This window comes from Megascapheus bottae, chromosome 37 (genome assembly GCF_031878675.1).
Source record: "Megascapheus bottae isolate mThoBot1 chromosome 37, mThoBot2.hap1, whole genome shotgun sequence".
Taxonomy (NCBI): domain Eukaryota; kingdom Metazoa; phylum Chordata; class Mammalia; order Rodentia; family Geomyidae; genus Megascapheus; species Megascapheus bottae.
Genome location: NC_143545.1, coordinates 5,234,968 through 5,306,683, shown reverse-complemented (window position 1 = coordinate 5,306,683; position 71,716 = coordinate 5,234,968). Strand labels below are relative to the sequence as shown.

Here is a 71,716-nt window from a genome sequence, read left to right as displayed (position 1 = left end):
TCTTTTCTCCTTTCCTTTCTTCTTCCTTCCCTTTGTGTCAGGACTTGAACTCAAGGCCTGGGCATTATCCTTTAGTTTGCTGGCTCTCTACCACTTGGGCCACAACTCCACTTGTGGCTTTTTAAAAGTTGTTTATTTGCTGGTTAAAGATGGTCTCAGCCTTTCCTGCCTGGGCTGGCCTTGAACCACGATCCTCAGACCTCAGCCTCCTGAGTAGCTAGGGTTCCAGGTGTGAGAGCCCAGCTCTCAAGTTATTTTCTTCAGACTCAAGTCTGATTACGTCACGGGACTTGAGGTGTTCAAACATTCTCTCAAGTTCAGTGCTTTTCCAGGACTCTCATTAGAAGCTGAAAGCAGGGGCTGTTTACAAATGTGTGATGTAGGGAATGTTGAACAGTGTAGGATCACAACTCAGAATCCCTTAGAACACACTGTACAGTGCTCCAAAGGAAAAAGAGCATGAACTAAAAAAGCCTGAGGGAAGACATTTTGTTCTTGTGTACTAGATCTCAAGGGGGGCTATGTGTGCACCCCTGAAGAAGCTCAGGATGTCCTCATGGGCTGTCTGCCCTTGGCTGCTGTGGAATTCAACTCCTTTCTCTGCCTGCCATAACCTGGTTTTAGATCTTTAGTCCTAGCTACGCTGATCCGAGGATCAAAGTTCAAAGTCAGCCCTAGCTGATTAATTCAATGAACCAGCAAAAAAAAAAAAAAAAAAAAAAAAAAAAGGCAGAAATGGAGCTGTGGCTCAAAGGGTAGAGCCCCAGGCTTGAGTGAAAAATCTCAGGGGCAGCACCTAGGCCGTGAGTTCAAGTCTCAATACTGGTGCGTCCCGCCCCCCCCCACACACACACCTCCAACGAACAGGAAATACAGCCAAGGGGAGGAAGGTTCTGGAAAGGAAGGAGAGGTCACCACTCACCACGGGCAAGGAGCACAAGATGGGGACTGGATTTTTCCATCATGTTTGGCAGGGGGGGAGGGTCACAGCCACTGCTCTGGGGAGTGGAAGGTGGGGAGGTTAGGATACTTTTTCCCTGGGGAGGTGGGAGACTGACAACTCCCAGGAAGCTTCCAGAAGTAGAGGGGGGCCCAGGCTCACCTCCAGTTACATTCCCTCCGGCCCTCCTTCCCGTGGTGGGGGGTGAGGGGGGCCCCCTCCACCCTCCTAGGCTGATGGGCCAAACCTAAGTCTCTGCGTGTGTATGTGTATGTGCCTGTGTGTGTACGCCTGTGTCTGTCTGTGTGTCCTTGTCTTGTGTGCCTGGGTTTTCCTGTCTGTGTGTCTATCTGGGTGTCCTCCTGTGTGTTTGTGTATGTGTGTCTGGATGTGTGTCTGGATGTCCTTGTCTGTGTGTCTGTGTGTCTGAGTGTGCCTGTGTTCTTGTCTGTGTCTGTCTGAATGTGTGTGTGTGTGTGTATGATGTCTGTGCCTGTGTTCTTGTCTGTGTGTGTCTGGATGTGTGTCTAGATGTCTTTGTGTATGTGTGTGTGTGTGTGTCTGTATGTCTGTGCCTGTGTGTCTGTCTGGATGTCCTTGTGTGTATGTGTGTGTCTGTCTGTCTGGATATGTGTGTGTGTGTGTGTGTGTCTGTGCCTGTGTGTCTGTCTGGATGTGGATGTATGTCTGGATGTCCTTATCTGTGTGTGTTTGTGTCTGTCTGTCTGTCTGGATGTCCTTATCTGTGTGTGTGTGTGTGTGTGTGTGTGTCTGTCTGTCTGTCTAGATGTCCTTGTCTCTGTGTGTATGTCTGTCTGTCTGTCTGGATGTCCTTGTCTGTGTGTGTGTCCGTCTGTCTGGATGTCCTTATCTCTCTGTGTGTGTGTGTCTGTCTGTCTGGATGTCCTTGTCTGTGTGTGTGTCCATCTGTCTGTCCTTGTCTGTGTGTCTGAATGTCTGTGCCTGTGTGTCTGTCTGGACCTGTGTCTGGATGTGTGTCTGGATGTCCTTGTGTGTATGTATGTGTGTGTGTCAGTCTGGATATGTGTGTGTCTGTGTGTGTGTGTGTCTGTCTGGATGTGGATGTGTGTCTGGATGTCCTTGTCTGTGTGTGTGTCTGTCTGTCTGTCTGGATGTCCTTGTCTGTGTGTCTGTGTGTCTCTGTGCGTGTGTCTGTCTTTCTGTCTGTCTGGATGTCCTTGTCTGTGTGTGTGTGTCTCTGTGCGTGTGTCTGTCTGGATGTCCTTGTCTGTGTGTCTGTGTGCGTGTGTCTGTCTGTCTGTCTGTCCTTGTCTGTGTGTCTCTGTGCGTGTGTCTGTCTTTCTGTCTGTCTGGATGTCCTTGTCTGTGTGTCTGTGTGTGTGTCTGTGTGTGTGTGTCTGTCTGTCTGTCTGTCTGGATGTCCTTGTCTGTGTGTGTCTGTGTGTGTGTCTGTCTGTCTGGATGTCCTTGTCTGTGTGTCTGTGTGTGTGTCTGTGTGTGTGTGTCTGTCTGTCTGGATGTCCTTGTCTGTGTGTCTGTGTGTCTCTGTGTGTCTGTCTGTATGTCCTTGTCTGTGTGTCTCTGTGTGTGTGTCTGTCTGTCTGTCTGGATGTCCTTGTCTGTGTGTCTGTGTGTGCGCGTGTGCATTTTCTGAATCTCAGCCCTCTGGCTCCCTCTGAACTCCCTCTGTTACTCACATGTGATTCACCCCTGCTCCCCTTCCCCCCTTCCTGGCCCAGGGGGGGACGTTGAGTCACCACTCCAAGTTTGAGGAGGGATTCAAACCACGGGGGGGGGGAGGGAGATGAGAGGTAGGAGGGAGGACGAGGGAGGGAGGGGACCCCTCCCCCCGGCCGCGCGCCCGCGCTCCGCCGCGGTGCTCCCGCCTCCCGGTGCCCTCGCCGCCCCCCCTCCCCGCCTCCCGACTTCCCACAATGCAGCGGGCGCCCAGCTCCCGTTACCGCGTCCCGGGCCGGGGCGGGGCGGGGCGGCGGCTGCGGCGCGGGGTGGGCCGCGGGGGGCGCCCAGGGCCGCGGCCCGGCGGAGGGGGCGGAGCTCGGCCCGGCCCGGCCCCCCCACCCCACCCCCGCCCCCGAGCCGGAGGCGCCGGCCGCGCCGCCCTCCGCGCCGCCCTCCGCCCTCCGCCGCCGCGTCCTCCCGCCTGCAGCCCCGCGCCGTGCACCGCGCGACACCGAGCACCGAGCGCCCGCCGCCGCCAGCTCAGGGGTGCGGGACGCGCGCACCGCGGAGGCCGGCGGCCTGGAACCGAGTAAGTGCGGGCTGCGCCCCGCGCCCGGCCCCGTCCCGCGCCGGAGCCCGCAGCCCGAGCGGCCGGCGGGGCGGGGCGGGGCGCCGGGGCCGCCGGGGGGCGGGAGGGGGCCGGGGGGCGGGGGTCCGGGGACTTTTTAAACGGTGTCCCCCGATGGGACCAGGCAGCGCGGGTCTCCTCTGCAGAACACAATGCTACCCATCCTCCGAATGCGCATCCCGAGGGAGTACTCGGCCTCCGCATTTTAATCCCTTTACCTGCGCCCCGCATCCCCCACCCCCAGGCCTGGCGGGGTCTGGGGAGAAAGGGACTCGCAAACTTCCCTTGCAAACCAAGAAAAGTTCCAGCCAGGGAAGAAGCCCCGGAGATTCAACTTCCAGGAGCTTTATTATTATTATTATTATTATTATTATTATTTTATTTTATTTTTATTATTTTTATTTTTTATTAAAGAATTTATTAACATGGATTTTTTTTTAACATCGTCTTTCCAAATGACATGTTTCACAAGCGAGTGTACAAGAAGGGAATCTCTATTTACAGTCACGGGTTTTTTTTATTATTATTATTATTATTTATTTGTTTGCCCACAGATCTATCTCCACCAGTCTGGGGATTTCTTGCTGGTTTGGTTTGATTTATTTATTATTATTTATTATTATTATTATTATTATTATTTGGTTTGATTTGTCCTGGAACTTGAACTCCCCGGCCTGCTGCTGGATTGTCCCTTTCCTATTTTGTTCAAGGCTGGTGCTGCACCACTTGAGACACAGCTCCATTTTTCTGACTTTTTTGGGGGGGGGTGTGAGGGGAGGCCTCATTGGACATAAGAGTTTCATGACTTTTTCTCCCCCCGGGTTGGCTTTGAACTGGGATCCTAAGTCTCAAACGTCTTGGCTTGCTGGGTGTGAGCCAACCAATGCTGTTTCTGTTAAGCGGGCTGAGATGTGGATGTGAAATATGGGGTGTTTGAAGGTTGGGGAGCCAAGCTTAGGATAGCAGCTTAGGGCATGGCACCCCCCTCTCCCCACCCTAACATGAACCCAGCATGGCACCCCCCCCTCCCCACCGTAACATGAACTCAGCATGGCACCCCACCTCCCCACCTTGACATGAGCCCAGCATGGCACCCCACCTCCCCACCCTGACATGAACCCAGCATGGCACCCCCCACCCCCCCCCACCCTGACTTCAGAAACTTGAAAAGGGAAATCAGGTTAGTCCAGCCTTAGTTCCTCCAAATATTGCATTTTTTCAAAATAAACACCAAAAGAACACTCCCAGCCTCGAGACAACCACCACCAAACCATGGTGAGTCTTCTAGTGGATTATTTTCAGGGCTGTCTTACATCTGTTTTGTTCCCCAGAACCATCTTTTTTTTTTTTCTCTCTTTTTTTTTTTTAAACTATGAGCAGACATCTGGGATTTTTCTATTGTTTCTTATTTGGTGGGTTTGTTTTTTTCCCCGTATCCTTGTGTGTGGTCAAAGTCTTCTTGTCAGGAGTTGGAGAGGCCCGTGTCAGCGTAGGAGAGAAGGAGCAAATAAATGTGTGTTTCTCTTGATGAGTTCAAGTATTCCGATTGTGCCTGGGTGAGACTGTAGTCAAACCAGCCAGCCTTCTGCAGGCATCAAGATGCAGAAAGATGTGTGATCAGTGTGGAAAGGGGTGTGTGTGTGTGTGTTGCTGGTACTGAGGCTTGAACTCTGATCTTTTTGCCGTTGGATTTTAGCTCAGCTTTTTCTCTCAAGGCTTAACACTCTACCACTTTGAGCTACAGCTCCACTTCCAGCTTTTTGGGGATTACACAGGCAGTAAGAGTCTTATGGACTTTGAACCATGATCCTTAGATCTCAGCCTCCTGAGTAGCTGGCTTGAGTCACCAGTGTCTAGCTATTTTTCTTTCCTTCTTTTTTTTAACGAATCCTGTATTTTTACAATTTTTATGGTCTGCTATACCGGTGAAAGGCTGTGCATTTTGACATATGATTAATTCCTCAATTTCTGGCCAGTTGCTAGGGTCAAACTAGTATTTGTGGCAAAGATATTTTGGCTCTTATTTTATTTTATTTCTATTTTATTTGCCAGCCCTGGGCTTGAGCTCAGGGCCTGAGCACTGTCTTGGCCTTTCTCAAGGCTAGAGCTTTACCACTTGAGCCTCAGCACCACTTCCAGCTTTTTTCTATGTACGTGGTACCGAGGAATTGAACCTGGGTCTCCATGAATGCTAGGCAAGTGCTCCACCACTAGACCAAACTCCCCTCTTTTTTTTTAATAATTAATTCCTGACATAACCCTAAAACGTTAAGATTCTAAATACCTAACTAGCATTCCATGCATTGTAAAACTCTATGTTAGGTAGAAATAAAGTGAACATACTGTTTGGACAGGAAACTATCATAAGTCAGGATTCAGATTTATTTTATTCATTCATCCATCTATTTTACTTATTTATTTATTTATTTTTATGTGTGAGCTGGTACTAGAATTCAGGGCGTGGGCACTATACCTTAACTTTTTCCACTCAGGTGTGACATTCTATCACTTAAACAACACTTCCACATCTAGCCTTTTGGGTGGTAAATTGTAGGTAAGAGTCTCACAGACTTTCCTGCCTGGACTGACCTTGAACTGTGATCCTCAGATCTCAACCTCTTGAGTAGCTAAGAATACAGGGGTGAACCCCCAGCACTTGGCTATAAATTGCTTTATTGTATTTAAATATCTTTTCTGCTCTTGAGGCCAACAATAAAGCCTAGTTTATTCACCAGTGCCTATAAACATAGCAGGTGTTTAATAAGTATTATTAACACAAGAGCATCCATTCTCTGTTTGGATCTTAATTGCCTTCATCAACTATTAATTGTGCTTTTTGTGCAGGGCACTGGTATTTGCGCCTGTCATCCTGGTAATTCAGGAGGATCGCAATTCAAACCCAGCTGGGGCAGGAAAATCTTGAAACACTTTATCTGTAATGAGCCAGCAAAAGGCTGGAAGTGGAGCTGTGGCCCAAGTAGTAGAGCACCAGTCTTGAGCAAAAAAGCTCAGGGACTACACCCAAGCCCTGAGTTCAAGCCCCAGGACTGTCACACACACACAAAAATACATTTGCTTTTTGAGATACAAAAGCTAAAAGCTCTTTTGTCCTTCTTCCTTCCTCTCTGGTTATATGATTAGTAGGGAAATTAGGGCCCTTTGGAGAATTCATTTGTTATAAATGGATTCACTGTCTAATTAGTGATCCTCTGGTGATTCTCTTTGGTAGACACTCCTTTTTTTCCCCCTCTCTCTAAATACATCATTAAAAATAATCATGCTTATTTCCATCAGCACAGGATTTACTAAAAGGGGAAAAAACATTGTGTTATTCTGTGTACCTGTGTTCCATCGCAATGCCAGGAAACTAGCTTCATAGTGCTGGGCTTTCAAGACAAGTTAGAGAAACGCTAGTAAGATTTCTGTGGGGTACAGCACTGTCCAGAGTTGGGGTGACAAATCTGGACAGTGATTACCCTTTGACAGGAGAGAAGAGAAAAAGAGGAGCTTGATTCAAAATGGGAGCTTTGCACCCAGGGGAGACATTTTTTTTTTTCCCCTCTCTCCCCACCCTGAATTACATCTGTAATCCCAGCTACTCAGGAGTCTGAAATCTGAGGATCACGGTCTGAGGCCAGCCTGGGGAGGGAAAGTCCTGGAGACTCTTTATCTGCAGTGAACCACTAAAAACATAAAAGTGGAGCTGTGACTCAAGTGGTAGAGCTCCAGCCTTGAGTGAAAGAGCTCAGAGACAGCACTTAGGTCCAGAGTTTAAGCCACATGACTGAAAAAAAGTTTTAAGTAAAATCTTATGACCTTCCAAAGCCAACAACGTCTTAAAACTTCATGAGAGTTTTTTCTTTTCTTTTCTTTTTTTGTGTGTGAGTCCTGGGACTTGAACTTCAGGCCTGATTTCTGTTTATTAGCCTTTTTGCTCAAGGCTGAAGCTCTATCATATGAACCACACCACCATTTCCCTGCTTTTTGTTGGTTAACAGGAGATAAGAGTCTCAAAAAAAAAAAAAAAAGTTCCTGCCTGAGCTGGCTTTGAAGTAGCTATTCCGGCCTCCTATTTGAGCTCTCCTATTTCAGTCTCCTCTGAAGGTGGAATTATACCTATGACCACAGATGCTCAGCTTGCTGGAATACTTTTTCAGATATTGCTAATTACATTTTTTTTTTTTTTTGGTCAGTCATGGGGCTTGAACTTAGGGCCTGGATGCAGGCCTGGAGCTTTTTCTCTCACGGTTAGCACTCTGCAGCAGTTTGAATGTTTAGCCACAGCTTTCAACCTCGATCCTCAGATCTCAGTCCCCTGAGTAGCTGGGATTATCTGAAGGAACCATCAGCACATGGCATTACATATACTAATTTGATGAACCAATAACTCTGTCACTTACAATTTTATTTAGTGCCTCTTTTAATCTCTATTTGTTTCATAATCATTTGTATTGTCTCCCAAGTTTTTAATAGCCTGGGATTTTCCTTCCTCTCAGTACCCTTCTCCTGAGGGGCCTAAGCCATTGTCTGTTCTCTGACATCCTGTTTTCCTTATCAATCATCCAGTAGTCGGAGGATTTTGAAGTTGTTATTGGCATCTTTTTTGTACTGAGTAGTCCAAATTTGAGTGTTTATCCAGTTAAGTGATCTTGAGTTGGAAAGTAATTTTGAGCCTCTCTAATATGCTAAGTAAGTTCTAATTCATTGAAAAGAAACACATAGTTTATCTCTGGTCACAATCATAAGAGACCAGCTTACATTTTCTTTTTGTAAAAAAAAAAAAAACAACAATAAAATACATGTTCTCTGCTTTCCTTAGACCCTCATTTTTTAATCAGTACCACAAAGCTATGCCTCATTTATTACTAGACTTTTTTTTTTTACCTCACCTTGGTGCTTATTTAAACCTACTTTTATGCCCCTTAGGATTTGTTTGTGTTGCAGGCCTGCTCTGGGGCTCTAGAATATTTGATTTGCATCACAGCTAGCTGTTATGGAGAAAGTTCTGGCTGAGAAACTTTCACATGTTTTCCCCCCCTCATTTGTATTGGTGATTTGAGTGACCTTGAACAAATTACCTGGGGTTAACACCAGTAATATTTATTGCCTATTTATTTCTTATCCTTGCTGTAAGATTCAGAAGACTTACGTTGGACAGTTGTTTTCTTTTTGTGTTTTGTTTTGCTTGAGCTCAGAGCCTGAGCACTGTCCTTGGGTTTTCTCAAGGCTAGAGCTCTACCACTTGAGCCTCAGCACCACTTCTAGCTTTTTTCTATGTGTGTGGTACCGAGGAATTGAACCCAGGTTTTCCTGCAGTCACTCTACCACTAGGCCAAACTCCAGCCGGTTTTGTTTTATTTTGTTTGGAAATCACATTCAAATATATCACGAAGTATGTTACAGTTAGCTCCGGATCTGTGCAAATTTTATGTCTTAAAAGTACATTTTCTTTGCTCGGTGCCAGTGGCTCACACCTATAATCCTAGCTACTCAGGAGGCTGAAATCTGAGTATCTCTGTTCAAAGCCAGCCCTTGCAGGAAAGTCCGGAAGACTCTTTTTTCCAGTTAATCACCAGAAAACCAGAAGCAGCGCTGTGTGGCTTAAGGGGTAGGGCGATAACCTTGAGCTACAGAGCTCAAGGACAATGCCCAGGCCAAGAGTTCCAAGTCCCACAACCAACCAACAACCAATAGTGGCTCGTGCTTGTAATCCCAATTACTTAGGAGGTTGAGATCTGAGGATTGTAGTTCAAAGCCATCGCTGTCAGCAAGATCTGTGAGACCCTTATCTCCAGTTAACTAACAAAAAAAATGGAAGTGGAGCTGTGGCTCAAGTGGTAGAACTCTAGCCTTGATTAAAAAAAAAAAACCCAAAACCCTCAGGCCATGTGTTCAAGCCCCCAGGACCAGCACCCCCCCCAAAAAAACAAAAAAATTTCTTACTCAGCATATGTTTTATTCTTCATTTTGAAGATAAATCTGATATAAATGTTAGTTATAACAAGAGGAAATTCTCAGTCATTTTCTACCAGGTTTTATATTCATGCTCTGTATATTTTGTTGTTCTTGTTACTCATGATCATTGCCTTTTGAGTGTTAAATAATGTTTATTTTATTCATTTATGTTTTTGGTGTGGCTTGCCTGCTTGCCTAGCATTTTTCACTCAAGGCAGGTACTCTACCACTTGGGCCACATCTCCACTTGTGGCATTTTGCTGGTTAATTGGAGATAAGTATTTCATGAACTTTCCTGTCAGGCTGGCTTTGAACTAGGATCCTCTGGTCTTAGCTTCCTAAGCACCTAAGATTACAGTTGTGAGCTACTAGTGCCTACCTTTCTCATTCTCTTTTGTAATTTCTCTCTTGTCCATCCTTCCCTTTCTTCAAAACCATACATTCTATCAGTGTGGAAGAACTTGTACCTTCTGGAATTCAAGATTAATGTATTTATGTAATATTGCACTCACAGTAATATGGCGGTTACATTTAGGCTGATTTATGTACGAATGGTTTAGTCCTTGCTGTTATTAAATGGTCCATTGGAGAAATAAACAGGGACTTATGTGTTTCTCAATTCATGGATACTTGGGTTTTGCCCTAGGATTGATGTATGTTTAGCTTTATCAGAAAGTGGCCCGTGGGGTGCCAAAAGATAGTATCCATTTATTTAGTTTTTAAATCTTTGACAGTAGTGGGATTTGAACTCAGCATTTTGCCAGGGATGCATTATACTGCTTCCCCTCCTTCCTTCCCTCCGTCCCTCCCTCCCTTTCTCTCCTCCTTTCATAGTACCAGAATTTGAACTTAAGGCCTTTACTTTTAAATGGCACACTACCATTTGAGGCACACCTCCAGTCTTGAACTTTTCAGATTAATTGAACAAAGAGTCTTGAGATATTATTTGCCCTGGCTGGTCTTGAACCTTGATCCTCAGATCTGTTTTCTGAGTAGCTAGGATTACAGGTATAAGCCACTGGTACCTGGTTTTTCTGGCTTCTTTCTAAGTGACTTTTGAAAAGTGGGATTTGTTACTTTCAGTGAAGCCCAGTTTATAAATGTTGTTCTTTTCTAGATTGTACTTCTGATGTAATACTTAAGGAATCTTTGTCCAGTTCAAGATCTCAAACATTTTTTTGTGTGTTTTTCCCCCTAGAAGATGTATAGCTTTAGGTTTTTAATTTAGATCTATCTTGTGTAAATGTTTTATGATGGAATTAGGGTCAGAAGTTATTTTCTACTTACAGAAATCCAGTTTTTTCAACATTATTTATTAAAAGGGGCATTTTTGCTCCAGTTAATTGCCTTTTCCCTGTCTCTAGAATCTGGGGTTTTTTTGTTGTTATTGTTGTTGTTATTGAGGGGCTTGAACTCTGGGCACTATCCCTGAGTTCTTCAGCTCAAGGCTAGTACTCACTCTATTGCTTTGAGTCATACATAGTGCTGCTTCTGGTTTTCTGGTGCTTCATTGGAGGAAAGAGTCTCACAGACTTCAGGACCTGGGCTGGCTTTGAACTTCAATCCTCAGATCTAAGCCTCCTGAGTAGGTAGGGTTACAGGAGTGAGTCACAGGCACTTGGCTAAAATCTGTTTTTGTTTTGCCGGGGCTTGAACTCAGGGACAGGGCAGTGTCTTTGGGCTTTCTCAAGGCTAGTGTTCTACCTAGCCACAGCACCACTTCTGGCCTTTTCTGTTGTTATATTCCTTTTCATTGCATTGATTGACTCTCAATAGCTAATTAATACAAACGAAATGAAGAACAACTAGGTCCAGTTCTTTTGGTTGCATGCTAGGCTGGTGTTCTACCACTTGAGTCACACCTGTAACATGGCTTTTTGCTGGCTATTTTACAGGTGGAGTCTTAGACTTTTCTGCTCAGGGCTGACTTTGAACTGGGATTCTTTAGATCTCAGCCTCCTGAGGAGCTGGGATTACAGGCGGGAGCCACTGGTGCTAGGCTAAATCAATGGTGGGGTTTTTTGTTTGTTGTTGTTTTTTTTTTTCCTGTCAGTTGTGGGGCTTGAACTCAGGGCTTGGGCACTGTCTTTGAGTTCTTTTGCACTCTACTATTTGAGCCACAGCACTCCTCGGGTTTTCTGGTGGTTTTAATTGGAAATAGGAGTCTCAGATTTCCTGTCCTGACTGGCTTTGAATCATGATCCTCAGATCTCAGCCTCCTGAGTAGTTGGGATTACAAGCACGAGCCAGTAGCACCCACCTTAAATCCAATTCTTGATAGTGTGTTTTTGTTGTGTTCCATAAAATTTCCTTCCTGTAGTGCTGTGAAATGTTCCAGACTTAAAGCATTCCTTCGTCATTTCCCTTTTGCCTTTATTTATTTTATTTTAAGTAGTTGTACCAAGGGGTTTCACTTCAGCGGGATTTTTTTTTTCTTTGTAGACACTGATGTTATAATAATAAACTCATACTTCCCCTTTGAGAAACTCCAAATCCTTTAGATTGTTTTTGCTTTGTTTCTTTCTTTGGAAAAGCTCTAGCCTAGATCTTCTTTTTTTGATATTATTTTATTTTTTTTTCTGGTGCTTTTAGTCCTTTTCTCTCTCTCTCTCTCTTTTTCTTTCTTTCCTTACTTATTTTGTACCAGTCCTAAGGCTTGAACTCATGGCCCGGGTGCTGTCGCTGAACTTTTTTTCCTTAAGGTTGGCATTCTACTACTTGAGCCATAGCTCCAATTCTGGCTTTTTTTTTCTGGTTCTTGGGAGGTAAGAGTCTCATGGACTTTCTTTCCTGGGTTGGCTTCTCATCACAATCCTTAGATCTCAGGCTCTTGAGTAGCTGGGATTACAGGCCTGAGCCACAGCACCCCGTCTGTGATGTTTTGAGTTCAGGTATGTTCTAGAATGAATGAGCCCTGAAATTACAAGCCTGGCTATACTGTGGGGCAATCATTTTGGTGTTATTGTTGTTTATTTGTTTTTTCAACAACATCTCATCTATCCGGATCTTTCTAGAAGATATCCCTGTCTTCTAAACATGAGAGAGCTAAGCACCAGAATTATAATGGTCACTCTCTATGGAAAGTCTGTAGCCCCAGTGTCACAAAAGTTAATTTGTAACATATTTACCCTTTGGGCTCTTTCTGTCTTCATTCTTTTGTGTATTAGTTCATTTAAAGTTGAACTGTATGCCTCTCCTTGTATGGGGATGAGACAGACAGCAAAGCAAAGGCACAAAGAACTCCCTCACTGTCAGAAATTCCACTGAGCTTTGATTTCCCGACCTGTGGGCAGAGGGAGGCCTGGAAACTTCTAGTAGTTTCTCTCATGACTGTGTCTGCCACATCTCCTTTTCTTAGCTCTGTTTGCTTTTTCTCCATTCTTTTTCCTTTTTCTCATTGTTTCTTTTCTTTTTCCCTTTCTTTTTTGTTCTGTGCCAGTCCTAGGGCTTGAACTGGGGGCCTTGGGCACCCTCTCAAAGCTGGTAGGTATTTCGTTGGAGATAAACTGGGATCTTAGATCTCAGCCTCCTGAGTAGCTAGGCTTACAGGCCTCAGCCACTAGCAGTAGGCAAAACATGCTTGTAAATAGAGCAGCGCAGTGTGATAATGCCACTGGGTTTTGGGAATTGGGTCTGGGCGTGTGTGTGTGTGTGTGTGTGTGTGTGTGTGTGTGTGTGTGTGGTTTGAACAAAAGATTCCAGATTTGTTTAGTTATTTCTCTGCTAGACTGTGGGTCTTTTTCGGAGCATCTTGGGTATTTAACTCTCCATCTGCTGGTATCTGAGTGGACCAATTCACAGGAACCACACTACAACTGTCTGCAAGCTTTTAACTGTGCACATGAGACTGAGAGTTCAAACTGGGACACAGAATGCACTGACATCTTAAGTTGGTGTACACAGAGAATGTTGGATTCTATCAGCACGTCAACAGGGTATGCCTGTAAATCTGGCTACACAGGAGGCTGAGATCGAAGGATCTCAGTTCAAAATCAGCTCAGGCAGGAAATCTATGAAATGTCTCATTTTCAAATAAAATCACCCAGAAGTGGAGCTGTGGCTCAAGTGAAAGAGGAAGGGAGGGAGAGACGGAAGGAAGGAAATAAATAGTAAGATGTTCCAGAGAATGACAGGAGTTACCAGAGGACAGGAAAGATGGTACTAAGATCCCATTCGTGGAAAGCTTTTATTGGATAGTAAGGCTGTGATTAATACTTAAATAACAATGTCTGGTTATAATGTGTACTATAAATAATACTGCAGAAGGCTAGGAATATGGCCTTGGTGGTAAAGTGCTTGCCTAGCATGCATAAAGCCCCGAGTTTAATTCCTTGGTACCACAGTCATAGAAAAAGCTGGAAGTGATGCTGTGGCTCAAGTGGTAAATCTCTAGCTTTGAGAAAGCCCAAGTACAATGTCCACGCCCTGAGTTCAAGCCCCATGACTGGCAAAATAATAATGATAATAATAATAATATAGAGTAAGAAGAGAGAGAGAATAGCTTAAGAAACATGAAGTTGAGGGTACTCACTCTAGTAATATTAATAATAATAAATATTGGAAATGATTAGGTGGCTGGCACTAGGACACGAGTTAAGTAAATTGTGGTTTGGCCATCGTGTAGACTGTTGTATAACCATTAAAAATTCTTTACGGTCTGGTGCTAGTGGCTCACTGTCTGTAATCCTAGCAATTCAGGAGGCTGAGACTTGAGGCTCTTGGTTGGAAGAGTCCCTAAGACTTGTCTCTAGTTAACAAGCAAAAGGCTTGGTGTGGAGCTGTGATTGAAGCAGTAGAAGACCAGACTTGAGGAAAGACAAAACAAAACTAAGAGACAGCACCCAGGCCCTGAGTTCAGTTCCTAGTACCAGCACACACGCACACACACACACACACACAGACTCAGACTCCCCTCCCCAATTCATTTACGTAAGAGAGAAGATTTAAGATATTTAGTCTGAATTAATGCACCTCTATCTGGCAAATATCATGTAACCCTTCTATTAATTACAATAAAAAATATATGGAAAAAAAAAGATATTTAGTCTGCCTCACAAAATCTACAAATCAAGGAACGAGTCCTGTCTGTTTTAATAGCATATTTTCAAAACATGGCATTACTCCAGGGCGTTGAACCCAGGTTATTTCTAAAATGACCCCCAGCATTTTCTTCTGTCAAACCTGAGTGAGAAGAACCCTACATTTCTCTCAGCACAGCACAGACTATTCTAGAACTTTCCAGTGGAGGAGGAATAAGTGCCATTTCCACTTGGAATCCTATCCATGGTAGCCTGGTTTCTGTGGGGTGAGGGGACTGGAAGCTGCTAGAAGCCCTCTGAGGCTGGTTGCCCTTGAAACACAGGGAGGAGTGACACAATTGAGTGGGTGTGCAGAGATTTGATGGTATTGGAAGGGACTTCACTCATGATTCACTCTGATTCTGTCTAGTAGCACTGGAAGATAGCTTTGCCTTCCAGGCATTTAAACAGATCATTTGAGGAGTGTGATAATACTTTGGAGATATAGTTTCCATGGGTGGGGCCTAAGTAAATACTTCTAGAAGGATAACTTCAAAGCTATGCAAGTTAGTAGCTCATACCTATCATCCCTGCTACTCAGGAGGCTAAGATTTAAGAATGGAGGTTGAAACATTAACATTCATATTGTTCTGTGACCATTGATCCATATATGCTATGTTCTAAGCAACTTTCTCAGCTCATAGGTCCTAGTTTTTGTTTTTGTAGGGGTGTGTGTGTGTGTGTGTGTGTGTGTGTGTGTGTGTGTGTACACTCCAGTACTGGGGGATTGAACTCAGGGACTTGCATTGTCACTTGGCGTTTCCATTAAAGGCTGGCACTTTACTACTTAGGTTACACTTCTACTTCTGGCTTTTTTGGGGTTTTAAAAAAAAAAATCCATGAATTAGGGCTGGGAGTTTGGCCTAGTTGGTAGAATGCTTGCCTAGCATGCACAAAGACCTGGGTTCGATTCCTCAGTCCTACATACATAGGAAAGAAAAGCCAGAAGTGGTGCTGTGCCTCAAGTGGCAGAGCGCTAGCCTTGAGGAAAAAGCCCAAGGACTGTGCTCAGGCCCTGAGTTCAAGCCCTAGGACGGAGGGGGGGGGAGGGGGAGGGTCAGTCCATGAATTAGATCCAAACAATACAAGAGCGATGACTCAATATCAGATACTCCAGGTCATTGACATGAATTTGGAGATATAAATAGATCTATATAGACATATCCTATGGTAGGATATATATTCTAGAGACACATATTGATATGTCAATCGATATGTATCTATGACATACAAAGACAACGTAATTTTAATTATGTTCTTAACTTTATGTGCCAGTGATTGCATATAGTGATTAAATATTTGTTTGTAGAACATTATATTTAAAATATGATGTAAAAACTCATTGTTAATGCAAAGTTTTAATACTTAAAAAAAAAGTCCATGAGACTAATTCACTGTCAGGACTTTCTTGTCCAGGCTGGCCTCAAACTGTGATCCTCAGATCTCAGCCTCCTGAGGGATGGCAGGTATGAGCCAGCAGTGCTTGGCTGCTCTGATTTTTCTTCATGACACTTTTGGTGTTAATTTTGTTTTTTGACAGTGTGGGATTTGGGTGGTAACTATTGATACTATTATCTCAATAATATATAATATGATTATTATTTTGCATGATAAGCATACTTTGCAACTACCTGTGATTCCTACAGATTTGTCCACCCTGTCCCATTTCTGGTGTCCTGGGGACAAATGACACAATTTCAGTATTTGGTGAAGTTACTGTTTTTTGTGGTGTTATGTTGTTATTCTTTTTTTTAAATCACTTTTCTCTTTGTATATGAAGTGTGTGTGTGTGTGTGTGTGTGTGTGTGTGTGTGTGTGTGTGTGTGTGCTGGTCTTGGGGCTTGAATTCAGGACCTAGGCTTTGTCCTTGAGCTTTTTCACTGATGGCTAATATTCTACCACTTGAGCCACAGCTCTGTTTCTGGCTTTTGTTGGTGATTCCTTGGCGATAAGAATTCCAGAGCCTGTCCTATCACATTGGCTTTCAACCACGATCCTCAGATCTCAGCCTTCTGAGGAGCTAGGATTTCAAGCATGAGTCGCCAGCCCCCAGCTAATAAGAGATCTTTTTTAGATAGATATTTACTAGCATCTGGTTTCTAGAACTTGATGGGCCTTGTTTTCGGGGTGTTCTGAATCATTTGTCAGGAACATTGACTCACAGCAGAGCCAAGCATGACAGGGCAAAGGAAAGATTTTTACACTTCTATTTGCCATCTGGGTTATAGGCTACCAGATTCTTACACTGTGTTCAGAGGAGCGTGAGAATTGTGTCTAATGCATTTCCCCAGGCCCATGTGACAAGTCTTGCCTTTCACCAGTATGAGCCCATTTCTGACTTTCCTAGGCCAGCTAGCAAGATATGAACGAAACCAAAGAAAATCTGTGCCAAGTAGACTAAGGGACAGTGTGTCTCTGAGCATCGGATGAAATGTTGAGACGTTCTGATTTTGGAAATTGCTGGCTTCAACTTGAACACCGTGCCCCTCATTTCATGAGAGTTTAGGACACATAATCCACATAACAGCTCAGGATGTCCCAAACTCTGAAGTCCTAATAGGTTAAAAAGTAAATTAAAAGATTGAAACACATCTCTTACATTGTTGGTTTAGTTATCTAGGATGATTACATTATTCTTGATGCGTTCTCTTTTTTTGAGGAAAAAAAGAGCATGCATTTTTGTGGACAGGCACATTAATTTGTGGAGAGAATGTTCTTGATACATGCTGAGTGGCTTATGAAATCATGTTCTCACAACCTGCCCACAGTGAATTGGTGCTTATCTGTGTAGTGTGCATTTGCACATTGATCACCTTCCTGTAGCCTGAAAGTGGGTGAAATTTAGGTGTGATATACCTATTTTAAAATGAATTAGGGCTAATATTTACAGATTTCTAAAAGCTAATGTTCAATACCCTCCATCTCTCACATTCATCCACCCACCCGTCCTTCTATCCTTTATCCATCCACCCACATCCATCCATTCCCCAACCATCCACCCATCCATCCACCCATCCATCTTTCCATTCATCTATCATTTTACCATCTACCCATATACCCATCCACCTATCCATTCATCATCCAGCCACCAAACCATCCATCCAGCCACTTACCCAGCCATCTATCCACTCATCTGTCATATCTATCTGTCCATCCACCCATCCATCCACCATCCACCTTTCTACCCATCGTCTGTCCAGCTACCCATACGTCCATCATCCATCCATACATCTACCCATGCAGCCAGCCACCTACCCAGTCATCCATTCACTCATCTGTCATCTATCCATCCAGCCATCTGTCCATCCACCTATCCATCCATCATCCATCCATCCATTCATCCATTATTCCATCTTATCCATCTTTTCACCCACCTACCCAGAAAAACACAGTAAGTAAGCTATAGCCCAGTGAATGCTATTTACATTCTTATACATACTCACATGGACATAGCATTCACTGGGAGATGTGTGAGTGTGTGTACATGTGCGTGTGCATGCGCTCACGCTACAGTCACAAGTCTTGCTTGTGCTGGTTTGGAACCATAATCCTCAGATCTCCTAAGTAGCTAGGATTGCAGGTGTGAGCCGCCACATCCAGCTCAGACTGCAAGAGTTCCAATTTAGAGCATGCTCGCATTTGTCCCGATTGCTAAATTTAATTTACAGTTAGCGTGTACTTAGCTATTATTCAGAGTCCCTCAGGAAGATGAAACACACTGGATTTTTCCATTCTGTCTTCATATTTCATGCTTTTATCTAATTTGCTTCAAGTTAAGTGGATTCTTTAAAAAGAAAAAAAAGTGGTCACTGTTTCTCCTGTGAGTTGAGAGATTGTTTATAAACTGGTCACCTGGTATCATTCCTCTTATGAAGATAGAGTTAGCATTCTTTTTGTCTTTTCCAGTGGAAAATATTTTCCATGGCTCTTTGTCCAGTTCATGGTTCCCTATGTGGGGTTTTAAACTTAAAAATTCAATGCAGGGCCAGGAGTTTGGCCTAGTGGTAGAGTGCTTGCCTAGCATGCACGAAGACCCAGGTTCGATTCCTTGGTACTACATATATAGAAAAGCCAGAACTGGTGCTTCGGCTCAAGTGGTAGAGCTCTAACCTTGAGGAAAGTCCAAGGATACTGCTCAGGCCTTGAGTTCAATTCCCAGGACTGGCAAAAAATAAAAAATAAAAATTCAATGGAATGGCTTTTGTAGCTTGCCTTTAGCTTACTCTTCTGACCTATTCCTTGTTATAGTCATAACATCCAGTTATCTTCAGCTTATATTTCATTTTAATTCTTAAACTTAGACTAATTTTAGGTTTCCTGGAATTATTCACCAAAATGTGCCAGGAGAGTGTATATACTAGAATTATATAAATCATAGCTCAAGTAAATTTTACAATATTTGTGTGTGTGTGTGTGTGTGTGTGTGTGTGTGTGTGTGTGTGTGTGTGTACATGCGCGCATGCGTGTGTGCATGTGCATGTACTGGGGTTTGAACTCACACCTTCACATTCTTGCGTCTCTTTTGCACTCAAGGCTAGTGCTCTATTACTTGAGTCACAGTTCCACTTCTGGCTTTTTGCTACTTAATTGGAGATAAGAGTCTCATGTACTTTCCTGCCCAGGGCTGACTTTGAACCACAATCTTCAAATAGATGCTGAGTAGCTGTTAGAATAGAAAACTGGCTTGATGACTTAAGCTACCAGTACCCAGCATTAAATGGTGAACTTCTTATCTGTGCTATAGTTAGGCTAATGGTTGTTGGAGGATTTTAAATTTAAATAGTAGAAATTCATATCTAAAGGCCTGAAAGATTTTTAGAAAATCTCAGCCCAGTGGCTCATGCCTGTAATCAATCCAGCCTATACAGGAGGCTGTAATCTCAGGTTTGTGGTTTAAGGCCAACCCAGTCTGACATCAATGACACTTTTCTCTCCAGTGAACCAGCAAAAAGCCAGAAGTGGTGCTGTGGCTCAAGTGATAGAGCACCAGCCTAAAGGAAAAAAAAACAAACAAAAACAAAAGCCTCCCAAGTCCTGAGTTCTAGTCCCAGGACTGGCACAAGGAAAAAAAAAAATGTGAACAGAGTCAGAAAGGTCATAGCTGTGTACGAAGCTAGTGACTAGTGAAGGCCCCTAGCCTCTTTGTCTCTAACCTGGGAATCCCAGGAGGTTATAGGTTAGAAGGTCATAGGTTAATAGATTTTGCTTTTGAATTGTATGTAGTCCATTTGAGAGAAATGTGTTTTGTTCGATCTGAAGATTACCTAGAAAACCCTTAAAACTGAAGATTTGAAACCTGACACATGCCAGTGGCTCTTAGTGTCATCTTAGCTACCTGGAGCCTGATATCTGAGGATTGTGATTCAAAGCCAGGCTAAGCAGGCAAGTCTGTCCCCAGTTAACCAGCAAAAATGCAGGAAGCTGTGGCTCAAATGGTAGACCTCCAGCCTTGAGTGAAAAAGTTAAGAGACAGCACCCAGTCTCTTGAGTTCAAGCCCCAGGACTGGCATACACACGCACACACACACACACACACTTGAAGCAAATAAAAGAAGACTTTAAAATTCTCTAGCAGGCTTTATCTTAACAAGCTACTTGATCCACAAATGACAAGTTTTCTCTCTGTTGTTTGACTGAGTGGGTCATTATGTTATCATACTCATAATTATGTATTCTTTTTAGAGAAAGACACCAAAGACCCCCTTATAGAATCTATTTTGAGAAGAAAATATACACATAGGCACAACAAAATGGTCATTACTTCCAGTGCGTAAAATATTTAATTAAAAAAGTACGTGCAGGGGCCGGGAGTTTGGCCTAGTGGTTAAAGTGCTTGCCTAGCATGCATGAAGACCCGGGTTCAATTCTTCGGTACCACATACATAGAAAAAAGCCGGAAGTGGTGCTGAGGCTCAAGTGGTAGAGCTCTAGCCTTGAGAAAGTCCAAGGACAGTGCTCAGGCCCTGAGCTCAAGCCCAGGACTGGCAAAAAAAAATAAAAAAAAAAAAAAGTACGTGCAATGACCATAATACATTTCACAAAGTTGTTCAGTGTACCTCCTCCACCAGCATTTCTTATACTTACGTTAAAAAATAAAATAAAATCTTAGGATATTGTTGCAGGTGACATGAGCAACGGAATTTTGAAGCCTTCTACTTTCCGTATGTGTCAGTACTAGACTTGAACTCAAGACCTCTCATTTATACTTGGACATTTTTTTTTCTGCACAAGGCCAGGGTTCTGTTATTTGAGCCCCAGCTCCACTTTGGCTCTTTGCTGATTAATTGGAGATTTTTTTTTTTTAAGTCTCTTGGATTTGTCCGCCTTGGCTGGCTTTGAACTGCAATCCTCAGATCTAAATGTCCTGAGTAACATCACAGGTGAGAACTACCAGTCCCAGCTACCCTCAGTGTTTATACAGGAGCAGAGTTGAGTTTGTTAGTTCAGAACGTATAATAAATTCTGCCACCTGTCCTTCAAAAGCGATCATATTATAACTTCTGCAATTCAATATAACATCCTCATTATTTTCATCACGTTGTTCCCACGTCTAGATTTCTTGATTTAACTAATAGTGAAGACACTGAACTGAGTGGGTAACACACAGAAGGCACTTTGCTAGGTCCTGACCCACCTTTTGGGAGGGAGGTTTGTATGTCAATGGTGGGGTTTGAACTCAGGGCCTTGGACTCTTGCTTAGCTTATCCACTCAAGGCTGATTCTTTACTACTTGAGTTATACCTCCACTTCCAGCTTTCTGCTGGTTAATTGGAGATAAAGAGTCTTATGGGCTTTTCCCTGCTTGGGCTGGCCTCAAACCATGATCCTCACAGCTCAGCCTCCTTGAAGCGATTTTGAGACCCTTACAGAGACTTTTCTTTTTTTTTTTTAAGTAGAGGAATTGCCACTGGGAAATGCTGGTCTGAGAACAGAGTTAGCCTGGGAGGAGAGAGTGGAGCTAGGGCACAGGAGAGGGAAGGAATGAAGGAAGACCAGACATACAGCCTGCAGCTAGGCTGCTGCCTGCTACCCTGAGGCCCTGTCTGGGAGCCAGAGTTCTTTTCTCTGTCTCTGTCTGTCTGTCTCTTTTTCTTTCTTACTTTTTTCTGCCTTTTTTTGTCTCTTTCTTTCTTTCTTTCTTTCTTTCTTTCTTTCTTTCTGTGTCTATTTTTTCTTCTTTCTTTTCTTCCTTTCTATTGGTGTCTTCCTTTCTCCTTCCTTCCTTCCTTCCTTCCTTCCTTCCTTCCTTCCTTCCTTCCTTCCTTTCTTTCTTTCTTTTTTTCTGTGTGTCTGTCTTCCTTTCTTCCTTCTTCCTTTCTGTCCTTTCTCCTTTCTGCTCTTCCTTTCATCCTCTCCTTCCTTCCTTCCTTCCTTCCTTCCTTCCTTCCTTCCTTCCTGCCTGCCTTCCTTCCTTCCTTCCATCCTTTCTCTTTCCATCCTTCCTTCTTCCCTTCCCTTTCTATCCCTTCCCCTTTCTGTCACCCCTCCATCTCTCCCTTTTTCTTTCTACTTCCCTCCCTCTCTCCCTACCCTCTTCCTTTTTTGTTCGTCCTTCCTCCCTTCTTTCTTCCATTTTTGTGCTAGACCTGGAACTTGAACTCAGGGCCTGTGTTCCTTAGCAGTTTTGCTTACAGTTCCCCCACAGCTTGTTTGTTTGTTTGTTTTCATTATTATGATTTTTATTTAATTGGAGTTAAGAGTTTCTTGGACTTTCCTGCCCAGGCTGGCTTCCAGCTGTGATCCTGGGATCTCAGCCTCCTGAATATCGAGGGTTACCGGGGTGAGCTGCCAGCGCCAGCCTGGAGGATTATTTGCCAAATGCTTTATGGCAGAGTTTCCAAATGTACTCATTAGTCCAGCTGATAACATTCTGGGGGAAATAGTCTGGGTATAATCTGTGGCCTGCTTGGAAGGCTGATTGCTGTTCAAGTAGATGATTCTGGACACCACAGCCTCCCCCGCCCCCAGCTAGACATTGTCCCAGGAAATGGGTGTGGCTGTGTTTGCACAATTTCCAGGAAATGTTAAGATAGCCTCCATCCTTTAAAAAGATCCAAGTGCAGAGCCCTGGTGCTTAACCTGTAATCTTAACTACTCAGAAGGCTGAGCTATGAGGTGCAAGGTTCAAAGCCAGCCCAGGCAGGAAAGCCTGTGAGACTTTTATCTCCAGTAAACTTCTCAAAAAATGCTTAGATGTGGAGCTGTGGCTCAACTGGTAAAAGTGCCAGCCTTGAGCAAAAGAAAGTTCAGGGACGGTGCCCAGGCCCAGAGTTCAAGGCACAAAAACAACAACAACAACAAAACTAAAATAGCCAAGTGAGATTTTGAAATCCTGAGAATAAAGTCCAGTATCAGCACAAAGGATATAAAAAAATAAAATACAAAATGTATAAACACATCAAAGTAAAGCCGGGTACGGTGGCTCACGCTGGTCATCCTAGCTACTCAGGAGGCTGGAATGTGAGGATCAAGGTTCAAAGCCAGCTCTGGTACAAGAGGACCTGAGACTCTTATCTCCAATTAGCCTCTAGAAAATGGAAAGTGGACCTTGGCTCAAGGGTAGGGTAGCCTTGAGCTGAAGAGCTCTGGGACAGCATCCAGGCTGAGTTCAAGCCCTATGACCCACCCCAAAAAAAAAAAAAATCGAAGTACTAGAAGCTGAGAATGTAGCTCAATTGGTAGTGTCTACCAAGCAAAGTCTAGGCCCTGAGTTCAAATTTTAGTAGTGCACAAAATACATGAAAATACAAAAGTATTACATTGGCCAATCAGAAGATTTCTTGAGACCAGCCTGGTATCTTGACAGTAGTGGCAATGTCTTTTTTTTTTTTCTTTCTTTGGTTGGTTGTGGGGCTTGAACTCTGGACCTGGGCACTGCCCTTAGTTCTTCAGCTCAAGGCTAGCACTCTACCACTTGAGCCATAGTGCTACTTCCAGTTTTCTGGATATTTAGAGAAAAGAGTCTCACGGACTTTTTGTGCCTGGGCTGGCTTTGAACTGTGATCCTCAGATCTCAGCCTCCTTAATAGCTAGGATTACAGGCGTGAGCCACTGGTGTCCGGTTGGCAATGTCTTCTTGTTACCTCATGAAGTGGGGACAAAACTCTTGTTAGGTTTTGGTTTTCTACCCCATCCTGGGCTTGAACTTGGGGGCTGGTGGCTATTCCTAAGTTCATTTGGCTCAGTGCTTTACCACTGGGGCCACAGCTCTACTTTCAACTTTTCCTGTGGTTAATAGGAGAGATTAAAAAGTCTCGTGGTCTTCATTGTCCTATTTGGCTTCAAGCTGTGATCCTCATATCTCAGCCTCTGGACTGACAGCAGTGAGCCACCAGCTGAGTTTTTGAAGGTCCAGACAAGACAAGGAAGCCATCATAAATAGTTTAAAGTTTTGATATGACAGGGGTTAGGAGTAGATACCAGAAAGATGGTTGAGATAGTTACATTGCAGGAAATCTAGTCGCTGTATAATTAGAAAAGCATTCATGGAATGAGCTAGTTTGGTTCAATGAATTTTTTAAAAAATACCTTCCTTATTGGTTTTAGTTTTAAGAATGAAGTATATACCAGGCTGTTTTTTAATTAATAAACAGTATATGAGGCAATATTTGAAGGGGAAGGGTGGGACATTATTAACATATTATTCTGTAAATATAAGATGCTCTCCAGTAAAAAAAAAAATAGAGGGCCAGGAGTTTGGCCCAGTGGTTAAAGTGCTTGCCTAGCATGCGTGAAGACCTGGGTTCGATTCCTCGGTACCACATACATAGAAAAAAGCCAGAAGTGGTGCTGAGGCTCAAGTGGTAGAGCTCTAGCCTTGAGAAAGTCCAAGGACAGTGCCCAGGCCCTGAGCTCAAGCCCAGGACTGGCAAAAAATAAAAATTAAAAATAAATAAATAAATAAATAACAACTTTAAAAAAAATAGGAGCACATGATATTTTATGGACAGTATAAGAGGCTACTAAAAGCATTATTTTAGGCTAGAAAGCTGATGCCTATAATCCTAGCTACTCAAGAGGCTGAGATCTGGGAGATTGAAGTTCAGATTTAGGCTGGGCAGGAAAACCTCTTATCTCTGTCTAACCACCAAAAAGCCAGAAGTAAAGCTATGGCTCAAGTGGTAGAGCACCAGCCTTAGGTAAAATAACTCAAGGGCTAGGCCCAGAGTTCAGTAACAACACAACACAAAAGATATAGCCCAGTAAAACTACTTTCTGGTTTACTGGGTTAAGCTTCTGTCCTGGCTTAGACAGGACCTGTAGTTTCAGATGATAAATTACATAGCTGCTTATACTTGCCCATCAGGCAGGAGGCAACAGATAGCAGATATCCATCACCCAAGCAAAGGCTAAACCTCAGATTCAATCTCAGCCTTCCCGGCAAGTCTCTACCCTGTCAAGGTTTTACGTTGATTGCACCATTTAAAACATAATGACTTTTAGGTCAACATTTTCAAAGCCATCTTCTTTATTAGCTTGTATGCATACACACACACACACACACACACACACACACACACACACACCTACACGCCCAAAACAGTGTTTTATGTTTACCTAAGAGTTATTTACAGATATTTCTCAGCGTGTGGTGTGTGTGTGTGTGTGTGTGTGTACAGGTAAGTACTGGGACTTGAACTGAAGGCCTGTGCTTTGGCCCTTAGTTTTTTCGCTCAAGGCTGTCGCTCTAACATGTGAGCCACACCTCTATTTCTGGGTTTTTTGGTGGTTCATTGGATATAAGAGCCATATAGACTTTCCTGCCAGGCTGGTTTCAAGCTATGATTCTCAGATTTCAGCCTCCTGAGTAGCTGGGATTACACATATGAGCCACCCGTGGCCAGCTCCACTTTCTATTTTTCCTTTATTTTTGTCCTTTTAAATATAGAAAGTTTTTTTTTTCCTTTCTACTTTTTTGCCACAGGGAGAGTGAAAATTATTATAATAACTTGAAATTAATTCAAGGTAGACGTTTATAAAAAGAATCCTTTGCAGACATTGTATCTTACTCTTCGTAGATTGATATGAAAACCGATTTTCTGAGACCCATTAGGACAATATAAAATAAAATAGCAAAAGTTGAAAACACTCCTGCAGAGACTTCAAGTCAACACTCTCAGGTCTTCGTTACAAACACACACCATACACACTTGAATTCTCTGATGTTTTGCTTTTTGTCTGGAAGCAGTATTGAGGAACAGATGGTTAACTCCTACAGGGAAGCCGGATAATGGAGTCTGAGTAGCTCAGAAGAGGTTAATGACAACCATCTGTGGTATTTAGAAGACTTGAAGGCTTTCCTCTCCCCCCTCCCTTGCCCCCAGGATAACTGGGATATACTTATTACAGTCAGTATTTGGGACTTTCTTGTGTTAATACAAAAATAGAATGCTTGCCTAACATGTATGAAGCCCTGGGTACTATTTCTTGGTACCACATACACAGAAAAAGCCCGAAATCGTGCCGTGAATCAAGTGGTAGAGCATTAGCCTTGAAAAAACCCAAGGACAGTGCTCAAGCCCTGAGTTCAAACCCCAGGACTGGCAAAAAAAAAAAATGCACTTAAAAAAGCCCAGCGCTAGTGGCTTACCGCTGGATTCCTAGCTACTGAAGAGGCTGAGATCTGAGGATCGAGGTTCAAAGCCAGTCCAGGCTTGAAAGTCTGTGAGACTCTTACCTCCAGTAAACTGCCAGAAAACCAGAAGTGGTGCCATGGCATAAGTGGTAGAGCACTAGTCTTGAGCTGAAGAGCTCAGGGACAGTGCCCAGGCCCAGAGTTCAAGCCTCAAGACCGACCAAAAAATTATTTTGTGTGTGTGTGTGTGTTAAATTACACACTTGTGTGTCAGATTCACTCTCCCCAGGGAATGTCTTTCCTGTTTGTAGTTATTAAATGTCCTGGGTTCTCTACTCAGGAATTGGCCCCCAAAGAAGAAATGAGACAAGACTCCATATATGATAGAAAAATGGGTCTCGCAAACAACAGCAGAGACTAGGGGAGCTGCCACAAAATTATTTGTCTTTTCAGAAAAATGATATCTCAGGAAAATCTTTCATATCTTCCTCTCTATGGCCACCTTTGAAGTTTAACTCTTTAGGTTAAAAGTAACCTGAATTTTACCTGGTTAGAAAGTAGCTCGTGGTTTTGTGGGGGATTTTTTGTGGGGTTTGTTTATTTGTTTTGGTGCTGGTACTGGGATTGATCTCAGAACCTTGCACTCTCACTTGGCTTTTTCACTCAAGTCTGTTGTATTTGAGTCACACTTCCACTTAGGCCTTTTTTGCTAGCTCATTAGAGATCAGAAATCTCTTGGGCTTTCCTGCTCAGGCTAGCTTCAAAGTTTGATCCTCATGTTTCAGCTTCCTTAGTGGCTAAGATTACAGGTGTGTACTACTGGCACAAAACTCTTGTTTTTACTTGAATTCCAGTAACAGCATTCTAATCAAAGACATCTACCTTTTGTGTTCCTAAACTCTGTCATCTGCATAATGGGGTTACTAATGAATTAATATAGAAAAGTTTTGAAAGCATACAGTCAGCTACAAAGGTATTCTTTATGAAGGCTTACTGAAAATCAACTGGATATGCATGTTACCTCCCCGATGTGAACTCTAGTGTGCTAGATTTGTATTGGATATTATTATTACTAGATATTAGCTATGTCTAGTAAATGCTGCTGAAAAGTTAATGGAAAATGAAAGAAAAATACGTATCTTCATCTTTATAATTTCTGCCATACTTAAAATAGGATAATAGCCTAGTAAATGTGTTATTTAAATAGTTTTGTTAATATCACTGTCCTATTGTGTGTGTGTGTGTGGGTGGGTGTGTGTGTGTGTGAGAGAGAGAGAGAAAGAGAGTGTTCTGGTATTTGAACTCAAACTCAAGACCTGGGCTCTGACTCTTAGCTTTTTCTGTTCAAGGCTAGAACTCTACCACTTGAGTCACAGTTGTATTTCTGGCTTTTTGGTGATAAATTGGAGATGAGAGTCTCACAGTCTTTTCTGCCTGGGTTGACTTTGAACCATGATCCTCAGATCTCAGCCACAGTAGCCGGGATTATAAGTGTGAGTCACTAGTGCCTCTGACTGCACTGCCCTCTTTATAAAGTAATACATCTCCTAGCACCATAATGGACTCTCTACAGAAAGTCTACCTTCTCATTCCTGTACTTATTTTATTCTGGAACATTGCATTTAACATGCAAGGCTTAAAATGCTTTTCATACTAACATTAGATATTGCTTTTAGCAGAACTGAATTGTTTGGAAATGAATTGTCTGTAAGTTTAGTTTCAAAGACAAGGAAAGCACTTGGTTCCCATCCATTCTGTTGTTAGGGAAAAAAAATCCAAAGGTTTAGGAATATTTCAGATTCCTGAGATCATTTTTTTCTGTGACTACAAAGGGATAAAAAGATACAAAGACATTCTACCCCTCTCTCAATCAAACTGGGCACCTATGGTGCACACACCTGTAATCCCAGCTACTCAGAAAGCTGCAAGCTGGGGAATCACAGTTCGAAACTAGCCTTGGTAGAAAAGTCCAAGACTTTTATTCTCCAGTTTACCAGCAAAAAGTCAGAAATAGAACTGTGGTTCAACTGGTAGAGCACTAGCCTTGAGCAAAAAAAAAAAAAAAAAGCTCAGAGAGAGCACTTAGGGCTTGCGTTCAAGTGTCAGAACCAACACACACACACACACACACACATCATGTTTTATCTATAGCAGAGTTTAGATTAATTTTCCCTTTGCAATGGACAGAATTTTTTGGTGGTGGTGATGGTGGTCCTGACTCCTTGGCACCCAGGATCTATGTTGCTCTTAAAGTATTGCTCAGTGTTTTTGCTTATGTGCAAAGACAATCACCTGACATTATGTGAATTACTATCCGTGACCTCTATTTGAATTTTTTGTGTGTGAGTGCTAGTCCTAGGGCTTGAATTCAGGGCCTGGGCACTGTCCCTGAAATTTTTTTGCTCCAAACTAGTGCTTTACCACTTGAGCCAAAACGATTTCTAGCTTTCTAGCTTTTTAAATTTTTTAGTAGCTGATTGGAGATGAAAATGTCACAGACTTTACCTCCTGAATAGCTATCTGCTTGAATTTTTATAGACTACTGTGTTGTGTGGGGGCTAATATTGGGACTTGAACTTGGGTCTTAAGCTCTTACTTAGATTTTTGTTGTCATTGTTCTTTGTTTTTTCTTGTTTTTCAAGGCTAATCCTCTACCACTTGAGCCACAGCTCTACTTCTGACTTGAGAGTTTCACAGACTGGACTTTTTTGCTCAGACTAGCTTTGAACTGTGATCCTCATATCTCAGCCTCCTGAGTAGCTAGGATTACAGGTGTGAGGTCCCAGTGTCAGATTTCTTGTGCTATGAATAATTTGATATCTTTCTATAATTTAATAAGAATTTAGGAATTTAGCCTTTGGGAGACTTTTGTGTGTTGGGTATATTTTGGAAAATGGTTGAGGTGGTTGATGAAAACTGGTTTTCTCATTAAAGTGAACTTTTCTGTAAAGAAATATGGAAGCATCTTTGAAGGTCTAAAAATGGCAGATACAAACATCAAGATTTCTTCCTTAAGATGTCTTCATATTATTGTTTCATGGAATTCAGCCATGAAAAAGAATCACGTTGTCCTCTTAACATTTGGAAGTAATTTGTATAGTCAATAATGAAAAGAATGGCAAGATTTTGTTGCTACTTTTTAGCACTGAAAACCCCCAGGATCAGTGGTTTATGCCTGTTAATTAGCAGGCTGAAATCTGAGGATCATGGTTCAAAGCCAACCTAGGTAGGAAAAGCTAGGAAACTCTTATTTCTAGTTAATCACCAAAAAGCTGGGAGTGAAGCTCTGGCTCAAGGGATGGAGTGCCAGCCTTGAACAAAAAACAAGCTAAACAAGGGGGGAAGTAAATGGGGACAAAAACATGAGAAAGGGGTATCAATGCATGTGAAGTAATGCACCTTCTGTCTGGTGAATATCATATAACCCTTCTTACTGCACATTGTAAATTATAAAGGATAAGAGTTAAATAAAACACTCACTTGTTAAAGAAAAATAATGTAACCTTTCTATTAATTACAATTCAAAAAAGAAAAAAAAAGCTAAGCAAGAACTCAAGGCCCTGAGTTCAAGTGTGAGTGCTGGCAACAAAAAATAAAAATCCTGAGGCCGGGCCCATTGGCTCACGCTTGTATTCCAAGCTACTCAGGAGGCTGAGATCTGAGGATCAAGATTCAAAGCCAGCCTGGGCATAAAAGGACCTGAGACTCTTATCTCCAATTAACTTCTAGAAAATGGGAAATGGGGCTCGGCTCAAGGGTAGGGTGGTAGCTCAGAGATAGCACCCAGGCCGAGTTCAAGCCCCATGACCCACAAAAAAAAAAAAAAAAAATCCCAAGATCTTTCTTTCAACTTCATTTTTAGCCTGGGCTAAATATTTAATTGTAACTGCTTTGAAGAAAGGAAAAAAAAAAGTTATGGTTATGGTATTACACGGTGTTCTGGTTAGTAAAAAAGCAAAGCAAGAAATCACCCTGGTACAAGATAGGCCTATCAAATAACGTTTTAACAACTAAAAGTCCCTTTTCTTTCCTTGCTTTTTTTCCCCCCCACAGCAGCATAAAAAAGCAATTGAAACCAAATAGAAAGCCACTCCACCCTTATAAAAGTAGTTCAACTGATCAAGATGATTCATGAGAAATGGGAGGGAAAATTATTCTTCGGAAGATGATATGAAAGTCTTAACCTGTTTAATTTCTCCTCTGATGATTGTAATGTAAAATGGAGGCATTTGGCCAGGTACTATGGCCTGTAATCCCAGCTACTTTAGGAGGCTGAGATTTGAGGATCTGAGGGTGAAGCCAGTCTGGGCAGGATCTTCTATGAGACTCTTCAGTTCACCACCAAACAGCCAGAAGTGGGCGTGTGGTTCAAGTGGGAGAGTGCCAGGCTTGAGTGAAAAAGTGAATGTGAGACCCTGAATTCAAGCCCCCAGTACCAGGGAGGAAAAACAAAACAAAGAAAACCCCATCATTTAGCTTCTTATTAGCCAGAACTATAAGAACACTATGTACCTTTTTCAGGTGCCTGTGAAATCCTTCCAGAACATCTGTTTCGTGCTCTGCCTTTCTTTGGGACTACCTCATCAGCTCTGGTAGAAACTACAGTATTCTGAGGTAGGTCAACCTCTGCTTTGAACTTGTCCCTTGGCCATAGAGACATTTCTTATAGGAAATTTGGCAAAGGTAGGCAACTGGTTCTTTCAGAAAAGCCCCCCAAATAATCTTGGTAAGTCTGTAAATCCCTGTGATTCATCAAAGTTTCTACCTGTTCAGTCATGCCTCTTATTGGTTGTCTTGAAAGAAGACCCACGACTGGATGCCACTGGTGGCTCACGCCTGTAATCCCAGCTACTCACAAGGCTGAGATCTGAGGATCACTATTGAATGTTACCCCTGGCAGGAAAGTCTGTGAGACTCTTACCTCCAGTTAACCAGCAAAAAGCCAGCAGTGAAGCTGTGGCTTAATGGTAGAACACTAGCTTCATGTAAAAAAAAAAAAACAAAAGGTAATTGACAGTGCCCGATCTCTGAGTTCAAGCCCCAGCACCAGAACCAAAAGCAAAAAAGCATCAAAAAACTCTTGAGGAGAAGTTATGCAAACATGTGTTGTTTACTGTGATTTTGGGGGGGGGATTGGTGTGCATGTACGTGTGTGTGTGTGTGTGTGTGTGCGTGCGTGTGCGTGTGCGCGTGTGCGCGTGCGTGCTTGCCAGTGTGCTAGTACATTAGTACTGGGGCTTGACTTCAAAGCTTGACTCTGTCCCTAACTTTTCTTCTCAAGGCTGGCACTATACCACCTGAGTCACAACTTTTTGCTGCTTAATTAGAAGCGTCTCAAGACTTTTCTACCCTAGCTGACTTTGAACCCATATCCTCAGATCCCAGCTTGCCAATATTACAGGCCTGACTCATTGGCAACTGGCTTTTAGTTCTGAGACAGCCTGTATTCCAGGCTGTATTCAGAACACCTTGCTGTCTTTGGAACATTTTTAGGTGACTTAGATGTCTCAGAAGCGGGGCCAGGAGTATGGCCTAGGGGAACAGTGTTTGCCTAGCATGCATGAAGCCCTGGGTTCGATTCCTTGGAATCACATACACAGAAAGAGGCAGAAATGGGACTGTGTCTCAGATGGAAGAGTGCTAGTCTTGAAAAAGCTCCAGGGCAGGGCCCAGGCCTTGAGTTCAAGCCCAAGGACTGGAAAAAAAAAAAAAAAAAGTCTTAGAAGAGAAAACCATTTGCCCTTGGTTTATAATAAATGAATGAATTACTTGGGAATTAAGTGTCCACATTTTACAGGTGAATGAACTTGTTAAGGGCAGTAGCCAGTTTGGTGACATAAATTCCTTAGCTGCTCATTTACATAAGTTATATGCTCACATATTTGATTACGTGGTGGCTCTCCAAGGCCTCCAGAAACAAATCTCTCCTGAAAGAAAAGCAGTATCTTCAGAATCTTCTAGAAATTGCTAGATTATTCAGAGGGACTCATACCCTCTCTGATTTCAGTTCCTAAAAAGTCTTTGCCACAGATGTTTGTAGGTATGAAAATACGATAACCACAAGACCACTGGTATTTTGAATGAATCGTTTTGTTATGGTTACCCTTCGTTTTTGTTTTTGTTCCTGGGGCTTGAACTCAGGGCCTGGGTGCTGTCCCTGAGATTTTTTTTTTTTTTTTTTGCCCTATCACTTTGATCCACAGCCCTAGTTCTGATCTTTGAGTGGTTAATTGGAAATAAGAGCCTCACAGGAACTTTTCTGCTCCTGCTGGCTTGGAACTGGGATCCTCAGATCTCAGCCTCCTTTTATAATATAGTTTGGAAAAGAAAAAAATATGAAAGGTTTCTAGGTGCCTGTGGCTTTCCAGCATAATCCTAGCGACACAGGAGGCTGAGATCTAAGCATCACAGTTTGAAACCAACCCAAGTCCCTGACACTCCAATTAACTAGCAAAAAGCCAGAAGTGGAGCTGTGGCTCAAGTGGTAGAGCACCCAGGCTCTGAGTTCCAGCCCTAGAACTGGTACCAAACAAATGAAAGCACAAAGAAGAAGCAACAAGTACATTGTAACCCAACTAAAATTTTTTATGACTAGTTGATCATGTGAGTTATATTTCAAGCTCTACTTCTGACAAAGGTGTACTACAAAGGCTTCTTTTATAAATAAGCTGATTTTTCATTTGGAGGAGTTTGGTGTAATTGATACAGAAACAGCCATGGTTTAGGCTTAGTAATTGTGCAGATTGGGCTGGAATCTTTCAATTATTGGGTTTCTTTGGATCATTCACAGTTATGCAGGTGGAGATGGTTTGAATTACTTCGAATTTACTGCTAAAGGGTTCTCAGGTTCTTCTGGGGGTTTGTTTTTGAATTTTCTGAAATGCTCAAAATTAGCAGCCTTTGATTCCTGACTTTTTCTTCATATATTTTAATTGTAATTAATAGAAGGGTTGCATTATATTCACCAGATAGAGGGTGCATTACTTCACATACAGTGATACCCTTTCTCATGTCTTGGTCCCTATTTCCCTCCCCCACCCCCACCCCTCATCTTGTTTTCCCTCTTAGAACCTGCCAGAGGCTCATACCTGTAATCCTAGCTCCTCAAGAGACTGAGAACTGAGGATCACAGTTCAAAGCCAGCCAGAACAGGAAAGTCCATGACAGTCCTATTTTCAATTAACCAGCAAAAAGCTGGAAGTGGAGCTATGGCTCAAGTGGTAGAGCCCCAGCCTTGAATGAAAAAGGGTAAGCAAGAATTCCAAGGCTCTGAGTTCAATACCCTCTCCCAACACACACATACACACACACAAAATAACAGACTTCACACTTTGCTTATCCTACAGTTAATATAAATTTAAAGTAGTGTAAAATTTAAAAATAGGATTGGTAAATCAATAAATTAAATTGTTTCTTTTCTTTCTGTTCAAAATGGCATTCCAACTCCCTTTCTGGTACTGTCCAAGAAACAGGTATGAAGGGAAATAATAATCAATAGGACTATTTTTCCAAAATGTTCTGCAAGCAAGTCCACCGCAGTTTTGGTGCATGTGGTGGCAATATGCCTGTGGGAAATGATTTTGGAACATTCTCAAGTATCATAAACTCTGTGTATATACACAGGTTTCCTGTCCCTTGTAGATTTAATGGAAGTGATTTTTATATGTGTAGACTTGGTTTCCAAGAAGGTATTTCTGAATAGAACTTGTAAAGAGGTGTTTTTCTTTGTGGCTTTCCTGGGGCTTGAACTCAGGATCTCATTCCTCTCTGATTTTTTTTTTGCTCAAGACTGGTACTCTACCACTTGAGCCACACCTCCACTTCTGCTCTCAGTGGTTAGTTGGAGATAAGAGTCTCTTAGATTCATCTGCTCCCGCTGGCTGCAAACTGCGATTTCCCGTCTCAGCCTCCTAACTAGCTAGGATTATAGGCATGAGCCATCAAGATACCTAGCTTTAAAGAAGTGTTTATTATCATTGCAGATAATTAATGCCACCAATTTTAGAAGGTTGAAATGATCTCTCTCAGAAAACAACTGGGACAAATTAGGGAACATTTTTTAAATTAAATGTTATTTTTATTATTTATTATTATCATTATTTTTTTTGCCAGTCCTGGGACTTGAACACAGGGCCTGAATCCTGTCCCTAAGCTTCTTTTACTCAAGGCTAGCCACTCTACCACTTGAGCCACAGCACCACTTCTGGCTTTTTCTGTGTATGCAGTACCAAGGAATTGAACCTAGAGCTTCATTGCATGTTAGGCAAACAGTCTACCACTAGGCCAAACTCCCAGCCTAGGGCACATTTTTTATGTAATTTTGATTGTCATGGTAACTTGCGTCAAGACACTTAAGTGGAATCCAGTCCTGAAGAATTTCAGGGACAATAAACATTGGAATTGCATTCATCATTCTCTTCTGGGCTGAAGGAGACAAAATTATCCATCATGACTGAATCACTTGAGCCACAGCCCCACTTCTGGTTTTCTTATAGTTAACTAGAAATAAGAGTCTCAATGGCTTTTGTGCTTGGACTGTCTTTGAACCATGATCCTCAGATCTAAGTCTCCTGGGTAGCTAGGATTACAGGTGAGCCATTGGTGTCCAGCTTCTATAGATATTTCTTAACATGCAAATGTAATATTAAGAAAGTTATAAGCAGAGGGCTGGGAATTTGGTCTAGTGCTTGCCTAGCATGCACGAAGACCCAGGTTCAATTCCCGGGTACCACATACATAGAAAAAAGCTGGAAGTGGTGCTGAGGCTCAAGTGGTAGAGCTCTAGCCTTGAGAAATCCCAAAGACAGTGCTCAGGCCCTGAGTTCAAGCCCCAGGACTGGCAAGCAAACAAAAAAAAAAAAGAAAAAAAGTTGTAAGCAGGGTATTGGTATCTCACACCTATAACCCAGCCCTTCAAGAGGCTGAGATCCGAAGATCTCAATTTGAAACCAGCTTAGGTTTTTGTTTTTTCTTTTCTTTTCTTTTTTTTTTTTAAATTCCGTAAGATTCTTCCATCCAGTGAACCAGCCTTCATTGGAAAAGCTGAAGGGCAATACAGAGGCCCTGAGTTCAAGCCAACCCCCAACCAAAAGAATGCAGACTAACAATAGATTTCAGGTTTGCTCAGTCAGTCTTTATATTATCATGAATTCTTAGATAATCTCAAGAATGCCAGGGTGAGGCCCGTGGTTCCATGAAGAAGAACACTGTCCTTTTCCTTATTACTCTTTTGTCCTGCTGACCTCAGAGTTCAAGATGTTCAAGGTCAAGTGGTGGCATCTCTTCAGGGCCTGATTTCTGCCTCATCATATCGACAGTCCTGAGTAGTTTGGGTTACAGACGGGAACCACCAGTCCATTTTATAAGAACCCACTCGAGTAAAACAGTGCCATCCACTCATGGTTAGGTGTCATCATCACAGGACAGAGATCATTCAGAACAGCCTGGCCACACAGTTCCCAGCTAGAAGAAACATCTGGCCAGCTCCTTTAAGAAGCTGCAGGTCATCACAAGTGACTGATGTAGGCAGATTACGGTGGCTCACACCTGTAATCTCAGCTACTCAAAGCTGAGATCTGTAGATCCAGGTTCAAAGCCAGTCCAAGGAGGAACGTCTGTGAGACTCTTACCTCCAGTGATCCAGCCAAAAGCTGGAAGGGTCGCTGTGGCTCAAGTCATAGATGGCCAGCCTTATGTGAAAAAGCCAAGCAAGAGTGTGGAGTCCTGAGTTCAAGCCCCAATATTAGCAATAAAGAAAAAAAAAAAGAAAGGTATAAAGTGAACATGAAGACTGTCTTCTTTGTTCTTATTATCTCCACTATGTAAATGTAATCATTATTAGTAATTTTAGAGACACTTTTAGAAAGAAAATAATGTGTATGAACCCAGGGAAGAATGGGAAGAAGTAGTTGAGTGAGAACCCAGTGCATTATGAGAAGAAGTATTTGCATGGGAGCCCAAGGCATTATGGGAACCCATGATGGAAAACACATTGCCTCCCCATTTTTGCCCACCTGTTTTTCTCACTGTCTCCCTAACAGTTCCTCTTTCTTTCCCTCATGCCCCCCCCCCTCAGACAGAAAAATCCAAACTTCCCTTAGGAACAGAGGTGAAGACACCCCAGGCTACATCCCACTAAGAGGAGGTGGAGTGGGGTACTTTTGGGGGTACCTCAGGAAGGCTCCATCAGGTGGACAGAACCTGCTTCATTCAAGGCTTCCTAGCCTGGTCCCTTAGATACTTGGACTCAGACCCCACCCTTATGGGGGAGGGAAATAATATATCTTGGTTTTCATTGGTTAAGCCGGCGGTCAATCGCTGCCCAACTCCTTCCTGATTGGATGTAAGTTCCCGTCCTGCAAAGTGGACGGGGCTTGCCTTCTGCATCAGCACCGGTTGTCTCAGACAGGAACAAGAAAGATGATTTTTATTGTCTTTTGTTTTCTCCTATGCCCCAATCCCCTCTTATCCCACACTGGGGGTGAGGTGCCTGACTCTTGGGGGCTTAAAAATATTGACTCCTAGCAGTGATTATGACCTGAGGATTTGCTCTTCCCCAATTCTGAGTGTGTGTGTGTGTGTGTGTGTGCGCGTGTGCGTGTGCGTGTGCGTGTGCGTGCGTGTGCATGTGAACTCAGGGCCTGGGTGCTTGCCGTCCCTTAGCTTTTACCCTTGATGCAGGTGCTCTTCCTCTTGAGCCAGAGCTCCATTTCCAGCTTTTTGGTGGTTCACTGGAAATAAAAATCTCACAGACTTTCTTGCCCAAGCTGGCTTTGAACTACAAACCTCAGATCTCAACCTTCCTGAGTAGCTGGAATTACAGGTGTAAGCAACCAGCTTTGTAATTGCTTTTTGACACAGTTAGATATATGACATGTGTTCAGCCTATTTATTTTCTTAGTTGAATGTGGATGAGGTTTGTGCGTGCCTGATTGAAGTCTTGGCCTTTTCTCTGAGGAGGTATGTGATCGTGGGAAACACTGTGTGCTATGGTTTCTTCTGGAAGGAAGAATAACATTACCACCTGGTAAATGGTTAGGAGAATTAAGTAAGAGCCAGTAGAATAGCACCTGCCATATGGTCAGCTCTGAGGAAATGACTGGCACCAAAAGATGCCAGGCATTTAATGCTGAGAACAAGTGAGAAAACCAAATCACTGCTTTTTCCTCACATAGCCCTGTCACTTGCTGTGTCGTTGCTGTATTAGCCTTTTGGCAGTGTCGTTTGGCAGTGTCGAGAAGCAGCTTCATGAGATCCCGTCACATCTCCACTTGAACATGTCTGTGCTGACATGTTATTTTATTACTGTTTCATGTTTTATAAGCGTGTGGGGAAAACCAGGTATTGATGCATCATGCCTGTCATCCTTGCTGGATCAAGGGCAACTTGAGCAGAAAAATCCCCAGGACTTATTTCCAAAATAATCGGCAAAAAGCTGGTCTGGAGGTGTGGTTCAAGTGGTAGAGTGCCGGCTTAGGAACGAGCAAGGGTGAGCCTTTGTGTTTACATCCTGATACCAGAAAAAAAAAAAAAAGAATAGGCAAAGATTGGGATTATCATCCAAGTTGGATGGCTTCTTTTACATAAGTCTTAAGAGCTGTGCAAATGGTCCCATCATTATTTTTTAGGGGTGAGGATGTCATGGGGCTTGAACTCTGGGCCTTGGCACTGTGCCTGGGCTTTTCAGCTCAAGACTCTATTATTTTGAGCCACAGCACCATTTCTGGTGGTTAATTGGAGATAAGATTTCTCATGGACTTTCCTGCCTGGAGTGGCTTTGAACCTTGATCCTCAGATCTCAGCCTCCTGAATAACTAGGATTACAGGTGTGAGTCACTGGTGCCTGGAAGTCCCGTTATCTTAAACACTTAAGTCCCAGATCTGGAGAATCACAATATAAGAGAGAAACCAACTAGACACGGGTGACTTATTCCTGTGATGTCAGGAGGCTGAAAGCCGATGCAGACAGAAAAGTCTGAGACTGTTCTCTCCAATGAACCACCCAAAAGCCAGAAGTGGAGCCGTGGCTCAAGTGATAGAGATCTAGCCTTGAGAAAGCTCAAGGACAGTGAAGAGTGCTCAGGCCCTTGAGTTCCAGCTCTAATATGGGCACAAAGACAAAAAAATAGATAGATAGATAGATAGATAGATAGATAGATAGATAGATAGATAGATAGATAGAGCAGAATAAAACATATGTACCAGAATAAAAACCCAGCCTGGTTGGGTGGGAGCTCCTTCGTGCTCATGAAGAAGGGAATGGTTCAGGGAGAGAATCTTCTAGGTCTTTCTAGTTTTCCCTTGTGAATCCCAGTGTATTTCATTGTGCTCAGAAAGTTCACAGTCCCACAGCTCAAGTCACCCCGGGGACCGGGCTGTGTCTCCTGACTTGAAATCCTGTGTCATTCCAATTACACTACTTTTCTATCAATTTAGTCAGCTGAGTGAAATTAGGATAATGGGGACTCAGAGTGGAAGCCAGGCATGCTAATTAAGATACTTAAATCATGGAATGAGAATGTGATTAAAGGCCTAAGATTAGATATTGGTTAGCTGTTGAAATTTCCTTTATAATAAAAGGATCTGGCTGGGTACCGTGCTGGCGCCTGTAATGTCCGCTGCTCAGGAGACTGAGATCTGGAGGATTGCAATGGGAATCCAGTCTGGGCAAGAAAGTCCATGAAATATCTCCAGTAAACTACCAAAAGCCAGAAGTAGAACTGTGGCTCAAGTAGTAGAGCATCAGCCTTGAGTGAAAAAGCCCAGGCCCTGAGTTGAATCAATACCAGCACAAATTAAAATGCTACTTTCCTGTCAGCTTTTTTGTATATTTGTATTGGTTCTGGGTCATACACCTTTTCTGAGTACCTGTAAGTTTTTGAGGTGGCCACCCCCCAAATATGTAGACACTGTAAAGTAATCCTCCTGTGATAGAATTTTCCTTTTCATGCGGCTGCTTGTACAGGCTCTTTCTGAAATCCTTAGAAGAAAATAATCACTAGTTTTTACCTTATACTTCTAATTTTTTTTTTGCCAGTCCTGGGCTTGGACTCAGGACCTGAACTCTGTCCTTAGACTTTCTCAAGGCTAGAGCTCTACCACTTGAGCCTCAGCACCACTTCTGGCTTTTTTTCTATGTATGTGGTACTGAGGACTCGAACTCAGGTCTTTGTGCATGCTGGGCAAGTACTTTACCACCACTAGACCAAACTTGCAGCCCCTATGCTTCTATTTTTATAACTGCTGTTTTTCTAAACTTCATTAGATCAAAAGGCAATTTTGGACCCAGGTACTGGTGGCTCATGCTTGTAATCCAAGCGACTCAGGTAGTTGAGATTTGAGGGTCTCAATTCGAAGCCAGCCTTGGGTAGGTAAGTCTATAATTCTTTTCCCCAATGAATCAACAGCAAGTTGAAAGTGGAGCTGGTAGCTCAAGTGGTAGAGCTTTGAGAGAAAAAGCCAAGGGCAGAGGAGTTCAAGCCCCAGACCACCCCCCCCCCACACACACACAGAGGCAATTTCTGCTCAGACAAAGCTCAGACTTACAACATTGCCGTGGATGGGGTTCTGTAAAATTCCATGCCAACTTTAATAAAGCCAGCTGCCCACACAACAAATGTCAGTAGAGATATAGTCTTCCCAAGAAGCTATTATTACTTCCTTAGCAATATGGCATGCAAGATTCTGTTGTAAGAGCTCATTTTCCTTGTAATTTGGTCCTAATATGTTTGTTTGTTTTTCCAATCCTGGGATTTGAACTCAGGGTCTATGCACTGTCCTTGAACTTTCTCACAGCTAGTGATTTACCAATTGAGCCAGAGCCCCATTTCCAGCTTCTCCTGTGTATATAGTACCAAGGAATTGAACCCAGGGTTTTGTGCATGCTAGGCAAGCACTCTGCCACTAGGCCATACTTCTGGCCCTGGTCCTGATAGGTTTTAAGTATTATTTCCATTTTTGAGCTAAGGAAAAGGAGTGAAAATGATTTCAGTATATATTTGGTTTTATTGAGTAGAGCTGTGATTTGCACACCATCCTGTCTTATGATTGAAATCTATTCCCTGACAACTTCCAGGTGAGGTATAATAAAATGCATCAACTCCGTGTTGTACCCATGGCAGACATAAGTAATCAATCATGCTGAGCCTGATAGTCTTCACCAATATCACATCCCTGGTTCTATAATGAACAGTCAGGCCTAGAAGGCAGCATAAAACATACACGCTCTCCTGTGCACTAAATATTCCCATACATAACACTCACCTAAATTCTAGTGACTTGTTGAAGTTGTCCAATCTATTTTTAGAAAAAGAACCCACAGATAAAAGTTTTGTCAAATAAATATAAACGTGCAACATCTTTTATATATATAAGTCTTACTGGTAGATAACTGAGTTTCATCCAGGTTGTTTCCAGGTTGATACTTTATTTCGTGTGTGTGTGTGTGTGTGTGTGTGTGTGTGTGTGTGTGTGTGTGTGTGCGTGCTTGAACTCAAGACCTGGGGGCTGCCTTTGAGCTTTTTCACTCAAGGCTAATCCTCTACCACTTGAACCACAGCTCCACTTCTAACTTTTTGGTAGTTAACTGGAGATGAGAATCTCGCAGTCTTTTTGCCCAGACTGACTTTGAACTGTGATCCTCAGATCTCAGCCTCCTGAATAGCTAGGATTACAGGGGTGAACCACCAGCATCCAGCTTTGGTTTTTATTTTTAATAGTATGGACAGCATTTTCACATCTCCATGTGAAAGAAAATGTCTAAGACCATTGATTATAATAATGTATTTTTGTAAATTACCTCTCAAATGGCTGTTTGAAATAGGGAAAAAAAATGTTGATAGTGCTGACACTTTTACAATGAAATAAGACTTCAGGAAGTCTGAGTTGTGCTTATAATTTGTGTAAATAGAAATTTAAGATTTGTCTTAGAACTTTTTGTTCTATTTCTTTCTTTTCTTTTGGATGCCAGTACTGGGGCTTGAACTCAGGGCCTAGACTGTTCCTGAGCTTTTTCATTCAAGGCTGATACTCTTCCACTTGAAGCCATGGCTTCATTTCTGACCTTTTACTGGTTAATTAGGGGTGGGGGGAGCCTCTCAGACATTCCTTTCCTGGTGGCTTTGAATCCTCATTCCTCAGATCTTAGTCTCTTGAGTAGCTGGGATTACAGGCATGAGCCATTAGCACTTGGCTAATAGCCCCTTTATTTAAAGAAAAGCCTTTAAAAGAGTTGGGAAATGTCATCAGGCATGGTGGCTCATGCTTGTAATTCTAGCTACTCAGGAGGCTGAGATCTGAGGATCAAGGTTCAAAGCCAGCCTGGGCACAAAAGGACTTGGGACTCTTATCTCCAGTTAACCTCTAGAAAAGGGGAAATGGGACTTGGCTCAAGGGTAGGGTGGTAGCCTAAATGTTCTTTGCATGAAATATTTGGTTTTATTTATTTATTTTGCCAGTCCTGGGACTTGAACACAGGGCCAAGGCACTATCCTTGGGCTTTCTCAAGGTTAGTGCTCTACCACTTGAGCTACTGCTCCACTTCCAGTTTTTTTTTCTGTTATTATTTGGAGATAAGAATGTCATGGACTTTGCTGCCTGGATTGGGTTCAGATCTCCATCCTCAAACCACAGCTCCTGAGTGGCTTGGATGATAAGTATGAGCACCAGTGCCTGGCTTTTATCCTAGTTTTTTGATGAAATAACCAGGTGGTTTCCAGGCCTGGCTGTGATATAGAAGAGGTTTCTGCTGTTTAGCTTTCTGGCTTTGCAGCTAAGAATTTCCTGGAGATAAGATTTGAAAGCCATTGATCTTTTAGTCATTAGTAAACACTTATTAGATACTCAGTGTATAGGAGGCAGATGGATTGTGTAACTTGATACTAAAAGAGCAACTTTAGTTTCTGGGGGTAGAAGGAGAGGAGAGAGGCAGAAATGCATTTGGTCATGGGTGGGAACCTGAAAAGAAGCTTCTCAAACTAATGAGGGAGATGGGGGCAGGTCTGGAAAGTAGGGTGTGAGAAGGGAAGAGAAAGTCCCTGTAATCAGAGACTGAGATCTGAGGATCAAGGTTCTAAGACAGTCAGGGAGCTAAGGGTTTCTTTCTGGCCCTGGTTGCTTAGCCTGGGACTTGGTGGTGACAGAAGCCTGAGGATGGAGGGTGACAGACTAGAAGCAGGGACAGAAAGGAGGCAGCTGCGACTTAACTTCCTCCTGCTAATTCCATCTTTTCAAGTCACTGCCACCTCTCCAGAACACACAGCGTTTCTCTTCTTTATGTCTGGTCTGTCACGATGTGGAAAATGAACTCGACAACTTGTGGGTGGGGATTAGGAGGGAAAAACTGGGAGAGAGTGAGGGAAGAGGGGGGATCATTTTATTGTCAGGGTGATGTGTAGAAGGGTGACAGTTACATTCATAAGGTCGTGGGTACATTACTTCTTGAACATCGTTATCCCTGCCCATATTTCTTTTCCCATTTTCCCTCTCCCCACGTCCTCCCAAGTTGTAAAGTTGATTTTCAGCATATCGTCTTGTGAATATCACTGTCACCCTTTGTCCTTTGTCTCGTCATCTTGTTTTTCCCTCATTCAAATAAATAAATTTATATGTATATACAATACACCAGATGCCAAACTCAGATACACTAACAACAAGGATTAACCAGGTGGGGAACAAAAAAGGAAAGAAATAACTTTGCATAATATATTAAAAACACCAACCACAAAGATAAACTTCTTGTTTCCATATCCTAGAGATCATTTTGCTCAGCATCAACCTATATGGCTATAACAATAACATTTTTAAAATGCTTTAAAAAGATACCTCCATTACCTTCTCCCCCCCAAAATAAAAACTCACATCAGTACCCCCTCCCTCTGCCAAGCGCTGCCCGCTGGGGAAGATCAAGTATCCACCCATGAGCCTGGGAGAGACACTTGGTATTTACACCCTTGCAGTGATTCCCACAGCCACAGTTGTTGGTAACTGAACAGAGTGAGTTTGTCTCAGAGCCTGGGTCACTTTGAACTTTTTTCTTTTTCTCAGATTGTAGAAAGGGAAGATGATTTGATTTCCTCAAGTCTCTTCCATGTTGTGAATATTTTGAGCAGGGAACGTATTTTGCGATGTTTATTAAGGGAAGAGGAAGCTATTAGAAACTCAAAGTAGAAAGTAATGCATGATCGTTTTATTTCTTTATTTTTGTCAGTTGTGGGGCTTGAACTCTGGCCCTGGGTGCTGTCCCTGAACTCTTCAGCTCAAGGCTACCACCCTAACCCTGGAGCCTCAGCACCATTTCCCATTTTCTAGTGGTTCATTGGAGATAAGAGTCTTTAGTGCCCGGGTTGGCTTTGAACCCAGATCCTCAGATCTCAGCCTCCTGAGCAACCGGGATTACAGGCGTGAGCCATTGCACGCATCTATTGTGTGGTCATTTGATTTATTTAATTAAACAGTCGATTGTAAATAAATAGTGTGTGTGTGTGTGTGTGTGTGTGTGTGTGTGTGTGTGTGTGTGTGTGTGTTGCTAGTAGGGCTTGAACTCCAGGGCTCGGCTCTGCCCCTGATCATTGTCACTCAAAGCTAGCACTCTGCCCCTTGAACCACAGCTCCATTTCTAGTTTTTTGCTGCTTCATTGGCTATATAAGAGGCTCATGAATTTTCTTTTTTTGTTTGTTTGTTTGTTTGGTTGGTTTTTTTCTTTTTTATTGTAATTAGTAAAAGGGTTACATGATATTTGCCAGATAGAAGGTGCATTAATTCACATACATTGATACCCTTTCACATATCTTGGTACCCGTTTCCCTCCCCCCCCACACCCCCCACCCGTCTTGGTTTTCCCCCCTTCCCTATCAAATTTCAAATATCCAAATACAAATAAATTCAATATATCAGATAACAAAGTGAGATACTATACCAATATGAGCTAACCAAGGGACAGCAAAGGAGATGAGAGACAACATAGTACATTAAGGACAACAATCATTCATTATATGGCTTTTGTTTCACTATCCTGGAGGTCCTTTCAATTAGCTTCACATTATATGTCCTTATGTATCAAGATTTTGCTCTATTGCAAATCTCTGCTAGTAGAGCCCAAGGTTTCTACTGATTATGATGAATGAGGGAAATCATTGAGAGGCTCATGAATTTTCTGTCCAGGTCGATCTTCAGATCTCAGCCTCCTTAAACACCTGCGATTTTAGGTGGGTGTGAGACAGGAGCATCCAGTTGTAAATAAATATTTCATGAACCCACTGCTAAGATTTCTCTTGGTTTGCTAACCACCCTCTCTTTTGGAATTTCCTGTGAAGTTTTGTGGAATAATATTCTATTTAGAATGGTTTAACTCCTTGCTAACCAGACTGATCTAATCTGAGTTGTACTGGGAGACATGGCTAAATGAATTTTTTGTTGTTGTTGTTGTCAGTGGTGGGCCTTGAACTCAGGACCTGGTTGCCGTCTCTGAGCTTCTTTGTGCTCAAGGCTAGACTAGTGCTCTTATCATTTGAGCCACAAAGCCACTTCTGTTTTGTTTTTTGTTTTGTTTTTTTTTTGAGTGGTTCATTGGAGCAAAGAGTCCCACAGGGACTTTTCTTCCCTGGCTGGCTTCGAACAGTGATCCTCAGATCTCATCCTCCTTAGTAGCTGAGGCATGAGCCAGTGGCACCCAGCTTCATAGATGGAATATTAACCAACATTACACTAACTCGTACATTTTACTTCTGCCTTTGACAGTGGTGCATGGCTATAAACATTGAATGGAACTGGATGGCCCTTAATTAACAGGATTGAAACCTTTGGTTCTTCAGTGTGGTGGAATGTTTAACGTGTAGATGTGATGGATTTGAGGGTCTCTATCTGATTGTAAACACACATACAGAATTCTAGAAAGCTCCCCAGAGCTTTTATCCTTAAAGTCAGTTTGGCACACAAAATTAAGGCTTGATACACGAAGCTAAAAGGGGGAAAAATTACAAGATGTGATTGCCGTCTTTAGCTGAAGAATGTCCAAGAGTAAGTCATATAGCAAGAATTCTAGAAACTTCTGCCAGGTCTCTTCCCATTAATTCCCTCTAGCTTGGCAGCTGCTCCACAAATAGCTTTTCTCTCAGGAAACCCTATCCCTCCACCACCCTACAGTGATTTGGCTTAATTATATTATGTAAATCATGTTGGCCTCTCTGGCTTCCCCCCCCCCCCATGGGGAAGTCCCTCCTTGAGCTACATCTGGGTAGAAAGCAGTTTTCTGTCTCTCTGGGGGAAGGGCGACCCCTGGTGGTGAAAACCACGCACTGCAAATTTGTGAATCTTCATAGTTTTGCTTTATTTATTTTTGTTGTTTTTGTTTTTGTTTTATGCCAATCCTGGGGCTTGAACTCAAGACCTGGTCACTGTCCCTGTGCATGCTACCATTTGTATCACAGCTGCACATCTCACTTGTTGGTGGTTAATTGAATCACCCCAGAGACTTTTCTGAGCAGGCTGGTTTAGAACTGTGATCCTGCAATCTCAATCTCAGCCCCTTGAGTAACTGGGATTACCAGTGTGGGCAATTTCTGGGCCTTTTGTAACAACTCTGAAGAGTTATTTTGTGACCCATTTCTGAATTACTCCATTTTGATCTATTGCTGAACCTTTAAATTTTTAACACCTCATGATATGTTGATATGTAGCTGCTTCAGATGGTGTGTGCGTGTATGTGTGGGTGTGTGTGTGTGTGTGTGCGTGCATGCATGTGTGTCTGGGGGGAGGGATCCTGGAGTTTGAACTCACAACCTGACTACTGTGCCTTAGCTCTTTTATTTAAGTGTGGCACTCTACTACTTGAGCCACATCTCCACTTTTAGCTTCATGCTGGCTAATTGGAGATAAGAGTTTTAATAGACTTGGACTGGGAGTTTGGCCTAGTGGTAGACCCGGGTTCGATTCCTTGGTACCACATACATAGAAAAAGCCTGAAGTGGTGTGGCTAAGTGGCAGAGTGCTAACTTTGAGGGAAAAAAACCCAAGGAGAGTGCTCAGGCCCTGAATACAAGCCCCAGGTCTGGCCAAAAAAAAAGAGTTTTAATAGACTTCCATTCCCCAGGCTGGCTTCGAACAGTGATCTCAGATCTCAGCTTATTGAATAGCTCAAGGCTGGCACTTTACCACTTCAAGCCCTAGTGCCATTTCCAGTTTTCTGGCAGTTAATTGGAGAAGAGTCTCATGGACTTTCATGCTGGGCTGGCTTTGAACCACGATCCTCAGATCTCAGGTTTTTTTTTTTTTTGCTGGTCCTGGGTCTTGAACTCAGGGCCTGAGCACTGTCTTTGGGCTTTCCCATCAGTACCACTTGTGGCTTTTTTCTATGTATGTGATACCAAGGCATTGAACCTGGGTCTTCCTGCATGCTAGCAAGCACTCTACCACTAGGCCAAACTCCTGGCCCTCGTGTAACTTTTTTAAACACAAATTGAATGCCAGGAAACTTGGAATGTAATCCTGGCTAGTCAGGAAGCTGACATCTGAGGAGCAAGCTTCAAAGCCAGCCCAGGCAGGAAATTCGGTGACACTATTATCTCTAATGAACTACCAAAAATTAAAATTAGAATTAAAAAAAGCCAGAAGTGGTTCTGTGGCTCAAGTGGTAGAATGCTAGCCTTGAGTGAAAGAGCTCAGGGACAGCACCTAGGGTCTGAGTTCAAGCCCCAGGACGGGAAAGAAAGAGAGAGAGAGAGAGAGAGAGAGAGAGAGAGAGAGAGAGAGAGAGAGAGAGAGAGAGAAATTATTGTCCTCACATACCTTTTAGTTGTATATTTGCCTGCTACTCATCATGTGAGAGATTTTCAATCCAGCAGAGAGCTCCAAACCTATTAAAACGTAAAAGAGAGAAAGAGAAGCTAGATTGAGTTTATTAGCATGTAAATTGCCCGGTTTCTTTGCCCCTCTGTAATTATTTAAAGTAGGTTTCCACAGGAGGATATCAGCTATAAAATTCTGTTGCTGTTTAAAATGCCTACAATGCCTGAATGATTTAAAATGCCATATGATCGAGCTTTGGCCCTGTTCCAAAACCCGTGATTCTGTATCTCAACATTAATCCCGGGTGTCTATAACAAGTGTACATATCTGGACCCTTCTTACTGCCACAGTTAAAATATTACATAATGTGTGAACATAAGGAGCTTCTGACTGATAAAAAATGGGCACAGGGAAGAACGCGTGTGATATCTCACTTTAAAAACAAGTCTGTTTGCTCTAAATAGCAACTAAATATATGACATACTTCGGTCATGACCTTCCTCTTCAATTTAAAAATAAATAAATAAAAAGCTCAGGGACAGCGGCCAGGCCCCGAGTTCAAGCCTCAGGACCCAAACAAACCAAACAAAAATAATCTCTTTGTTTCTGCATTCTAAGTAAAAGCCAAAGAGACCAGAGGGGAGGCAATGACAAGATCCAAACATTGAAAACACATAGTGAAGCTGAGCACTGGTGATTCATTCCTGTAACCCCAGCTACTCTGGAGACTGAGGTCTGAAGATCGTGGTTCAAACCCAGCCTGGATAAGAAGAAAGTCTGTGAGACTTGTATTTCCACTTAATCACCAAAAAGCTGGAAGTGGACACATGTCTCAAAGCACTGAAGCACTGGCCTTTAGCACAAAAGCTCAAGGCAGCACTCAGGCCCTGAATCCCTCATTGTGGGCATCTTAAGTTTCATGATATTATATAATATAATATGTATACTTTGGGCTTTTTTTTTTCTGGAGATCAAAGTCTCACAGACTTTCTTGCCAGGGCTGGCTTGGAACCATGATTCTCAGATCTCAGCCTTCTAATTAGCTAGGGTTACAGGTTATGAGCCGCTGTCATTTGGCAGGTTTACTTTTTTTTAATGCCCATCTAATTTAAAGAAAAATTGCCACATATCTGTGTCCTGGTGCCTCAAGCCTATAATCCCAGCTACTTGAGATGCTGAGATCTGAAGATCCTGGTTGAAAGCCAGTCAGGGTAGAAAAATCCATGAGACTCTTATTTCTAATGAACCACAAAAAAAAAAAAAAGGAAGGAGGAAGAGGAGGAAAAGGAGAAGGGGAAGGAGAAGGAGAAAAAAAGTGTGCTGTGGCTCAAGTAGTAGAGTGCTAGCCTTGAGCGGAAGAAGCTCAGAGACAGCGCCAGGGCCCTGAGTTCAAGTCCCAGGAGTGGCATAAAATAAAATAAGCCACCTAGCTGCAACTTCATTCTAATTGATTAATCATAGATTGCTTCCACCTTCTAAGAACTCTAGTATTACAGCCCTTTGGCTTTCATTCCTGTGGGCATGAGTTGCTATCAACTCTGTCGTGCTTTTGAGATTTATGGCACTGTTGGTATTGCCCTATAAATTTTAATGGCATCCTTCCAATAGTGCAATGCTACTGATAAAATTTATTGAGCCCTAAAGCTGCAGTTTGTTAATGAGCTTTTTTTTTTTTCCTAGCCTGCTTTGTATCATGGGAGCTTGTCCTATTGCTAGGACTTTTTGGGGGGGCCAGTTTTATAAGACTTGCATGCACAGGTTTAGTGAGACAAGATTCTGTGTTACACCATCAGCTGTGGAAAAATACCAGTCCGCTTTAGAAACAGATGAACGGATTCACACAGTTGGCATTTATTTCTTCAAGAAAAATATGCATAATCATTGTTGGAAAAAAAAAAAGGAAAAAACAAAAAGCCAGTACCAGTGCCTCACACCTGTAATCCCAGCTACAAAGGAAGCTGAGATGAGAAGATTGCCCTTCAAACGCCAATCTGGGCAGGACTCGAACTGAAAAATTACAGCAGAAGAACAAACGGAAAACCTTTTCACAAAAATATAACAGCTCAGGGGCTGGGAGTGTGGCCTAGTAGTAGAGTGTTTGCAATTCCTCAGTACCACATATACAGAAAAAGCTAGAATTGGTGCTGGGGCTCAAGTGGTAGAGGGTTAGCCTTGAGAAAGCTCAAGGACAGTGTTCAGGCCCTGAGTTCAAGGCCCAGGACTTGCCACCCCCACCCCACGCCCCAAAAAGTAACAGCTCACTTTTCAGATGTTTGAACTTGTTTTAGTATGTGTTCATTTTTTTAAAGTTTTTTTTTTATATGTTGGTGAGTTGGCGTAGCTTCTCTTAATATTAAGAAAGCTTATGTTTTATTTTCATATTGGGAGAAAACAGATGATTATGATTAACATCCAAAATTGGTTTTTTATTAATTAGTTAGAAATAAGTCTCACAGGCTCTCCTGTCTATAGTGGCTTTGAACCTCTATCCTCATCTCTCAGTCCTCTGAGTAGCTGGGACTACAGGCGTGAGGCACTGGTCCCTGGGTTTACTCAGCAAGCTCTGAGTTCAAACCATGAATAAAGAAAAAGGAAAGGAAAGAAAAGGAGGAAGGGATGGAGAGAGGGAAGAAAAGAGAGAAAGAAAAGGAAAAAGAAGGGAGGGAGGGAGAGAGAGAGTGAGTGTGTGTGTGTGTGTTACACTCCTATATACACATAATACATTAGTGTTCACAAATATTTAAAGTTCAAAGTATGGATTTGTTTTAACAAAGAATCATGAGACCATGTGATGAATTTGAATAGCAAGCTAAGGAGATGTTATTTAAAACATAAAATATATTCTGATATATGTATCTTTTTGGTTCCCAATAGAGACTACTCATTTTGTTAGATAGTGCTACAGAATTGTGTATTTCCCTGACAACTGCAAAATAGCCTAAGCTTTTTTTTTTGTCACTTAACAAAGCAGCTTATTTTTTTTTTACATTTTTTAATTGTTAGGCTAATGTATAGAGGGGTTACAGTTACAGTTACATTCGTCAGGTAGTAGGTACATTACTTCTCATGTTTTTGTCCCCATTACCCTCCCTCCACCCCCTCCCAATCATTTTGTTTTCCTATTTCAAATACACATATATACAATATACCAGGTAACAAAGTCAGATACAGTAACAATATGAGATTAACCATAAGGGCAAAAAAAGGCAAGGGATATAACATAGTACATTAAGAATAACAGTCACATAGGCTAAAGCTCTTGTTTCCATAGCCTAGATTTCCTTTCATTGAGTCGCATCCTATATGCCCTTCTGTACATAGGTTTTGAGCTATTGTAACCCTCTGCTACAAGAGTCCTAGATGTATATGACTGATTATGACAAATGAGGGAAACCATTGAGCCTATGTTCCTTTGGGTCTGTCTGGCTTACTTCACTTAATATGATTTTTTTCCAAGGCTTTCCATTCCCTTAGGAATGAGGCGATATCATTCTTTCTGATGGCAGCATAGAATTCCATTGTGTAGCGCCGGGTGTTTGGTCTAGTGGTAGAGTGTTTGCCTAGCATGCATAAAGACCGGGGTTCCATTCCTCGGTACCACATACATAGAAAAAAGCCAGAAGTGGTGCTGAGGCTTAAGTGGTAGAGTTCTAGCCAAAAGAATTCCACTCTGTATAAGTACCACATCTTCTTGAGCCCATCATCTACTGAGGGGCATCTGGGTTGGTTCCATATCTTTGCTATGGTGAACAGTGCTGCAATGAACATTGCTGTGGTAGTGGATTTAGTATGTCCTTGTTTCTGGATGATTGAGTAAATGCCAAGTAGTGGAATTGCTGGGTCATAGGGGAGTTCTATGTTTAGCCTTTTGAGGAACTGCCATACTGCTTTCCATAGTGGTTGAACCAGTTTACACTGCAACCAACAGTGTAGTAGTGATCCCTCTTGGCCATATCCCCTCCAGTAGCCTAAATTTTCTAACAATTTTTTGTTTTATTTATTTAGTTAGTTAGTTAGTTAGTTAGTTATTTGTGGGTTATGGGGCTTGAACTTGGTCTAGGCGCTGTTCCTGAGCTCTTCAGCTCAAGGCTGCCACCCTACTCTTGAACTAAGCCCCACTTCCCATTCTGTAGAGGTTAATTGGACATAAGAGTCTCAGGTTCTTTTGTGCCTGGGCTGGCTTTGACCCTTGATCCTCATATCTCAGCCTCCTGAGTAGCTAAGATTAAAGGTGTGAGCCACCACACCTGGCTAATAACCATTTTTATTTTTATTTAATACAGAATCGTTATAACAGAATGAATCACTAATTCTTGTTAATATTTTTATATTTTTGCAATTTTAGTCTTCAACATGAGTACTTCTTGCCCTTGTACTTACTTGGTGGCTTTTTATTGTTTTCTGAGCTCTGAAATATTTGTAGGTAGTGTGTGTGTGTGTGTGTGTGTGTGTGTAAATCTGGTGCATTTGACCATGACCTACACATTTGCACCGACTGTAGTTTTTTGGTGGGTATGTGCTGGTACTGGGACTTGACCTTGGGATTTGGGTGCTTTCCCTTAGTTTTTTTTTACTCAAGGTTGGTGTTCTACCTCTTGAGTAGCTGGGATTACAAGCCTGAGCCACCATTTCCAGCTTTGCTAGTAAATTTATGTCGTAAGTTTAGATAACTTCTTTTTGTCCCTGAGTTTTCTCACTACCACTTGAGCCACACCTCCACTTCCAGTTTTCTGGGTTGGGTTTGGTTTGGTTTTGCCAGGCCTGGACCTGGGCGCTGTCCCTGAGCTTCTTTTGCTCAAGACTAGTGCTTTACCACTTGAGCCACAGCACCACTTCCAGCTTTTAGGTTTTGGATTTCGTTTTTTTCCACGCTAGCATTCTGATATCAATAATAACTATGTAACAAGCCTGGTGGTCACATCTGTACATCTCAGCTGTTCAGAAGGCTGAGATCTGAGGATCCGGGTTCGATCCCAGGGCAAGCAGGAAATCCTGTGAGCCTCTAATCGTCAGTAAATCAACAAAATATTCAGAAGTAGAGGTGTGTGGCTCACGTGGTCAGAACCCTTGCCTTGAGCAAAAGAAAAGCTAAGACAAGAACCCAGGGAGCTGAATTCAAGTTCCAGAACCAGCATATATAAACACACATACAAATCACTTATTTTCTGGTAGCATGTTACTGAACAAAAAGGAATACACTCATGACTCAGAAAAACAAACTTATAATCAAGGCCGTAACTAGCTGATGTCTCTACCTTTGTCTATGTCACAGTGTCTCTTGAGAATCTGATTCCAAATTCTCCTCGGAACTCCCACCTCCTTTTGGCTCCTGGCTCCAGTGATGGCCGGTTCAACACCTCCACCTTCAGTGTAGGACTTGTTTTCTCTGACGGTCGTGTTTTAGGGGTTGGACCCAGATCTTTTGGGGTGGGGGTATCTAAAGGGTAATTCAGAGTTGTAGAAGTCTCTGTAGGTCCTGGGAGGGAGTTAGAGAGATGGTTTCTACAAATGACTCTCACCAATAGCACCATGATTTTTATTTTTATGTACTTTTGTTTGTTTCCCTCTTTGGGGACTTGAACTCAGGGCCTGGGCTCTGTCTCTTCGCTTTTTGTTTGTTTGTTTTTGATAAAGGCTGGCACATGTAACATGGACATAGCTAAGTGGAAATGATTATTCAGAGAGTTCTTTCCCCATTTCCAAAATGAGAATAAGGATTTTATTTTGATACCTGCCCTGGAGAAAATAATTTCATTTCTTTTTTTTTTTTTTTGCCAGTCCTGGGCTTGAGCTCAGGGCCTGAGCACTGTCCTTGGACTTTCTCAAGGCTAGAGCTCTACCACTTGAGCCTCAGCACCACTTCCGGCTTTTTTCTATGTATGTGGTACCAAGGAATCGAACCCGGGTCTTCAGGCATGCTAGGCAAGCACTTTAACCACTAGGCCAAACTCCCGGCCCCTAATTTCATTTCTTTTCTTTCACCTATGTCAAGCCATGTGGCCTAAACTGTCTCCAGACACCTTAAGACCTAATGTACAAAGTTACCGATTGCAGTAAATTCTATTTTGCAATTGCAGTTTTTACTTTTTTGAAACAAGCATGTTAATAAGTCATTAATCATGAAACATCTTGTTATTATGAGTCTTACTAAACAGCTGGGAATCACCCATAGCTTAGTCCTTTGGTCCTAGCTACTCAGGAGGCTGAGATAAGAGGATCTCAACTCCAAACCAGCCTGAGTGGAAAGTCTGTGAGATGTTTTTGTTTGTTTTTGCCAGTCCTGGGCCTTGAACTCAATACCTGAGCACAGTCCTAGGGCTTTTCTCTACCACTTGAGCTATAGCACCACTTCTAGCTTTTTCTGTGTATGTGGTACTGAGGAATCGAACCCAGGCCGTCTGTGAGACTTTTATCTCCTGTGAACCACTCAAAAGCAGAAGTGAAGGTGTGATTGAGATGCCAGGGTCATCCTGAAATAAAAAATCCAACTGAGGGTACAAAGCCTCGAGTTCAAGCCCCAGTACTGGCATATGCATACATACATACACACACATGCACACACACCCCAGCATTAATTCTGCATCTTCATTAGATCAACTTTTAAGAAAACCCATAAGCGTGAACATGATTTCTTTAAACCCACCAAGTACTAAGAAGTCACCCAAACAATGGACAAACAAATCTTAGATTGTTTAGGGATTCCCCCGCTCCCGGGGGGGAAAAAAAAGACTTGACATTTATTTTAAATATACATGGAGAAGAATGGTTCATAACTGATTTGGAGCAGACTAACCACATTCAGACTTATATACCAAAACAAAAACAAAAAAGATCAAAACACTGCTTGATTATACAAATGTAAAAGTTTCTACCTGGCAAATAGAGCTTTTTTTTTTAATCCAGCATTGAGTAAAACACAACATATATGGGAAAGTACAACTTTTAGTAGCTTCTGTTGTGTAAGTACTTGTAATTTAATAAAATTCACAAGTCCAGCTACATGGAAAGAAGGCAAGAATTCATACATAGGCTCTCCTGGAAGGAGAGGGCTTTTGCATGTGCAGGACACGTTCACTTAGGGACACACACTGGCTGGCAGAATAAACAACTATCTTTAAAACATGCTGTATTGCTGGGCTCTGTAGCTCATGCCTGTAATCTTAGCTACTCAAGAGGCTGAGATTTCAGGTTCAAGGTTTAAAGCCAGCTTGGACAGGAAAGTCCATGAGACTTTTTCAATTCACCAGGAAATAGGTGGACATTTCCTGACCTAAGTGCCAGCCTTGAATGACAAAGAGAAGGGACAATGCCCAGACCCTGAGTTCCCAACCAAATTAAATAAATAATAAATAATCAAATAAATAAGGGGGCTGGGAGTGTGGCCTAGCGGTAGAGTGCTTGCCTAGCATGCATGAAGCCCTGGTTTGATTCCTCAGTACCACATACACAGAAAAAGCCGGAAGTGGCACTGTGGCTCAGGTAGTAAAGCACCAGCCTTGAGCAAAAGAAGCTCAGAGACAGCGCCCAGGTCCTGAGTTGAAACCCTAGGATGAGCATTAAAGGGGAAAGCAAAAATCACCTCTCATTTCCTCTTTTGTCTTTCAGCTGACTACAGATTTGGCCTTCCCTTGCTTGCCAAGCCAGAGACATGACCTGAGCGCCGGATGCCTGTGCTCGGGACCCTTGGGTGACTGCCTGCCCACCATGGAACTGAAAGTGTGGGTAGACGGGGTCCAGCGAATTGTTTGTGGGGTCACAGAAGTCACCACGTGCCAGGAGGTCGTCATAGCCTTAGCCCAGGCTATCGGTATGTCAACAAACTCAGTGTGTGTCTCTCCCAGTAGCTCGTTTTCATCTTTCTCTTCTTTTCTTTTTGGTGCCAGTCCTGGGGCTTGAACTCAGTGCCTGGGCCACTGTCCCTGAGCTTTCCTTGCTCAAGACTGGCATTCTACCATTTGAGCCACAGAACTACTTCCTGTTTCTGGTGGTACATTGGAGTCTCATGGCCTTTCCTTCCCTGGGCTAGCTTTGAACCATGAATAGATTTCAGCCACGGGACCAGCTATCGTACAGAATTCCTGAAAATCTCATGGAACTTTCCATGACTGTGGGAACAAAGCACCTGTTATTGTAAAAATGCATGGCTATAGGAAAGATCATTGTGCATATATAAAGTATTTTATATCAGGTTATTACAAGTCAGTCATAGTCTTGGGCTATATTCTAAACACAAGGGTATACTATCGTTGAATGCATAAGAATTCAAATTCTGCATAATACTACCTGAGTGCTGTCTCATGTCTTGTAATCCCAGCTACTCAGGAGGCTGAGATCTGAGGATCACAGCCCAAGCATGAAAATCTGTGAGACTCTTGTCTTAAGTTAGCCAGCAAAACAAAGCTGGAAATGGAGGCATGGTTCAAGTGGTAGTGCGCCTTGCCTTAAGTATAAAAACTAAGAGAGAGCACCCTGGCCCTGAGTTCAATTCTCTGTATATATTCATATGCACACACACACACACATACACACACACACACACACACAACTTTTAACTGGGTCCAAGATTTATATATCCTTAAAGAAGAGCATTATCATATATTTTTCCTCTGAAGATTTTTTTGAGATTAAGAAATGACATATATTTCACCTTACTGTGATGTAGTTACATGTAACTAAAGTAACAATCACTTTTTTACTGTCATAATAATAAACATCATCATTGTAATCTACAAAACTTAGGAATGTTGAAAAATACAAAAAAAGTTTTACATAAGACAAAAAGTTTAACCCTTGGAATATTGACAATAAAATTATTTCTTCCAGGTCAGGTGACATATATTTCTTTCCTTTTGCTAGAGCAAAAGCATTCTTTCTGTTCTGTTTCAATTTAATGTACTTTAGTATTTCTAGTCATACGTATAGATCTCCATTTATTGAAATAAGTGAGAAAATACTATCAGTCCAGAAGCATTTGGAACTGGGATTCCAAAATAGAAAGAGAAGTCTGTTGTTTCATATATAATATATAAATTACTAGATGGTGAGATCAGGTTTCTTTGTAACAATAACTCTCATTACCTAGCGCTAGTGGCTCATGCTATAATCATAGCCACTCAGGAAGCTGGGATTTGAGGAGCTGAGGTTCAAATCCAGTGTGAGCAGGTAAATCCATAAGACTCTTCATCTCCAAAGAACTAGAAATGGAGGCTTGGCACCAGCTTTGAGCAGAAAAAGACCACGCCATCTTACAAAGCCTTGAGTTCAAATCCTAGTAATGGCACAGAAAAATCAAAAGAGGGATTGGGGGCTGGAAATGTGGCCTAGTGGTAGAGTGCTTGCCTAGCATGCATGAAGCCCTGGGTGAGATTTCTCAGTACCACATCCACAGAAAAAGCAGGAAGTGGTGCGGTGGCTTAACTGGTAGAGCACCCCAGCAAAAGAAGATCAGAGACAACACCCAGGCCCTGAGTTCAAGCTCCAGGACTGGCAAAAAAAATGGACTGGATGGAGGTGAAAGAAAGAATTTACAATGATCAAATGGTAATTTGCCTTGTCCCATTTTGACAATTCAACCTTTTTCTCCATGTAGGTCGAACTGGAAGATACACCCTAATAGAAAAATGGAGAGATACAGAAAGACACCTCGCCCCCCATGAAAATCCCATCATCTCTTTAAATAAATGGGGACAGTACGCCAGCGACGTGCAGCTCATCCTGCGAAGAACGGGGCCATCCCTCACTGAGCGCCCCACTTCTGACAGCATGGCCCGAATTCCAGAGAGAACTTTGTACAGGCAGAGCCTGCCCCCCTTAGCCAAACTGAGACCCCAAGGGGACAAAGCAATCAAGAGGAGAGAACCCAAAAGGAAATCCTTGACTTTCACAGGAGGTGCTAAAGGATTAATGGATATCTTTGGCAAAGGGAAAGAAACTGAATTTAAACAAAGGGTGTTAAATAGTTGCAAAGCCACCGCCGATGAGCTGAAGAAAGTGATCCGGCTGCAGACCGAGAAGCTTCACTCGATCGAGAAACAGCTGGAATCTAATGAACTGGAAATCCGATTTTGGGAACAAAAGTACCACTCGAACTTGGAAGAAGAAATCCTCCGTCTGGAGCAAAAAATCAAACGGAATGCAGTGGAAATTGAGGAGGAAGAATTTTGGGAAAACGAATTACAGATTGAGCAAGAAAACGAAAAGCAGCTGAAAGATCAGCTTCAAGAGATAAGACAGAAGATCACAGACTGTGAAAGCAAATTAAAAGACTACGTGGCCCAAATCCAGACCATGGAAAATGGCCTTGAAGCTGAGAAATTGCAGCAGGAAGTTCAGAAGGCCCAAGTCAATGAAGAGGAGGTTAAAGGAAAGATTGGCAAAGTCAGAGGGGAAATTGACATGCAAGGCCAGCAGAGCCTGAGACTGGAGAATGGAATCAAAGCTGTAGAAAGATCTCTAGGACAAGCCACCAGGCGATTACAGGTAACGAGGTTGTATCACACTTAAAAGAACTACCTGTCAGATGCATCCTTAGCTCATGCCTGTAATCTCAGCTACACAGGAGGCTGAGAGAGGAGCATGGTAGTTCTCTGCCAGTCTTGTTAGAAACATTCTCAAAACTATCATCTCGAATGAACTAGCAAAAAACCAATAGTGGTTATTGAGGCTTAAGTGGGTAGAACCTGAGGCTCTGGGTTAAAGTCTTAGTACACACAGTTTAAAAAAAAAAGAAACAGGGATGGGAGTTTGGCCTAATGGTAGAGTGTTTGCCTGGCATACTCAAAGCCCTGGGTTTCATTCCTTGGTACCATGTATATAGAAAAAGCTGGAAGTGATGTTGTGGTTCAAGTGGTAGAGTTCTAGCCTTGAGAAAGCCCAAGGACAGTGCCCAGGCCCTGAGTTCAAGCCCCAGGACTGACAAGTAAATAAATACATACATACATACATAAATAAAAATGAATGGATTCTCAAAATGTTTTTCCATGTCTGTTTTTCTATTTTTTTCCAAGGATTTCTATCTAAAGAGTTAGAAATGGGGTATTAAGAGTTCTGGAATTAGGGCGGGAGTTTGGTCTGGTGGCAGAGTGCTTGCCTAGCATGCTTAAAGCCCTGGGTTCGATTTCTTGGTACCATATACACAGAAGAAGCTGGAAGTGATGCTGTGGCTCAAGTGGGAGAAAGCTAGTCTTGACAAAGACCAAGGACAATACCCAGACCCCGAGTTCAAGCCCCAGGATTGGCAAAATAGAATCCTGGAGTTGTGTGTGACAAACTTATCTGAGAGAAGAAGATAAAGGCTTAAGCCATCTTGCCCTGGCTGTGTGGTTTGCTATTTGGCAGCCTGTGTCATTAGACACTGGCCAGTCTGGCTGCCAGCTGGTAATGTGGACATTGTGTGTCATATCTTCTCCTCCTCAAGGCAAAGGCCCAAAGCCACACTCATGACCAGGAATCAGCTTAGCAAGAGGTGTTTTCTTGGACCCCCAACTCTTTCCAGATTTAGTCCCCTCTTCTTCTCTCCAGCATACTCCCACCTCCTCCTCCTCTCCACAGTACCCTCTCCTTTCCACAGTACCTGCTCCTGCTCCTCCTCCTCCTCCTCCTCCTCCTCCTCCTCCTCCTCCTCCTCCTCCTCCTCCTCCTCCTCCTCCAGAGTACCCCCCTGCCACAGGCTTTGCCTGGAAGAGGGCTACAGAAAGTAGATCTCTGCGTTTCCCCTCTAGTATGTGTACATTTCATCACTGATCATTCAGTTTAGGATTCTTTTATGTTTCATGTGTGTTTGTATATGTGTGTGTGTGTGCATGCCCACACACGCACGCATGCACGTATACATGCATGCACACATATACACCTGTCTGCCTGTATGCTTGTCGTAGGTCTTGAACTCAGGACCTTGGTGCTTTCCCTGAGCTCTTTTACTGAAGGCTACAGTGCTCTACCACTTGAGCCACAGCTCCACAATTTTGAGGGGGTTTATTCAAGGTAAGAATCTCACAGGCTTCCCAGGCAGTTCTTGTGTCAAACTACAGTCCTCAGATCTCAGCCTCCTGAATATTTCAGTCTTGAAGGCTGTGTGCTTGAGATAGGAGTCATATAAAGTTGTACCAGAGAGTCTCTATCAGATGTTAGGGAAGAGACCCGATGATAAGCAGCTATTGTAAATTGAAATTCTTTAAAACAAGCCAGATGCTGGTGGCTCATGCCTGTAAATCCCAGCTACTCAGGAACTCAGGTCCCAGGCTATCCAAGGCAGGAAAAAAGTCCATAAGACTCTTATCTCCACATACCCATCAAAAGGCCAGAGGTGGAGCTGTGGCTAGAGTGCGAGTCTTATAGGTCAAGGCTAAGCAACAGCATTCAGGCTCCAAGTTCAAGTCCCACTACTGGCACTGGGGGAAAAAAGAAAGAAGAAATAAATGTATTCTTTAAAATAAATACTCCATATATGCGTGTGCGTGTGTACTTGCACCTGATAGTGCCGTGGCTTGAGCTCAGGGCCTGAGTGTTGTCCCTGAGCTTTTTCACTCAAGACTGGTGTTCTACCACTTGAACTGCACCTCTAGTTTTGGGTTTTTTCCTGGTTCATTGGAGATAAGAATCTCATGGACTTTTTCTCCCCAGGGTAGCTTAGAACTATGATCCTCAGATCTCAGCCTCCTGAGTAGCTAGGATAACAGGCGTGAGCCATGGTCCCCAACACCTAGTATTTTTAAATTTTCTTCAAGTCTGTAGATTTGAATGTATAGGAATGTGCAGGATTCACGTTGACTGGGCTTCACGCTTGCCTGAGAAGCTTCAGTGAACAAGGCAGACCAAAAGTGCTCCCCTGGCTTTCCTTGGCTTGTCTCCACAGTACAGTGGAGACATAACGTATTGAATCCAGTCAGCCAGTTAACTTACTAAATCCTCAAATTAAAAACATAACTACACACAAATATACACATCAGCGAGGCCCAAGGCCAGTGGCTCAAGCCTCTAAGCCTAGCTATTCAGGAAAGCTGAGACCTTAGGCTAGCAGTTCCAAGCTAGTCTGGAAAGCACGGGTCTAATAGACGCCTCTCTCCAGTTCCCCCAACCGAAAGCCAGCCATGGAGCTGTGGCTCAAATGGTAGAACACCAGCTTTGAGCAGAAAAGCCAAGCAAGAGTACAAGGCTCTGAGTTCAAGTCCTAGTACACACACACACACACACACACACACACACACGCGCGCGTGCGCGCACCTGTACAAATAATGATGGTGTTTTCATTTAGGACAAAGAACAAGAACTGGAGCAGTTGACCAAAGAGCTGCGACAGGTGAACCTCCAGCAGTTCATCCAGCAGACAGGTACCAAAGTCACTGTCCTTCCTGCCGATCCCACTGAGATTGAGGCCTCGCCAGCGGACGTCGAGAGTGGTAAGGCCTTAACAGATAAACTCACTCATGAACGTACAGGCTTCGTTTTCTTACCCCGGAGTGAATTGTTTCTTTGGTCCCAGTCCTGGGGCTTGAACTCACAGCTTGGGCCCAGAACTAAACCCACTTGATTCTATTGCTAAGATTTTTTTTTTTCCATGTCAGCAGGTGCACCAATAAATGCCTTTTTGTTTGTTGGTTTGTTTTCCCCTCCTATTTAGAGACATCATTTCAATCCGGATCTCTGAAGCGTCCCAGTTCTTCTCGGCAACTCCCCAGCAATCTTCGCATTCTGCAGAACCCTATCTCTTCTGGTTTTAATCCTGAAGGCATATATGTATAACCACAGGGAGAGAGAATGAGCCAATAAAGGTACCAAGGACAATGAACTTCGTCTTCTTTTATTTGTGCCAACAAATCCTGAGGATAACGTGTTTGACCCACTGTCTCTTATTTCTCTCGTAAATTGCATATTGCTCGGAGCCATACTGTCTGCACTGATGTTCAAAAACAAAGCAAGTGTTTCCTCCAATCAACAGTATTGACATTTTTGTCCAGCAGCTGTAATGTAAAGCGTTTTATTATTATTATTTTATTATTATATTGTTATTATTATTTGTAGCATTTTGAAGAGCATTTAAGGAAAATCTTCTACTATGTGTATACCTACATTGTGAATTAAGAAGTAAAAGAACCATGTAAGTGATGTAAGATTAATTTATTCCATAGAACTGATCAGTGTGTGAATGTTGCTGTTTTAATATTTTTATTCCTTATCCTGTGATTTAATTATATTAAATATTGTGTGGTTTATGCGAGATTCCATCCAGCATGGTTATCTTAAAAATGTTGAGTGCTCTGACATCCAGACTGAATGCCATAACAACCTTTGCTTTTATTTTATGAGTCTCAATCTGCAATCAGTCACTGATTTGCTAAAGTAATTCAGATATTTTTTTTCTTTTATTTACTTTTTTTTTTTTTTTTTGGTGCAAGTACTGAGGCTTAAATTCAAGGCTTCCTGCTCTCACTTGGCTTTTTTTTTGCTCAAGACTAGCACTCTGTCACTTGAGCCATACTTCCAACTTTGTGCTGGTTCATTGGAGATAAGAGTCTAACAGACTTTCCTTCCCAGGCTAGCTTTGAACTGGGGTCCTCTAATCTCAGCCTTCTGATTAGCTGGGGTGACAGGTGTGAGCTACTGGCACCAACTTCAGATTGCTTTTTCTTTTTTTTGCCAGTCCTAGGCTTTGAGCTCAGGGCCTGAGCACTGTCCTTGGACTTTCTCAAGGCTAGAGCTCTACCACTTGAGCCACAGCACCACTTCCGGCTTTTTTCTATGTATGTGGTACCCAGGAATTGAACCTGGGTCTTCATGCATGCTAGGCAAGCAGTCTACCACTAGGCCAAACTCCCAGCCCCAGATTGCTTTTTAATCTGAGATGTCATGGGGTTTTTTTTTGTTTCCTTTCAGTATTTCCCAATGTAGAAATAACCACACAATATTTTAAAAACGTTTCTCATGAGTAAATTTGTATATGAAAACAGTTTTCAAGTCTTTCCTATGCTGTTGAACAAAAATGTAAAATGTTGAATACCTCTACAGAAAATCATGGAATTTTTCTAATACTTTTGTGGTCTATTTCAGCCCTGTTTTTACCCATTTTTTTCACTGATCCTCAGAATTAACATAAAATATGAGTTGCATATCACTGAGGAGATTAGCATATTTTAGGAATATTGCTTCAAATGATATATTTTAAATTACCTGTTTTGGTGGTTCTTTTCAGTTGTTTGTTCGTTTGTGTGTTTTGATCTAAATACCCATAAGTAATGGTTTGCAAATAATTTATATTATGGACAAATGTGTTTTCTCTGGTCACTGAGACAAAGGTGGAATAGATTGGATTTAGGTACCTTCTTTTTAACCAGGGAAATACAAGCCGGAGCTGAATGTTTTTATTTCGAAGGTTGACTTTATAAAAGATAGTGCTCTCCGCTTATTTTATTTATAAAACCAAAAATGATGACTTACGTAAGAGTCACAAATACTCTTTAGATACATACTGCCAGGTACCTCTTAGCCATTGTTCTAAACCCTCTGATCAAATTTTGTATGATAATGAAGACGTGCACCTGAAAGTTAGTAGTTTAATTTCTGAAGCAAAATGATATCCTCTCTATTATTTCCATGCCACAGAATAAAAGTGGACCTGTAGAGGGGTGCCCTGGTAACCATAAAGAGATAAGTACCTTATGCATGAAGGCATATTTGACTGACTTTTGGCTTCATTGAATGCTGGGTATGCTGCTTAATTTAGATTCCCTATGAAAAATGGTTAAGAATGGCTAGGAAATTATATAGAGAAGTTTCTAGAAAACGGAAAGTCATATCTTGTGGCCTTTTTTCTCATCTTGATAAATAGTAGATTGAAAATACAACTTCTTTGGGGATTCTAGGATACTGATCTGGCCGTTGAGCTGCTGTGCAGAGAACTTGAGAAATGAATGATTTTTACGCAAATAATAATAACCATTGCCTGTAACTACTTGCTCTCAATTATAATAGTTATTTCATATCTATGTATAGGTAAAAAAAGGAGCTAATTCAAAATCAGTAATTTATAGCTTTTGTGATAATAGGAGCGATGTATATCCACTCTATGCCTTATTTTTAGGGTCTCATGCATCTTATAAAAATGTTATGGCTTTTCAGAGAATTCAAGACCTTATTCACAAAGAAAAAACAAACTGTGTAAAATCCATGGCATTCCATTGACATGCCAATATCAAACAGAGGAATGTCAAACTTCACAATTAGAACTTGCCAAGAAATCTTGGTGTATCATGTCTCAGTCAGTTATTGGGAATTAGTATTTATCCAAATAGACAATGCTGAAGAAAACCATACAGCATCCCATTGACTCATAAGTCCTGATTTCTTCATTAAATTTTCTTTTCTTCCTTTTTTCTTTCTTTCTTTTTTTCTTTCTTTTTGTGCCAGTTCTGGGACTTGAAGTCAGAGACTGAGTGCTGTCCCTTAGCATTTTTCACTCAAGGTTGGTGCTTTACCACTTGAGCCACATCTCCACTTCCAGCTTTTTGCTGGATCATTGGAGATGAAAGTCTCATAGACTTTGCTGCATGGGCTGGCTTTGAACTGCAGTCCTCAGATCTCAGTCTCCTGTATAGCTGGGGTTACAGGAGTGAGCCACTGGCTCCCAGCTCTTTATCAGAATTTACAAGCTGCCAAAATCATCTCTGTGGACCTAAATAATAGAAACAAATCTGTGCGTGTAAAGGTGAATTGATGAGTTCATTAAGAAGTTGTAATTTTTAACCAATTCTGGAAGCACACAAGGGATATTTTGTAAATTTTTTTAAATCAGAAACCTATCTTCTGTAGGAACATCTTTAAAGCATTTTAGTATATAACCATTTTTACCTACTGGAAATACTAATGAATTGTCACCTTGTAGGTCACACCTCAACAGGTACACAGAAATAATTTTAGTGTGTATGCCGGGACTGGAGCTTGAACTCCTCAGGGCCTTGTACTGTCACTTGGCTTTTGGCTTCAAAGCTGGCGTTCTACCATTTGAGCCACAGCTCCACTTTTTGGCTTTGTGGTGGTTCATGGGAAATAAGAATCCCACACACTTTCCTGTCCAGGCTGGTTTTGAACCATGATCCTTAGAGCTCAGCCTTCTGAGTAGTTAGGATTTCCTGGCTTCAAAGATAAAATTTTTACATCTGAGGGAATATTCAGGTTCTAAATACTAAATTAGATTGCAAAATTTTGTAGGGATTTTTTTTTATTTATACTGCAGATTGTTTTACTGTGGTTTTTCTACGAGTATTAAAATATATTTAAAAACAGTTCTTCCTTACCAAGGAATAATTTAAATATTGGTCTTTTTTTTTTCTTGAGTATCCTTTTCCTCAGTGGCAGATTACCTCAGTTTTTCATTTTCTTTTTGAGATATTTTGGAAGGCATTTTTTTTGTCTTAATGGACAGGGCATTTTTTTTTTTGTATGTGAAACTTACATTAGTGGTAAACACCTTGCTATCTTAATTGCCAATCAGTGAGAAAAATCATCAATTCCTGTAATTATAAACCAGAACTAAAACAAGACTGATAAAGAAAAAAAGTATATATATGCACATAGCTACATATGTGTGTATACATATATCACAGTAAAAAATGTAATTTACATTATGAAATGTGAAGCATAGCAAAGTTAATTAAATGAGCACTTGTCTTAAGTAAAACGAAAAGATATTCCTGTGTTCAAATAGCTTTCTTTGTGAATAAAATGGTCTTTAGAGAATAGAATTCTGTATTTAAATGCTACTTCTGTGAATGAATGAATGAATGAATGAATACATACCTTTCCAAGAAAGAACCGCAATGGAAATCATATGAAAAAGGCAAACATTTCCTGCCTGCCAAGGGTGGAAAAGTGAACCCATGAATTTGTGCAAATTGTACATTGCCTTAATTTATGTATATATAATGAATGACATTGTGTATGTACTCCGTTTCTGCCTAAAATTCTTTATCAGTCTCCATTATACAAAAATTTAGCTTATAATACTTTTATATCATGTCTTTTTTTTTTTTTAAGTTGCATGTATAAGCTGTTTGCTTTTCTTTTTTCTATGTATGTGGTACCAAGAAATCAAACCTAGGTCTTTGTGCATGCTAGGCAAGCACTCTACTACTAGGCCACACTCCCAGCCCCCCCCCCTTTTTTTTAATTTGCAAGATGTGTCAGAAGTCAGAAATGTATCTGTGGCCATTGTTCAATGCATTTCATTTTGAGGCCAGGACTTGGAATGCATGGAAGCAGTGAAGAACTTTTTCCAATGCGTTTTCTATATTTTTAGAAGCCAAATAAATGCAGATATTTAGTATACTAATTGTATTAAACCAGCAGAAATATTTAAGGCAATAAAGTATAGACATTGGGGGGGAGGGGAAAGAGGAAAAAAAATATATATATATAGATTTACAGGCAGACATGTTAAGAGCTCTAAATATATTTCTCTTGTCTTTCTTGGTTGACCCTACAAGGATTTGAGCTGCAACAAGCTTTCAGCAGCAAATTACCACATTCACTTAGTGTAGACCAGAAATATGCTTTCAGTAGTCTTGCTTCTGTAACAAATCTATTTCTGTAATATGTATCATATGGAATTATTTCCTGTCAACTTTCCATTTCATAAATGTATATTTTCTGATTATTATCACAAGCTGTACAACAAAAGATCCATATCTGATATTCTCCCAAGTAATAAATTTTCAGGAGCCAGTTGTTGGTGTGGTGTGCTTCTATTCCCTTGAAACGATGCCAGAAAATAGATCTTCCGATCAACCACACAAAACCACATTTTGCTAATTATTTATAACTCATAAATGGAAAGTTCACTGTGCATCTGAAGAATTCACCCAATGCTCAGGAGATAGTTGAAAATGGATAGTTTTTCACAATCCTCTTCACTTTTACTCTCAGTGAAAACTTTCCCAACTTTATCAATATCAGAATACTCAGCTTTAATTTTTTTTTTTTTTTTTTTTGCCAGTCCTGGGCTTGAGCTCAGGGCCTGAGCACTGTCCTTGGACTTTCTCAAGGCTAGAGCTCTACCACTTGAGCCTCAGCACCACTTCCTGCTTTTTTCTATGTATGTGGTACCGAGGAATCGAACCCGGGTCTTCATGCATGCTAGGCAAGCACTTTAACCACTAGGCCAAACTCCTGGCCCTTTTATTATTTTTTTTTTAAGTAGCCATGTGCTAGTGTTCATGCCTGGAATCCCAGCTACTCAGAAGGCCCGAGATCTGAGGATCCAAGTTCAAAGCCAGCCTAGGGAGGAATGTCCATGAGACTGTTACCTCCAATTAACCGCCAGAAAACTGGAAGCAGAGCTGTAGCTCAAGAGGTAGAGCAACCAGCCTTGAACATAAAGAGCTCAGAAACAGCGCCCAGTCCCAGAGTTCAACACCCAGGATAAGGAAAGGAAGCAAGCTTCCAAAGGCGGGAAGGATGGAGGGAGGGAAGTAGAGAAGGAAGGAAAGAGAGAGAGAGTATTAAGTAGCCCTTCTAGGTATCATGTAGCTTTATAATCTATACTTTTGTGTGTGTTTATTTTTAAATTCAAGATAGTAAGCAAAAACTAGGATTGTCAAACTCTTTTTTTTTGGGGGGTGTTGTTTGGGGCCTGGGACTTGAACTCAGGACCTGAGTTTTCTCAAGACTATGCTCTACCACTTGAGTCACAACACCACTTCTGGATTCTTCCTGGTTAATTAGAGATCAGAGTCTCTTGGATTTATCACAGTCTCAAGGCTGGCTTGGAACTATGATCCTCAGATCTATATTTTTTGTTGTGTTCCTCTATCCTTTTAATTAAACACAGGTACATCATAGATCCATTTAGGATTCTCTAAAATATACTTTCTCTCTTTCTGGGGGGCATCAGTCATGAGACTTAAACTTTTTCTTTCCTTTTTTTTTTTTCAGTGTGTGTTTGTGTGTGTGTGTGTGTGTTCACTCATGCTAGTCCTAGGGCTTGAACTCAGAGCCTGGGCACTCACTGTTCCTTAACTTTTTTGCTCAGGGCCTGAGTTCTACACTTGAGCCACAGCTTTACTTTCAACATTTTGCTGGTTAAGTCTCATTGGGGCCCGGACGGGAGTTTGGCTTGATCTGGTGATAGAGTGCTAACCCAGCATGCATGAAGACCCAGGTTTGATTCCTGGGTATCACATACATAGAAAAAAAAAAGTTAGAAATGGTGCTGTGGCTCATGTGGTAGAGCACAAACCTTGAGAAAACCCAAAGGCAGAGCTCAGACAGTGAGTTCAAGCCCTGGGACTGACCAAAAGAAAAAAAAAAATAGTCTCACTGTCTTGTCTGCTCAGGCTGGCTTTGAACCTTGATCCTTAGATCTCAGCCTCCTGAGTAGCCAGGATTATAGGCGTGAGCCACCGCATCCAGCTGATACAGATACTTTAAGGTATACTATATTGTATGTTTATTCTACTTATTTTTGTTTTTCTGGTAAAGGTAACCCAAATATAAACATAAACATAGATTGAGAGGAGAGCTGGTCTGGGATTTGAACTGAAGGCCTGTACATGCTAGGCAGGCACTTTACCACTAAACCCACACTTCTCCCAGCCCCTTTTGGTTTTTGTTTTTGTTTTTTTCCCTAGTCTGGGCTTGAACTCAGGGCCTGGGCACTGTCCTTGGGCTTTTTCAAGGCTAGAACTCTACCACTTGAGCCACAGCACCACTTTGGGCTTTTTCTATGTATGCGGTATCAAGGAATGGAATCCAGGTCTTTGTGTATGCTAGGCAAGCACTCTACCACTAGGCCACACTCCCCACCTCCTTTGGCTTTATTTTTCAAATAAGGTCTCACCTTTTGACTAGGCCAGCCTGATCAATAACCCCCCCATCTTAAGCTTTTTGATTGTTGGGGTCAAAGTGGGACTAGCAGGCTTAGCTTTTTATTGGTTCGGATGGAATATTTTGGCTGGACACTGTGGCTCACACCTGCAATTCCAGGCTACTCAGGAGGCTGAGATCTGAGGATCAAGGTTCAAAGCCAGCCTGGGCCAGAAAGTCTGGGACTCTTATCTCCAGTGAACCCCCAGAAAACCAGAAGTGGTGCTATGGCTCCAAGTGCTAGAATGCTAGCCTTGAGCAAATGAGTTCAGGGACAGCACCCAGGTCCAGAGTTCAAACCCTACTTCAAAGACAGATAAATGAACAAACAAGACAACAAAGAAAACAAAAACAACAAAGAAAAAAATCTCATTTCCATTTCTTGACGTTCATTTTGATATTTGATTTTATACATATATGTGTATATAAAAATGTTGTTGCTAGTCCTGGGTCTTGAACTCAGGGCCTGGCCACTGTCCTTGAGCTTTCTTGAACCACAGCACCATTTCTGGCTTTTTCTGTGTATGTGCTACCAAGAAATGGTACCCAGGGCTTCATGCATGCTAGGCAAGCAGTCTCCCACTAGGGCACACTCCTGGCTTAAATATTCAAAGATACACAAGCATGGCGCCTTTGTGTTCTTCTCCTACGCCTATCCTCCTTTGGTCTCACTATGTGTATATGAGGATGAGGAGGGGAGAGGAGGAAGAGGAGGAGGAAGAGTGTGCCACAATTTCTTTTTTTCTCTACAGACCCTTGGGGTTTGATCTTTAGGGCCTCATCTTGCTATAGATGGGTGCTCTACTCCTTGAGTCTATTAAGCAATGGACAAAGTGTTTTTATTTGGTACTACAAATATGTGCAAAACATAAGATAAAGAAGTTAATTGAAAGGACCTCCAGGATATTGAAACAAAAGCCATATAATGAATGATTGTTGTCCTTAATGTACTATGTTGTCTCTCATCTCCTTTGCTGTCCCTTGGGTATCTCATATTGTTACAATATCTCACTTTGTTATCTGATATATTGAATTTATTTGTATTTGGTTATTTGAAATTTGATAGGGAAGGGGGGAAAACCAAGACAGGTGGGGGGGTTGGGGGGAGGGTAATGGGTACCAAGACATGTGAAAGGGTATCAATGTATGTGAATTAATGCACCTTCTATCTGGCAAATATCATGTATCCCTTTTATTAATTACAATAAAAAATATTTTTTAAAAAAAGAAGTTAAACTTAAAGCCAGGGCAGAATAACAGTAAATGACTACTTTTTCCAGAAATTTAAAACAAAAACCAAAGTCAAACAAACAAACAGTGACTTCTGGTACACACCCTGTAATCCTAGCTAATCAGGAAGCTGAAGTCTGAAGACTGATTCGAAGCCAACCTGAGCAGGAAAGTCCATTCATCAAAAACTAGGGGTGGAGGTGTGGCTCAAAGTGGTAGCTTTGAGTGGAAAAGCTGAGCCAGAGTGTGAAACCCTGAATTCAAGATCCCCCCCACACACACAGTCCAAATGCGCATTCAGAAAGAACAATATAACTTCCCAAGTTATCTTTATCATTCATACAGGACACTCCTAATTAAAATATGACGTCTGTAGTGATGAGGAATTGTCCACTAGAGGGCAGCAGACACCATGTCAGCCATCCAGGAAGGGAAGGGAATAGGAGAGAAGAGACAGCCGCTGTGTGCCTGTGGCTCATGCCTGTAATCCCAGCTACTCGGGAAGCTGAGATCTGAGGATCGTGGTTCAAAGCCAGCCCAGACAGAAAAGTCAATGAGACTTTTATCTCCAATTAATAACCAGAAAGTGGTGCTGTGGCTCAAGTGGTAAAGCGCCAGCCTTGAGCTAAATGGTTCAGAGACAGTGCTCAGAACAAGACTTGGAGCCCTACAACTGACAGAAGAAGGAGGAGGAGGAGGAGCAGGAGGAAACTGCATGTATTTAATCATCTCACACATTAAAATTTTTTGTTGTAAGGTGAGCATTCTTATATGCATAGAAGTATAAAATGGCAGGCCGGGAGTTTGGCCTAGTGGTAAAGTGCTTGCCTACCATTTACGAAGACCCGGGTTCGATTCCTTGGTACCACATACGTAGAAAAAAGCTGGAAATGGTGCTGAGGCTCAAGTGGTAGAGCTCTAGCCTTGACAAAATCCAAGGACAGTGCTCAGGCCCTGAGTTCAAGCCCAGGTCTGGCAAATATATATATATATATATATATATATATATATATATATATATATATATATATATATATAATGGGTTAAAGTACATTTTAATTAAGCTATCTTATTCATTAATAGAACTCAGTACCTACTAGGCATAAGGCATTTTTGTTATAGTAAATAGTGGTATCTAAATCGCCTCAGACAGCCAGGTACTGTGGCTCATGCGTGTAATCCTAGCTACTCAGGAAGCTGGATGCTGTGAATCCCAGTTTAAAGCCAGCCCGGGCAAGAAAGTTTGAGACTCTTATCTCCTGACTGGGTAGAAAAACAGCCAGAAGTAGAGGTATGACCAAAGTGTTTGAGCACCTTGAGGAGGAGCTAAGAGAAAGCAAGAAGCCTGAGTTCAAGTTCTAGTAAGTGTGTACTGCACACACACACACACACACACACACACACACACACACACACACGGTGGGGGAAAGAAGGAAAGGAAATTCTGAATGATCTCATTAGCAGAGCCACTTACTTCCCTGCTACCAGAAATTCACTGAAGGCCTCATAATGCTCTGACCCAGAAACATGTTGTGCAGCCTACCAGACAAAAGGCCCAGTGCCAACTAGAGTTTGCTCCCCTGCTCTGGGGGGACAGGAAGTCAGGGTCTGAGTCTTTTACAGGGGAGCCAGGCTCCCAGGAAGAGAGCAGGCCACTGTGTGCTTCTTTCCTCTCACTGATCCATGTCACTGAACTCATGCAGATTGACTTGCAAAGGAGGCTTCGCCTTGTAGCCTTGAATCCTCCCAATTCCTCCCCCAGCATCCAGCTACTTAGGAGGCTGAAATCTGAGGAAGGAGGTTCAAAGCCAGCCCTGGGCAGACATCTGTGTGAGATTCTTATGTCCACTGAACCCACAGAAAGCCCAGAGTGGCTGAAGTGGTAGAGCACCAAGCTTTGAAGGGGAAAGAGCTAAGCAGAGCAAGAGGTTCTGCCTTCACTAAATAAGTAAATAGATAAATGAATACATCAATAGATCATAAATAAATGCTATTATCATTAAAAATCATCCTCAAAGACACAAATTGAGAATAGTAATTTGTTATACTAAAAAAAAGGGGGGGGGGCTGGGAGTTTGGCCTAGTGGTAGAGTGCTTGTATGCACGAAGACCCGGGTTCGATTCCTTGGTACCACATACATAGAAAGCCAGAGGTGCCAGGTGCAGTGGCCCGCGCCTGTAATCCTAGCTACTCAGAAGACTGAGATCTGAGGATCATGGTTCAAAGCTAGCCCAGGCACTAAACTCCAGACAGTTAACGACCAGAAAACAGGAACCGGAAGTGGGGCTGTGGCGCATGGAGTAGGACAGTAGCCTTGAGTTGAAGAGCTTAGGAACAACACCCAGACCCAGAGTTCAAGCTCCACAACAACCAAAAAAAGAAGGGGTGCTGTGGCTCAAGCGTTCCAGTGACAGCCTTGAGAAAGCCCAAGGACAGTGCTCAGGCCCTGAGTTCAAGCCCTGGGACTGGCCAAACACAAAAACAAAAGGCAGTGAGACCCCACCCAGGTAGTTTAGGGTTTTTATAGCCACATCTAAGGCACACCATATCTTTCTACCATCCCCATGGTATAGGGTTGAAAACAGACAAAGAAAAGATACCCAGGCTTATAAAACTAGCTAGTTGCATCCAGATTTGAATGGAATTTATAGCAGGAATATTCAAATGAACCAGGCACTGGTTGCTCACACCTGTAACCCCAGCTACTCAAGAAGCTGAGATACGAGGATTGTGGTTCAAAGCCAGCCCAGTCAAAGAAAGTCCAACCAGTGCTGTACCACTTGAGCCACACCTCCACTTCTGCTTTTTGGTAGTTAATTGGAGACAAGAGTCTCACAGACTTTCCTGCTTGGGATGGCTTTGAACTGCAATCTGCAGATCTCAGCCTTCTCAGTAGCTAGGGTTACAGATATGAGACACCAACATATGGCCAATATTGGCACTTTTACCTGTTTCCATTATTGGAGACAAAAATGGTTATATAAGGGCCAAATCATTTTGGAGGGAAAGATA

The 71,716-nt window shown here is 42.3% G+C and overlaps 1 protein-coding gene across 2 annotated transcripts; it reads left to right on the top strand.

Moving 5' to 3' along the window:
- The first annotated feature begins 30,359 nt into the window (after window positions 1–30,359).
- Window positions 30,360–60,406, top strand: Rassf8 (Ras association domain family member 8). 2 transcript variants are annotated; one of them, XM_090325334.1, is made up of 5 exons: window positions 30,360–30,452; window positions 54,226–54,427; window positions 56,210–57,099; window positions 59,873–60,017; window positions 60,239–60,406. In XM_090325334.1, exons 2-5 carry the CDS (start codon window positions 54,325–54,327, stop codon window positions 60,358–60,360), a joined length of 1,260 nt encoding a protein of 419 aa, XP_090181460.1. In that variant the 5' UTR covers window positions 30,360–30,452; window positions 54,226–54,324; the 3' UTR covers window positions 60,361–60,406. The 2 variants fall into 2 exon arrangements, with proteins under 2 accessions (XP_090181460.1, XP_090181459.1); XM_090325333.1 differs by lacking the exon at window positions 30,360–30,452 and adding an exon at window positions 51,936–51,990.
- Window positions 60,407–71,716: the final 11,310 nt, after the last annotated feature.

Coding starts and splice junctions, on each gene's coding strand:
- Rassf8 (XM_090325334.1), top strand. CDS start 54,325: ATGGAACTGAAAGTGTGGGTAGACGGGGTCCAGCGAATTGTTTGTGGG. Junction 57,100..59,872: donor AAGCCACCAGGCGATTACAG/GTAACGAGGTTG, acceptor GTTTTCATTTAG/GACAAAGAACAAGAACTGGA. Junction 60,018..60,238: donor GCCAGCGGACGTCGAGAGTG/GTAAGGCCTTAA, acceptor CCTCCTATTTAG/AGACATCATTTCAATCCGGA.